Genomic DNA, 72,089 nt, shown 5'->3' on the forward strand with positions numbered 1-72,089 from the left:
ATCAAGTGATTGGTCCCCAGGTTATAATTTACATCTGATTTAGTTACAAAATTAAAGGTTCCCATGATGTCCTCCTCATATTCAATTAATTTGCAAGGTCCACAGAACTCAGAGAAACATGCTTACTGGTTTATTAAAGGAACAGATGAACAGCAGATGAAGAGATACATAGGGCAGGGTCTGGGAGGGTCCTGAGCGCAGGAGCTTTTGTCCTTGAGTTGGGGTGCCTCACCCTCCCAGTGTGAATGTGTTTGGCCAATTCAAAGCTCTCTGAATCCTTTACTATTGAGATTTTGTGAAGATGTGCTCACATAGCCATGATCAATCAACTCTATTTCTTGTCCGTCTCCCTTTCCTGGAGGATGAGGTAAGGTACTGAAAATTCCAAACTTCTAATCATGGCTTGGTCTTTCTGGTGACCAGCAGCCAACCAGGAACCCACCCAGAATCACCTCAGTAGAACAAAAGATGCTCTTAATGTTCTTATCACTTATGAATTTCTAGGAGTTTTAGGATCCCTGTTGTCAAGAACTGAGGGCAAGGACCAATCTATTATTATTTTGTAGGGGACAGTTGGGAGGATGCCTTTGCTGTATTGTTTGTAGTAACAGGAATTGGAAGCAATCTGGCCATTTTCATTGGTAGGGATTCAAGGTACTATACTGCAATTAGATAAACATGGGCCCAGCACGCTTCTGCTGCGCGACTCTGCTGCAATTAGATAAACATGATCCAACATGGTTCTTAAATACAGTTCTGAATCAAAAAATTGGGTCTCAATTATTTCCTTTGTAGTTTCTGTTGTTTTCCATTTTATTTGGCTACCTATTAGACATTACAAACTTAACATGTCTAAACCAAAACTCCCAGATTTATATCCACTACCAAACACCAGCTACCACAACTGAGCTGCTGCCAATAAAAACCCATTACCTTCTATCAATCTTCCATTTCAGTTAATGTCATGACTACCAATCCAGCTACTAAGCGGAAAATCCTAGGAATCATCTTTCTTCTTCTTTCTGTCCACCCCTACATAGCAACACATGCCGTGTCTCAGTAACAGGTCCTGTCCTCTCTACCTCTACAGTACAGCCTGGTTCCTGGGATTCTTCACATTGAACCAGCAACTCACATAATTCTAATGCAGGAGATTCACGGATCACACTTCGGGAAGCCCTAAGAAATACTTTGTCCTCCTCTTAATTGAGTACAATTTTCCTTTTTGAAATAATTTTAGGGCTTGAGAGGGAAAAATTGGAAGATATTTGTGCTTTTTAGAATAAAAGTCATTTGCTTGATTCCATTATCAGTGAATCAGCAGGTCTCAAATGATAATACCTTTCCAGATTTATCTCCAATACAGTTGGTAGCATGAAAGTTTATATTTAGTAAACAGGAGATAGCTAGGATCTGGGCTCTAGAGTTAGTATTTAATTCCCAGAACTCTTACTTTAGTTGTGTAAAAACTTAGTTTGCTTGCCTTTGAACCTCCAGGCTTCTCACCTATAAGAATAACATTTTCTAGACATAGGGTTATTAAGAGGATTAAGATAGTACATGTAAAGCACTTAGCACCGTGCTTGACTTTTTTTTATTGTTGTAATTGTTCTCTTTTATTACTGTCATTAATCTCTTTTTTTAAATTTTTGTAATTATTTTCAGCGTGACAGTATTCATTGTTTTTGTACCACAGCCAGTGCTCCATGCAATCCGTGCCCTCTCCAATACCCACCACCTGGTTCCCCCAACCTCCCACCCCCCGCCCCTTCAAAACCCTCAGATTGTTTTTCAGAGTCCATAGTCTCTCATGGTTAACTTTTAATGCCTCTGCTAGTATAATAATGATGACTGTTGCTGCCACTCTAAAGCTAGCTTTGAGGTTACAAGTATCACAGATCCAGCAGAGGGCAGTAGAATAGCAGATTTAAGTACTAAAGCATACTGGAGATGCCAGTTACAAAAAATCACTTCTCCCTCTATTTTTTGTTGTAATGGAGGAGGAAACGAATGATGTTGGTGAACCTTCAATATGTTTGAGATTCTTATCCCTCCATTTACTGAAGAACAGCAATGCATCCAGTTTATTTTGGTTATTAAACCTTTATCAGCCGTGCGGTTTACAAATATTTTGGGTTTTGTTTTTGAAATTATTTGCAGTTTCAATCTCCTAACACCTCTCTTGTCCTTCATATCTATCTTTCTATAATGAGGGAAATGGACTAAAATTATTTTTGTCTTATCAAGGTATAATTGATCAAATGATGATGTATTTAAAGTATACAAAGTGGGGGCACCTGGGTAGCTTAGTTGAGGGTCCAACTGTTGATTTCGGCTCAGGTCTCCATCTCTAGGTGGTGGAATCAGGCTGCATCTGGCTCTGTGCCCAAAGGAATCTGTTTGGGATTCTCTTTTTCCTCTCCCTCTGCCCCTACCCATACTCATATGCTCGCTTGTGCTCTCAAATAAAATCTTTTTTAAAAAGTATACAAAGTGATTATTTGATATATATAAACAAACTGTAAATGGATTCTCACAATTAATACATGCATCATGCTACATATTTCCCTTTGTGGAAGGTGATGAGAACACTTAAAATTGACTCTCTTTCCTAAATTTCAATTATACAATAAAGTATTAGCAATTATAGTTACCACACAATACATCTTGATACATTATTTATCTTATAACTGAAAGTTAATATGCCTTTTCCCAATCTCTCCCTATTTCCCCCAGCCTCTGGCAACCACCAATCTACTCAAGTTCTATGAGTTTGATTTTTTTTTTTTTTTTTTAAGATTCCACATATAAGTAATGATGTGTGTTGTCTTCTATCTGGGGCTTATTTCACTTGGTGAAATGCCCTCCAGAGTCATCCATGTTGTTCCAAATACAAGATTTTCTTCTTTTTGAAGGCTGAATAATATTCCGTGTGTGTGTATGTGTGTGTGTGTGTGTGTGTGTGTGTGTGTGTGTGTGTGTCTTATATTTTCTTCATCCATTCCTCCTTCAAAGGACAGGTTGTTTCAATATCTTGACTATGAAAAATAATGCTGCAACGACCATGAACAGTACAGATATCTCCTTGAGATCATGATGTTTCCTTTAGAATATACCCAGAAATGAGATATATGGATCATATGGTAGTTCTGTTTTTAATTTCTTGAGGAACCTCCATGTTGTTTTCAATAGTACCTGTACCAGTTTACATTCCTACCAACAGTGCACAAGGTTCCTTATCTCCACATCCTGATCAATATTTGTTATCTCTTTTCGTAGTAACTGTCATAACAGGTATAAGATGATATTTTATTATGGTTTTGATTTGCATTTCCCTAATGATTAGTGATGTTGAGCATCTTTTCATGTACCTGCTAGCCACTTGGATGTCTTATTTGGGAAAAAAAAATGTCTTTTCAAGTCCTTTGCCCATTTTAAAAATTGGGATATGTGAGGGTTTTTTTGCTATTGAATTATAGAAGTTCCTCATATAATTTGGATATTAACTCTTTATTGGATATGCGGTTTATAAATATTTTCTCCTATTTCACAGGTTGCCTTTTCCTTTTGCTCATGGTTTTCTTTGCTGTACAGAAAGTTTTTAGTTTGACGTAGTCCCACTTGCTTATTTTTGCTTTCGTTGCCTTAGCTTTTGGTGTCAAATCCAAAAAAACATGGCCAGACCAATTTCAAGGACATTACCTACTGTGTTTTCCTCTAGGAGTTGGTTTCAGGTCTTATTACAAGTCTTTAATATATTTTAGTTGACTTCTGTGTATGATATAAGGTAGGGTTCCCAATTTCATTCTTTTGCATGTGTCTATCCAGTTTCCCCAATATCATTTATTGAAGCAACTCTTTCCACATTGTTTATTCTTGACAGCTTTGTTGAAAATTAATGGACCATGTATGTATGGGTTTATTTCTGGGCTCTTGATTCTATTCCATTGGTCTGTGTGTTTGATTTTATGCCAATACCATACTATTTTGATTACTATAGTTTTATAATACAGTTTGAAAGTAGGCAATGTGATGTCTCCAGTTTTGTTCTTGCTCAAGATTGCTTTGGCTATTCAAGGTGTTTTTGTACTTCCATATGAATTTCAGAATTATTTTTTTCTATTTCTGTGAAAAATACTGTTGGGATTTTTATAAGGATTGTATTGAAAATGTGGATTGCCTTTGGTAGTATGGACATTTTAACAGTATTCTATCAATCCATAAAAATAGAATATCTTTCCATTTATTTGTGTCATCTTCAATTTCTTTCATCAATATTTTATAGTTTTTGTGGGTACAGATCTTTTACCCCCTCAGTTAAATTTATTCCTAAATACTTTATTGGTTTTGATGCTATTATAAATGGGATTGTTTTATTGATTTCTGTTTTGGATAGTACACTGTTAGTGTATAGAAGCACAACTAGTTTTTGTGTATTAATTGTATATCCAGAAACTTTAGTAAATTTCTTTATTAGTCTAATAGTTTTCTGACAGAGTCTAGGGTTTTCCATATATAATATTATATCTTCAGACAGAGGAAATTTACTTCTTCCTTTACTATTTCCATGGCTTTTTTCTTTTTCTTGCCTGATTGCTTTGGCCAGGACTTCTACTACTATGTTGAATAGAAGTGGTGCCAGTGGGCCTTCTTGACTTGTTCCTGCTCTTAGAGGAAAAACTTTCAGCTTTTCGCCATTGAGTATGATGTTAGCTCTGGGTTTGTCAGAGATGACCTTTATTATGCTGAGATGCAGTCCATCTGCACCCAATTTGTTGAGAGTTTTTATCATAAAAGGGTGTTGAATTCTGTCCAATGCTTTTTCTCCATACAGTGGGGTGTTTTATCCTTCATTTTAGTAATGGGTTGTAACATATTTGTTGATTTACATTTGTTGAACTATTCATCAATAAATCTCACTTGATCATGGTGTATGATTCCTTCAATGTACTATTAAATTTGGTTTGTTAATATTTTATTGAAGATTTTTGCACTTATGCTCATCAGAGATATTGACCTGTAACTTTCTTCTGGTGTCTTTGTTTGGCTTTGATATCAGGATATTTTTGGTCTTGGAAAATGAGTTTGGAAGTGATCCCTCTTTTTTTTATTTTTTAGAAGAATGTGAGGATTGTTATTAACTCTTCAAATGTTTGGTAGAACTTACCAGTGAAGCCAGATAGTTCCTGAACTTTCTTTATTGGGGATGTTTGGTTACTGATTTCATTTCCTTATTCATCATTAGTCTATTCACATTTTCTATTTCTTCAGGATTCAGTCTTGGTAAATTATATGTTTCCAGTAGTTTATTTCATTTTTTCTAGTTGATCTAATTTGTTAGCACATAATTGGTCATAGTAGTTTCCTATAATCCTTAGTATTTCTGTGTTATCAGTTGTAATGTCTCCTTTCATTTGTAATTTTGAGTTTTCCCTTTTTTTTTCTTAGTGTATCTAAAGATTTTTCTATTTTGTTTATCCTCTTGGTTTCATTGATCTTTATAATTGTCTTTCTAGTCTCTATTTCTTTTCCTGCTCTGACCTTTATTTTGCCTTCCTTTTGCCAACATTGAGCCTAGTTTATTCTTTTTCTAGTTCTTTTTCTAGTTCTTTCTAGTTTTTCTAGTTCTTTTTCTAGTTCTAGTGTAAAGTTATTATCTATTTGTGATCTTCCTTCTTTAATGCAGCCTTGATCACTATAAACATCCATCTTATTACTGCTTTTCCTGCATCCCACAGGTTTTGCTGTTTTGTTTTCATTTTCGTTTGTCTTGAGATGTTTTTAAATTTTTTTCTGATTTCATTTTTGATTCAATAGTTGTTCAAGAGTTGCTTAGTTTTCATGTATTTGTGAATATTCCTGTTTTCTTGCTGTTACTGACCTAGTTTCATTCCATCATCGAATGTGTACATGAGAAAAATCAGGGAAGGGCATTGTATTAGTCTACTTGGGCTGCCATAACAAAACATTGCACACTGGGTGTCTTAGGCAACAATTTAGTTTCTCGCAGTTCATGATCAAGATAACTGGCAAATTCTGTTTCGTGAGGAGTCTTTTAATGGTTTACAGATAGCTGTCTTCTTGCTGTGTCTTCATATGGCCTTTCCTTTGTGGTGTGCAGGAAGAATGAGAGAGAGAGATTGAGAAATATCTTCCTCTTCGTTTAAGGGTGTCAGCCCTATTAGATTAAGGCCTCATTGTTACTACTTTTCTTAACCTTTATTGAAAACATCTGTATAAGTCCTGTCTCCAAATATAGTCACATTGGGAGTTAGGGCTTTAACATATGAATTGGGAGGAGGAAGGACACAGTTCAGTCCAAATAGGCATTTTTTAGAGATGTAACTCACAATTCCTTTAGCAAATGACAGGAAACAGGTAATTTCACGGAATAAGTGCTAGGGGACACAATAAAGCAGAAGTTAGTGTCAGTCTGGGGTGTGGAAGGCTTTTGAAGGATGGGAGGCATTCACATTCGTTCATCTGTTCACTTGGGAAAGAGTTGTTGGGTACCTTCTGTATGCCTAGCACTATGTTTGGCATTAGCATATAAGATGAACAGGATATGATAAACGTCACTGACCATCTCAAGTTGACTGGGACATGTGGAAGTGCGCACACTGTAGCCTGGAATCTTGAGCTGGTGAATCATGAATCCTGTTATGTAAACTGGGCCCGTGGTTCAGGTTAAGGTTTTGTTTTAGGTTTCCTGTAGTTTTGATGTGGCATGATTAGAAACAACTAGAGATTAGCTCAGAATAGTTTTGCAGAAAATCTGGCTCCCTGAAGTCCTTCCTGACCAGCCTTCCAGCCTCAAAACACAGGAATACACTTCAAAACATTAGGAGGTGGGGAAGGCTCCCAGATGAAAATAGCTCCTTCCCACTTAGGCATGGAAGTGAGTATGGCAGAATGATAATTTAGGCCATTTCAGTGTCAATGAACATTTAAACACCATACAATCTAGACTTTGTAGGGTAAATGTAACCGTCTTACTCTACAAACAAGGGAATGTAAGCCCAGAGAAGTTAAGAGGCTTGCCTGTCGTCACAGTGCTAATAACAGAACTGGAAATAGCATCCTGTCTTAGTGTCAGTTCCTCAGATATGTTGGTATTTATATTTACCACAATGTAAGTACAGAAATTGAAAGTAAGCTTTCAGAAAATTTCACAGAAGGTTGACATTGCCAAAACATCCAAGCTCTTGATCATTTGTTTTTGTTTTTTTTTTTTTGTGATTGACTCATACTAATTTTACAGAAGTATTGGTTCTGACAAATTGGAAAGAAAAAACCGGTCTTTCATCACAGGTTGTGAAGTGCTGCTCTGCAGCGTGCCATCTCTCAAGTAGTGCCTGGTGGAAAGGGTAGGTTGATATAATCTACATTGGGGGGCAGCCCAAGCTCTGGGAGAATGGCATGTGCCAGAGAATTTGCACTAGGTCTCTGCCCTACCCTCCATTGATTCCTCTTGCCCTCACCAAATGTCAGCCTCTCCTTAGGGCCTGTCACTGATTCCCTTCTTTTCTTCCTCTGTACTCCCCTTGAGTTCTCATTTATTCCCCCCTGGAGTTGCATTATGAGCCTGTTTCAGAAAACTGTTTCCTCCCCAGCACCTTGCTGATTCCAGTTTCTCATTTCAATTGTCCTGCTCCTCCCAGTCAACATACTTCAAGTTTAGGAAGCTCAGATTTCTCTCTTCTCCAATCATAGCCCTTTCCAGTCACATAGATTGAGTTACCCTTACCTGCTTCAAGTTCCTCAACTCCTTATCTAATCATTCATCCAAAATCTATTGAGTTTTCATTCACAATATTTCTGGCACCTCTGTCTTCCTTTCCAACCTCACTGCCACCATGGCAGCTCAGTTCTTCAATGACTACGATGGCCTCCTCACTGGTCTCTGTTTCTGCATGCTCTTTCTTTGAACATATCTTTCACGTACCGTAAAATGCTCTTTAGCTGGTAGGACTTTATCCCACTTAAAAACTTTCAGTGACTCTCTTTTTTTTTTTTTTTTAAGGATTTTATTTATTTATTTGGCAGACAGATCACAAGTAGGCAGAGAAGCAGGCAGAGAGAGAGAGGAGGAAGCAGGCGCCCCACTGAGCAGAGAGCCCGATGTGGGGCTCGATCCCAGGACCCTGAGATCATGACCTGAGCTGAAGGCAGAGGCTTTAACCCACTGAGCCACCCAGGCGCCCCCAGTGACTCTCTTAATAAAATAAATTCCAAACCTTTACACTGATGATGAAAGCCTGTCCGGTTGCCTGGTCCCAATCCATCTGTCCAGACTTGTCTCTCACTCCTCCATCACATACCTTCCCCTTCAGACAACTGGAATTTCCCATTGTGATTTAAGACAGCCCCTGTACTTTCCTATGTTGCGTTCCTGTTCCAGCTGCTTCCTCAGGCTAGCATGATTCTCCCTCATCTCTGCCCATCACATGCCACTTATTCTTTAAAGACCAGCTCAGATGCTACTCTTTTCTCTCACCATTGCCAGACATGATATTCCTGTCTACAAAACTATAGAATTTTGATTGTATCTCCATTGTGGCACTTAATTTCTTACCATTTTACATTATAGTTCTTTGTGTACATGTAAAATCTTTCCTAGATTATCCATTCCATGGGGGCAGGGTTCTGTTTTTTGCATGTAACTGGTACTCTGAATAAACAAATCACATGGATTATAATTAAAACATTATTTTTATTCTTCACCATTCCTTCAAACTTCATTTAGTAGCAATAAGCCTGCCCTGATGCTGGGCAAAGGTTTCAGCATACTCATGGCTGTTCTGATCTTTCTTGGTTAATAGATTGTCCTAGAATCGTGTTGCAAACAGTCACTATTCATAGCACTAAGCTCGATCTACTGTAGAAAACTAAACCCTCGAATTGACATGAAATTTTCTCTCTTGATCTTGCTAGAATGGGCACCCGTCTTTCTATTCTCTCCCTGTTCACTTCTTTGCTCATGCTTGAGATATTTTAATAAATTGCAGTTACCTATTTAAATGCTCAATTGTCCTGCCTTTGGCCATTAGGAGTCTCTTCAAGTTTGTACCAAATCTTTCTGATATAACTTAGTAATCTTTTATAGCTCCCTTGCTCTCTTTCTGACAAGATGTTTTAGATTTATTTTGTAGATTTCCTGCCCCAGACCCTGAATTAACTGTTTCTCCAACAGGCCCTGGTTTTGAGTTGTTGTTTTTGTTTGCTTTGTTTTGTTTTTAAGTGGAATTCTGGTATTAGAGATATTCATTGCTACAGGGTGGGTCGCAGATTTTAGTCTTCTTGGGTGGATAGAGTTTAGAAAGATCTCCCTCCTTCCTTTTCTCCCTTCTGTCTTTTCTTCTCCTCCTCCTTCTCCCCACCCCCCTGCCTTTCCTTTTTTCTTTTTTTTAGCCAACTATCTCCTAGCTCTGCGCGTGCGTGCGCGCGCATACACACACACACACACACACACACACACACACACACACACACACACTAAGATAAAATAATACCTCCATCCAAAATTTAGGAATGCTATAGAGACTTTGACCTCCACATTACACCTGTATCTCCCTTCTTTCACAAAGACTCGTGATTCTCAGAGACATAGGAATTGGTAGAATTAGATTATCCTATAAATACTATTTACTTTATCCTATATTACACACATAATAGTCTTAGATGACAGTATTTTGTTTATTTCAGGAAAACTCTTTATGTTTTTAAGTATTTTTCCTCTTGCTTTGTTTTTTCTTCACCAAGGAATTAGATCTTTTTTTGTTTTGTTTTGGGGTTTTTTATTTTAATTCCAGTGTAGTTAACATACAGTGATATATTAGTTTCAGATGTGCAATATAATGATTCAACAATTCTATACATTACTCAGTGCTCATCGTGGTAAGTGTGCTCTAAATGTCCTTCACTTATTTTACCCATCCCCCTACCCACCTCCTTTCTGGTAACCATCAGTTTGTTCTCTATAATAAAGAGTCTGTTTTTCTGTTTGTCTTTTTTTTTTTCCCTTCTGTTTCTTTTGTTTCTTAAATTCCACATATGAGTGAAACCATATGGTATTTGTTTTTCTCTGACCCACTTATTTTTTTTTTAAGATTTTATTTATTTGACAGAGATTACAAGTAGGCAAGAGAGGCAGGCAGGGAAAGAGAGGAGGAAGCAGGCTCTCGATCCCAGGACCCTGGGATCATGACCTGAGCTGAAAGCAGAGGCTTTCACCCACTGAGCCACCCAGGCACCCCATGACCCACTTATTTTGCTTAGCATTATACTTTCTAGATCCAGGTTGTTACAAATGGCAAGATTTCATTCATGGCTGAATAATATTATTTCATACACACACACACACACACACACACACACACACACACACATACACACACACATATATATATATATATACATATACACATACACACCCACATATTCACATATATATACCCATCTTCTTTATCCATTCATTTATTGGACATGGGCTTCTTCCATAATTTGGCTGTTGTAAATAATGCTGCAATAAACATAGAGATACGTATACCATTTCAAATTAGGGTTCTCATATTCTTTGGGTAAATACCCAGTAATGTGATTACTAGAGCATATGGTAGTTATATTTTTAAATTTTTGAGGAACCTCCGTACTGTCTTCCACAGTTGCTGCACTGGTTTGCATTCCTTTGTCTCTTGCTATAGTCTTTGTCTAAGAGCCTATTTTGGGGGCACCTGAGTGGCTCAGTTGGTTAAGCATCCACCTCTTGATCTCAGCTCAGGTCTTGATCTCAGGGTTGTGAGTTCAAACCCCACATTGGAGCTCAACTTAAATAAGGGAATGAGTGAATGAATGAAGTCTATTTTGTTCAATATAAGTATTGCTACCTCTGGCTTTCTTTTCACACTGATTTGCATGAGAAATGTTTATCCCTTCACTTTCAATCTGCAGGTCTTTAGATCTGAAAGGAGTCTCTTGTAGGCAGCATATGGAAGGGTCCTGTTTTTTATATATATTCTGTCACCTTATGACTTTTGATTGGAGCATTTAGTCCATTTACATTCAAAGTAATTATTGATAGATGTGCATTTGTTGCCATTTTGTTACTGGTTTTATGGTTGTACTCGTAGTTCTCTGTTACATATTGGATCTTCTTTGCCTACTTTCAATTGTGTTATTTTCTCACAAATCTTTTTACCTATTGATTTCTTTTGAATTTAAAAACTTGTCTCAGCTTCACCTTCTATTTCATCAAGGCATTCTGTTGTGCTAATTGCCTCTTGTGTTCTTGTTAGGTCTTTGTTTTAGAAATATGTTTTGTTATTTTATTTCTAATTATTTTTTGAATTGTCACTTCATTTGAGTTTTTCTGATCTGAATTATGTTGTTCTTTCATGTCTTATATAATTTCTTTTGGCTCTTTTTGAATCTCTTTTGCAAACATGTCTTTCTGTTATGCAACGCTTTCATTGTTTGTGGGGAAGTCTCTTTTCTTATAATTTTGTATGGGATTTGACCTCAGTACTTTTCTGTTTCTTAATTAGTTTTTCCAAATTTTTAAAAAGAAGAATGATTCAGTATAGCTTTTCTAACTTCAGAATGCTCTATTTTCTTTCTCTTTTTTATAAAAGTAAAAAATATTGTGGCTTGCTTTTTGAACTCTATTTCCTTTCCCCACCTTTATATGAGCTTTTTTTTTTTTTCTTCTTCTTCATCTTCATCATTTCCATCCTACTCTGCTCTGATGTCACTCCTAATAGCTACTACTCAGCATAGGGCCCTGTTGTAGGAGAGCATGGGGCCCTATTTTGAGAGTTCATGGGGACTCAACTTCTGTATCCTCTAACAACTGGGCTCCTGTGGTTACCTGCTGATGGAGTGGATACAGCCAACCCAGTTTCAGCTGCTGTTTTCCATTTGGACTGCGTATGCTCCAGTGATTCAGTTTTGTTAGCTATGTACGGGTTCTCTTATTCTCATATCTGAGAGATGCCTATTGCATCCCTCTTATTACTCCAGGACAGGGTTGATATCATGTAGATTTATGCCTGTTGGTAGTTTGTCTTCCTCTGCGGTCTATGGAAAAGTTTATTATCTAGGGTTTTATTTATGTATTTGTTTTGTGTGTGCATGTATGCATATGTTTTGGTAAATGTTATTTATAAATTTTTGGTTTTGCTATATAGTTGAACTATTTGTTTTGGTGTGGGAATTTGGAAGCATTCAAAAATATGCTGCTGCCACATTCAACTTCCCAAAATGAACTATGAACTCCTGAATCATGATAAGAACATAAAATTTTCCAAAATTTTTTGTTTCTCTTAATAAATCTCATCCAAAAGGAGGAGGTTCCTTTGATTTTTCAGTTATCTCCTTTTTTTAAATTATATTTTAAAAAATAGTGACTTGTTTTTGAATTCTGTCTTTCCTCCACCTTTATGTGAATATTTTCTTATAAATAAACATTATCTTTACATAGATATCCTCTGGTTTTTATCCTCTCTTCCTCCATTTCTGCCTTCCTTTCTCTCCCTCTTAAACCAAAACAAAAACTAGTAAAACGATTGTGCTTTCTAGTTTTTGACTTATATCCAAGAAGAATTGCAGCAGATGGTGTCTGAGCTTCACCTATATCCCTTACCCTCACTGCTTTGGTGAATACTGCCCAACTTCCAATTGCTGGCACCTATACTCCTTTGCTTACAGGCTTTCCCTGAACATCAGAGTGTGCTTGGTTTACCTGAGCAGGAGGCTAGAAATGCCAGTGCCTATCTTGGGAGCAGTCTTCAACTAACGACTGATGAGAGCAGATGTATATAATAGAAAAATGACCCACTCAAAGATGTCCACATCTCAATCCCCTAATCTACAAATATGTTACCTTACCTGGCAAAAGTTATTCTGTAGGTGTTACTAAGTTCATGATCTTTAGAAGGAAGATTATCTTGGATTATCCATGTGGGTGCAGTCTTATGAGTCCTTAAAACTAAAAGAAGGAAGTCACAGTCAGAGAGCAATTTGAAGATGGCTTTAAAATGGAGGAAGGGGACCCCAGCCAAGGGATGCAAGTGGTGTCTAGAAGCTGAAATGGTTCTCCTCTGGAGTCTCCAGGTGCAACCCTGCTGTCATCCTGATTTCGGCCTACTTTGTATGACCCATTTTGCACTTCTGACCTTCAGAACTGTAAAATAATAAATTTGTGTTATTTTAAGCCACCAGGTTTTTTATAGGAGCAATAGGAATCTAATAAGATGGTTAAATGCCCCCAGCTTCTTCAGTCCTTGAGTGGGATGACCCTGAGGCATCTTTCAGTATTGACTTTCAGGGTTCCCAGAGGTGAGGATTAACTACCTTATTCACAGCAGTAACTTGCTAAAAAACAAACCACTTATTAGTTTCCTCCTTTTTCCTGTCCTCTTCACTCCCCTATATTGGGAACACCTCCAAATAAACTGTTTATGTCTGAGTCCTCAATTGGGTTTTGCTTCAGGGGGAACCCAATCTAAAATGGAACTTGAAATGGTTTTGGTGAGAGACTGATATAGGTACTTGTTCAAATTCTTCAAGTTTGAATCAAAGGAGAAGAGAATTTTTTTATTTATCACAAATTTTCCTCATTTCCTTGGGAAGTGGGGTGAAAGCCTGAAACTCCTCAGGTGGTCACAAAGCATAGTCCCTATCTTTGTTACAGAGCTTTTTGTTTTTGTTTTTGTTTTGTTTTTTTTGGACATGATCATTGTGTGGTTCTTGGGTACTTAGTGTAAAACCCTACATTCTAAGTCTCCAGATCTGATTTCTAGGTCCTCCACTGCCCACAAGAATATGAATCTGAGGAGGAAGTTTGAGGCAGATACTGCAGATTGGTTCATTCTGCACCAGAGTTTTTCAACCTTGGCACCATTGACATTTTGGCCTGGATAATTCTTTGTTGTGAGTTCTGTCCCGTGCATTGTAGGATGCTGAACAGCATCTCTGGACTCTATCCACTAGATGCTACTATTACCCCCACCCCAGTTGTGACAACCAAAAAAGTATCCAGACATTGTCAGATATCTGAAGAGTCAAAATTAATCCTTGGTGAGAACCATTCCTCTATATAAATCCAACTCCTTTGTATCTTGCCTTCCAGTACTCTGGAGACAGGCAAGCTGAGGGCAACATTCCCCAGACCCTCTTATAGTTAGGATTCTGTGTGTCACAGTTGGAACAGGGAAGTGAACATCACAAAGCAGTGGGCATGTGACTTTTCTGACAAGCACCATCATGGATGTATTTGTTTTATTTTGTTTCTAGAACAGTAGTGGGAAGGATCCTGTCTCTGGCTTCACAGGTACTGACTACAGGGGCAGCAGTGTGATTTTGTTATAACAACCCTATTGGATAAATACATACGTCTTTTTGGTATTTCTTCTCACTACATAACACCTAAGTTGGTCTTCTGGTGCTTTAAGAAATTTGAAATGAATCCTTTTTTGATTAAGCTAGCTGTAAACAATTCTATTATCTGAAATATAGTCATTTCTTTCTTTTTTTTTTTTTTGCTTACTCTCATGATTTATTAATATTCAGATTGAAAAAGGAGCCTTAGAGCCGCAAGTTACACTAATTGGCACATTTGCTTTATTTATTTATTTGTTTATTTATTTTCAAAACAAACTGGGTTTTTTATTTTTTTTCCTTTTTGTTCATTCCATCACATTTAAAGGAGGAAAAGAAAAATGATTTTGAATTCACTTGATATTTTGGACTCCTCAGATGAACGGAACATTGCACACACACTTAGAACAGAGAGAGATAGAGAGGAAAGTGGACTCCCACAGGGCCACACGCACCAGATCAAAAAACCTGGATACAGTGCAAGAATTTCCCAAAATGATTGGATCATCATTACCAAAAACTCGCCATAACAACACCAAGAAACAAAAAATGTTTAAGCCACACTATTTGACTTGGGATCTTTCCTGACTTTTTTTTTTTTTTTTTTTCTTTTAATGTTTGCCACACAGAGAGAAAGAGGGCTAGTGGATAGGAGAGGACAGACTCACAGATGTGAGCAGGACAGGAAGGGAAACTTCAGAGTTGAGTTGAGAAGAGGGTGGGGAGAGACAGGACTCAGGAGAGGGGAGGGTGGGGACGTGGAAAGCCATATCTTAAAGTTCAGGCATGTTCTTGGTCCGCCTCATGTTCTTCTCCTTTACCCTCATCCTGCCGGGCACTTTCCTTAGGTTTGGTTTCATCTATAGCTTCTATCTTCTCCTCGGCTTGGTTGCTCTCCACAGAATCCGTAGGAGGCTGGGCTGTTGCCTTGGCAGCGGCATCCTCTGCAGCAGGGGTGGTGGCAGCAGCAGCAGCAGTGACAGCAGCAGGCACATCGGCTTGTTTAGGCTCCTCCTTGGCTGGGGCGTCTTCGGCCTTGGAGGGCGGCGAGTTGTCAGTGGAAGCTTTAGTGGCACTTTCTGTCTCAGCAGAGCCGGCCTTCTCCTCTGAGGGGGCAGGAGCCTGGGGGGCTGCCTGCTCTGTGGCAGCATCAGGGGCGCCCTCCCACTTCTTCTCCTCCGAAGGAGTTTCGCCTGCCTTGCCAGATTCCTCAGGCTTGGGGCCGGAGGCAGGGACCGCGTCAGTGGGAGTGGGACCTTCTCCCTCCTTCTCCACGCCATCGGCCACGGGGGCTTCCTCCTTCTCATTGGCTTATGCCTCAGCAGCTTGGGCATCCCCCTTCTTCTCTCCTTTGAGCTTTTTCCTTGTTATGTGTCCACGGAAGCTAGCCTGAATTTTGGTCGCGGCCTTATGGGCTTTATCTTCAGGTTTGATGCCATCTTGTTCCATCTTTTGGTCCTCATCATTTTTTTCAACCTTTTTGGTTCTTCTCATACAGCACAGCATGGTTGTATCCTCCCTTGCCTTCTTCCTCAATATAGTCATTTCTATCAGGACAATGACAGAGAGTGTCACAACCAAACTGTAACTTTGGCTATAAAAAGGAAGTAGGGAAGAAGATTCTAAGGATTTAGATTTTGTAGACTGGAGAGCTTGTGAACCAATTTGTACATCAAACAATCCTTGTATGGCAGAAACCATCCTAAGTATGCCTGTAACCAAAAAGTTAGGAAAAATTCAAAATATTAGTGTAAGTGTGCTAATTCCTGCTTCTTTCAGTAAAATCCTGCAAGATATGGATCAACTCAAGGTGGAAATAGCACTTGGCTAAGAGAGGCCATGGGCTTGTGGCCTGCAATCTAAGTACACTAAACCTTCAGTAATTTGGAAACTTGCAAAAAAAATTTTGCGTGTGACATTTACCCAAGGGAATTGAAAACTTATGTTCACACAAAAATCTGTACAAAGATGGGGCACCTGGGTGGCTCAGTGGGTTAAGCCGCTGCCTTCGGCCCAGGTCATGATCTCAGAGTCCTGGGATCGAGCCCCGCATCGGGCTCTCTGTTCAGCGGGGAGCCTGCTTCCTTCTCTCTCTCTGCCTGCCTCTCTGCCTGCTTGTGATCTCTCTGTCAAATAAATAAATAAAATCTTAAAAAAAAAAAAATCTGTACAAAGATACTTATAGCAGCTTAATTCATCATTGTGGAAATTTGGAAGTAGCCAAGATGTCCTTCAGTAGGTGAATGGACACACAAATGGGTATATCCAGACAATGGAATATTGAATGAAATGAGTGGGGTCCCTGGGTGGTTCAGTGGATTAAGCTTCTGCCTTCGGCTCAGGTCATGGTCTCGGGGTCCTGGGATCGAGCCCCACATCAGGCTTTCTGCTCAGTGGGGAGCCTGCTTCCTCCTCTCTCTCTGCCTGCCTCTCTGCCTACTTGTGATCTCTCTCTCTCTCAGTGTCAAATAAGTAAATAAAATCTTTAAAAAGAAAAAAAGAGCTATCATTTCCATTTTTATGGAAAAACATAGAGGAATCTTAAATGCATATTCTATTAAGTGAAAGAGGCCAATCTGAAAGGGCTACGCACTGTAGGTTTCCACCATTTTGTATGGAAAAAAAACTATGGCCATGGTAGTTGCAAGAGGGTGGAGAGGAGAGAGGCAGGGATGAGTAGGCAGAGCACAGTGATTTTTAGGACAATAAACTCAGTCTCCATGATACTATAATGTCATTATACATGTGTCAAAACCCATAGAAAATGCAAGACTGAAGGAATCCTAATATTAACTATGGGCTTTGGTGACAATGGTTGTCAGGGTTGGTTCATCTATTGTAACAAATGTGCTGCTCTGGTGCAGGATGTTAATGGTGGGGGAGGCTGTGCTTGTGTGGGGGAAGGGAGTATATTGGAACTCTCTGTACTTGCTTCTCAAATGGGAAAAGGACCAGTTGATGGAGGTTATGATGCATTTCTAGATTCCCTTCAGAGAAACTGAAGGACTTATTTCTCAGCTGCCAAGGGTGTTCCTGGCTATGAGTCCTCAGCTGCCAATCTTGTCTTGGATTTTGGTAAGAAATACTTCACCAAAGGACCTTTCCTAGAGATAGCTCATACCCAGTGATTGGTCAATGAGGGCACATAAAGTCCCTGTCTTTTTAACCAAATTACTCCAAGGGGCTGAACCAGTGCCAGACCTCCCTTGGGTGCCTGAGGCCTTTGCTGAGACTGCATCACAGCCTCAAGGCTTCTTCTTCTTAGTCCTACTCTCTTCTCTGGCCCTGTACTCACTGATCTCTGGAGCACTCTCTAATAAATTTCCTGTATCCTAAACTCTGCCTCAGAGTCTGCTTCCCAGGGAACTTAATCTTCAGGGACTAGGAAGAAACTGCAGAAGGCAGAGGCTGGGGCACTGGATGCACTAAACAAGGAATTTGTCCACTGTTCTAGCAGGGTATCCTCACAATTGACCTTCATTTTCTTTACAAATTTTTCTCTGTGTGTGTGTCTTTTTCTTAAAAACTGAAAATAAATCATACTGATGCTTTTGCCCTTGGCTTAAAGTAGCCTCCTACATAATATGGAACACTGATGCACCATGGCCTAGAAAAAAATATGCAGAAACATGTTATTTTTATCAAAACAGACCAAATATTATTCAATTAGAATTATTAGTATCATAGAGTAACTTAACCTATGAATACTATATTTTTTTCTCATTTTCGCAGGGTATTTTAAAGGGGGGACTCCCTTATGTCTTATTATTATAAGTAACAATTTCACTCAACAATCAAAAATTGCATATGGGAAATTTTAAAGACACTACATGGGAATGTTGGGAACATATAACCTGCCTTTCAGGTCATAGGTCATGGAACCATGGGAAACTACATACAAATCTGATGAGGAGGACATGTGTTTTCCAAATGTCTTGACTTGGACAAGGTAGCAAGGTGAGATACTGGTGTTGTCCCTTTCGAAGAAGGGAGTGTGTTCTTCATAGATATTTAGGTGGTCAAAGTGATGGATGTGGTAGAGACACCTTCAGCCCGTCTTTCTCAGTAATGAAACCTAGAAATTTAATTGGGCATTTTTCCTGCCTGGGTAGATCCTATTTACAAGTCTCCCTTGCGGGAGATCATATGATTAAATTGGGGTTAGTGTGTTGTAGGTGAAATTGAATTTCCAGAAAGGGTATCACTCATCCCCATGGGCTGCCTCTTTTGACTTTCTGCCTTCTTCTTTGAGCCCGCAAGTCAGATTTGATGACAGGAGCTGAGATCATCCAACTTGGACTGTGGACCCAGGTGTCAAAGTTAAGAAGTGAAGCAAAAAGACAGAAGGAGACATGGTCACTGAAGAAGGAGGAGCTGAGATGTTTGGCCCGTCCTGCTTACCTCTAAACTTCTTTTGCATGTGAACAACAATCTTGTATTTTATTTAAGCTGTCACAATTTTGGATTTTCCCACTAGATATGCTGAACTTAATTCAAGCTGATACAAAATTAAAGCAATCCTAAAAAATCTTAAAATCCTAAAAATGCTTCTCTTTCCAAGGGAAGATGAAGAATGTGCTGCTTGTTGTCCCCATAGTTACTGGGTACACTGAGATTCATAGGAGATAATTAGGCCTGGAAATACCACAGCTTTTTAACACATCACACTATTTCTAAAAGAAATTCCATGAAGTTTCTATAGTGATGCAAGTTTTCTCTTGTATTAGTATAGAATATTTACTAGACATTAAACAGTTTTATATTTACTGGGAATTTGTGTGATGGAGAGCAAAATAATATCACTCATTACTTTTCTATTGCCACTGTAACAACCACAAATTCAGATTTATTCTCTTACAGTTCCAGAGATCAGAAGCCCAAAATGAGTCTTACAAGGTTAAAATCAAGATATCAGCAAAGTCAATTCTTTCTGATGGCTCCAGGGGAGAATCCCTTCCTTGTCTCTTGCAGCTTCTAGAGATGGCTGACATTTCTTGGCTTCTAGTCACATCTTCTCAATCTCTGCTTCTGTTGTCACATTGCCTTCTCCTCCAACTCTGACTCCCATATCTCTCTAAGGATTGTTATAATTACATCAGGCTCAGGGGTATACCCCAGGATAATCTCTCCATCTTGATATCCTTAAATCTGCAAAGTAACTTTCACCATTTAACATAGCAGAGGGTCCAGAGTTCCAGGTTTTAGGAGGTGGACTCTTTGGGGAGGCTGTTTTTCAGCCTACCACAGTCACCTACACATTTTGATTTAGAAATCATGTAGGAGAGGTTTTTTTCTTATTTAAAAGCAACAGAAATTATTAGATATGGCTACTTTTTAAAAGGCAAGTTCTATAAGTCAAAAGCTGCTATTAAAATGTTAAAAAGCGAGGAGGGAGGAGTCAAGATGGCGGAGAAGTAGCAGGCTGAGACTACTTCAGGTAGCAGGAGATCAGCTAGATAGCTTATCTAAAGATTGCAAACACCTACAATTCCAACGGGAGATCGAAGAGAAGAAGAACAGCAATTCTAGAAACAGAAAAGCAACCGCTTTCTGAAAGATAGGACTGGTGGAGAAGAGAATCCAAAGCGACGAGAAGATAGACCGCGGGGGGAGGGGCCGGCTCCTGGCAAGCGGCGGAGCAACGAAGCACAAAATCAGGACTTTTAAAAGTCTGTTCTGCTGAAGGACATCTCTCCAGAGGCTAAACCGGGGTGAAGCCCACGTGGGGTCAGCGTGGCCACAGGTCCCTCAGGGTCACAGAAGGATCGGGGGTGTCTGAGTGTCGCAGAGCTTGCAGGTATTAGAACGGGGAAGCCGGCTACAGAGACAGAGCAGAGAAGTGAGCTCTCAGCTCGGGGTTACCTTGAACGGGTCGCAGGCTCAGTGAGCTCGGAGCGCGGCCGGAAGCCAGGCAGATGGGAATAAATGGGCGCTGTTCTCTGAGGGCGCACTGAGGAGTGGGGCCCCAAGCTCTCGGCTCCTCCGGGCCAGAGACTGGGAGGCCGCCATCTTCATTCCCGTCCTCTGGAACTCTACAGAAAGCGCTCAGGGAACAAAAGCTCCCGAAAGCAAACCTGAGCGGATTACTCAGCCCGGCCCCTGGTAAGGGCAGTGCAATTCCACCTGGGGCAAAGACACTTGAGAATCACTACAACAGGCTCCTCCCCCAGAAGATTAACAAGAAATCCATCCAGGACCAAGTTCACCTACCAAGGAGTGCAGTTTCAATACCAAGGAGAGCGGCAGAATTTCAGAGGAGGAGAAAGCAAAGCACGGAACTCATGGCTTTCTCCCCATGATTCTTTAGTCTTGCAGTTAATTTAATTTTTTTTTTTCAATTTTTTTTCTCTCTTCTTCTGCTAAATTTTTTTTAACTTTTACCCTTTTCTTTTTTAATGTTTTTAACTAGTTTATCTAATATATATATATGTATATATATATATATATATATATATATTCTTTTCTTTTTTATATTTTTCTTTATTTGTTTTCTTTTTTTAATTGTTTCTTTCTTTTTTTTTTTTCTTTCTGAACCTCTTTTTATCCCCTTTCTCCCCCCTCACGATTTGGGATCTCTTCTGATTTGGTTAAAGAATATTTTCCTGGGGTCTTTGCCAGCCTTTTAGTATTTTACTTGCTCCTTCATATACTCTTATCTGGACAAAATGACAAGGCTGAAAAATTCACCACAAAAAAAAGAACAAGAGGCAGTACCAAAGGCTAGGGACCTAATCAATACAGACATTGGTAATATGTCAGATCGAGAGTTCAGAATGACGATTCTCAAGGTTCTAGCCGGGCTCGAAAAAGGCATGGAAGATATTAGAGAAACCCTCTCGGGGGATATAAAAGCCCTTTCTGGAGAAATAAAAGAACTAAAATCTAACCAAGTTGAAATCAAAAAAGCTATTAATGAGGTGCAATCAAAAATGGAGGCTCTCACTGCTAGGATAAATGAGGCAGAAGAAAGAATTAGTGATATAAAAGACCAAATGACAGAGAATAAAGAAGCTGAGCAAAAGAGGGACAAACAGCTACTGGAACACGAGGGCAGAATTCGAGAGATAAGTGACACCATAAGACGAAACAACATTAGAATAATTGGGATTCCAGAAGAAGAAGAAAGAGAGAGGGGAGCAGAAGGTATATTGGAGAGAATTATTGGAGAGAATTTCCCCAATATGGCAAAGGGAACAAGCATCAAAATCCAGGAGGTTCAGAGAACCCCCCTCAAAATCAATTTAAGAATAGGTCCACACCCCATCACCTAATAGTAAAATTTACAAGTCTTAGTGACAAAGAGAAAATCCTGAAAGCAGCCCGGGAAAAGAAGTCTGTAACATACAATGGTAAAAATATTAGATTGGCAGCAGACTTATCCACAGAGAACTGGCAGGCCAGAAAGAGCTGGCATGATATATTCAGAGCACTAAACGAGAGAAACATGCAGCCAAGAATATTATATCCAGCTAGGCTATCATTGAAAATAGAAGGAGAGATAAAAAGCTTCCAGAACAAACAAAAACTGAAAGAATTTGCAACACCAAACCAGCTCTACAGGAAATATTGAAAGAGGTCCTCTAAGCAAAGAGAGACCCTAAAAGTAGTAGATCAGAAAGGAACAGAGACAATATACAGTAACAGTCACCTTATAGGCAATACAATGGCACTAAATTCACATCTCTCAATAGTTACCCTGAATGTTAATGGGCTAAATGCCCCAATCAAAAGACACAGAATGGATAAAAACAAAAACCCATCAATATGTTGCCTATAAGAAACTCATTTTAAACCCGAAGACACCTCCAGATTTAAAGTGAGGGGGTGGAAAAGAATTTACCATGCTAATGGACATCAGAAGAAAGCAGGAGTGGCAATCCTTATATCAGATCAATTAGATTTTAAGCCAAAGACTATAATAAGAGATGAGGAAGGACACTATATCATACTCAAAGGATCTGTCCAACAAGAAGATCTAACAATTTTAAATATCTATGCCCCTAACGTGGGAGCAGCCAACTATATAAACCAATTAATAACAAAATCAAAGAAACACATCAACAATAGTACAATAATAGTAGGGGACTTTAAACCTCCCCTCACTCACAGAAATGGACAGATCATCCAAGAAAAGATCAACAAGGAAATAAAGGCCTTGAATGACACACTGGACCAGAAGGACATCACAGATATATTCAGAACATTTCATCCCAAAGCAACAGAATACACATTTTTCTCTAATGCACATGGAACATTCTCCAGAATAGATCACATCCCGGGTCCTAAATCAGGTCTCAACCAGTATCAAAAGATTGGGATCATTCCCTGCATATTTTCAGACCACAATGCTCTGAATCTAGAACTCAATCACAAGAGGAAATTTGGAAAGAACCCAAATACATGGAGACTAAATAGCATCCTTCTAAAGAATGAATGGGTCAACCAGGAAATTAAAGAAGAATTGAAAAAATTCATGGAAACAAATGATAATGAAAACACAATGGTTCAAAATCTGAGGGACACAACAAAGGCAGTCCTGAGAGGAAAATATATAGCGGTACAAGCCTTTCTCAAGAAACAAGAAAGGTCTCAGGTACACAACCTAACCCTACACCTAAAGGAGCTGGAGAAAGAACAAGGAAGAAACCCTAAACCCAGCAGGAGAAGAGAAATCATAAAGATCAGAGCAGAAATCAATGAAATAGAAACAAACAAACAAACAAAAAACCAATAGAACAAATCAACGAAACTAGGAGCTGGTTCTTTGAAAGAATTAATAAGATTGATAAACCCCTGGCCAGACTTATCAAAAAGAAAAGAGAAAGGACCCAAATAAACAAAATCATGAATGAAAGAGGAGAGATCACAACTAACACCAAAGAAATACAGACAGTTATAAAAACATACTATGAGCAACTCTACGCCAACAAATTTGACAATCTGGAAGAAATGGATGCATTCCGAGAGACATATAAACTACCACAACTGAACCAGGAAGAAATAGAAAACCTGAACAGACCCATAACCAGTAAGGAGATTGAAACAGTCATCAAAAATCTCCAAACAAACAAAAGCCCAGGGCCAGACAGCTTCCCGGAGGAATTCTACCAAACATTTAAAGAAGAACTAATTCCTATTCTCCTGAAACTATTCAAAAAAAAATAGAAATGGAAGGAAAACTTCCGAACTCATTTTACTAGGCCAGCATCACCTTGATCCCAAAACCAGGCAAGGATCCCATCAAAAAAGAGAACTACAGACCAATATCCTTGATGAACACAGATGCAAAAATTCTCACCAAAACACTAGCCAATAGGATTCAACAGTACATTAAAAGGATTATTCACCACGACCAAGTGGGATTTATTCCAGGGCTGCAAGTTTGGTTCAACATCCGCAAATCAATCCATGTGATACAACACATTAATAAAAGAAAGAACAAGAACCATATGATCCTCTCATAGATGCTGAAAAAGCATTTGACAAAGTACAGCATCCCTTCCTGATCAAAACTCTCCAAAGTGTAGGGATAGAGGGCACATACCTCAATATTATCAAAGCCATGTATAAAAAACCCACTGCAAATATCATTCTCAATGGAGAAAAACTGAAAGGTTTTCCGCTAAGGTCAGGAACACGGCAGGGATGTCCGTTATCACCACTGCTATTCAACATAGTAGTAGAAGTCCTAGCCTCAGCAATCAGACAACAAAAGGAAATTAAAGGCATCCAAATCAGCAAAGAAGAAGTCAAACTATCACTCTTCACGGATGATATGATACTATATGTGGAAAACCCAAAAGACTCCACTCCAAAACTGCTAGAACTTGTCCAGGAATTCAGTAAAGTGTCAGGATATAAAATCAATGCACAGAAATCAGTTGCATTTCTCTACACCAACAACAAGACAGAAGAAAGAGAAATTAAGGAGTCAATCCCATTTACAATTGCACCCAAAACTATAAGATACCTAGGAATAAACCTAACCAAAGAGGCTAAGAATCTATACTCAGAAAACTATAAAGTACTCATGAAAGAAATTGAGGAAGACACAAAGAAATGGAAAAATGTCCCATGCTCCTGGATTGGAAGAATAAATATTGTGAAAATGTTTATGCTACCTAAAGCAATCTACACATTTAATGCACTTCCCAATAAAGTACCATCCATTTTTTTCAAAGAAATGGAATAAATAATCCTAAATTTATATGGAAGCAGAAAAGACCTCGAATAGCCAAAGGAATATTGAAAAAGAAAGCCAAAGTTGGTGGCATCACAATTCCAGACTTTAAGCTCTATTACAAAGCTGTCATCATCAAGACAGCATGGTACTGGCACAAAAACATACACATAGATCAATGGAACAGAATAGAGAGCCCAGAAATAGACCCTCAACTCTATGGTCAACTAATCTTCGACAAAGCAGGAAAGAATGTCCAATGGAAAAAAGAGATCCTCTTCAACAAATGGTGTTGGGAAAATTGGACAGGCACATGCAGAAAAATGAAATTGGACCATTTCCTTACACCGCATACAAAAATAGACTCAAAATGGATGAAGGACCTCAATGTGAGAAAGGAATCCATCAAAATCCTTGAGGAGAACACGGGCAGCAACCTCTTGACCTCAGCCGCAGCAACATCTTCCTAGGAACATCGCCAAAGGCAAGGGAAGCAAGGGCAAAAATGAACTATTGGGACTCCATCAAGATCAAAAGCTTTTGCACAGCAAAGGAAACAGTTAACAAAACCAAAAGACCACTGACAGAATGGGAGAAGATATTTGCAAACGACATATCAGATAAAGGGCTAGTGTCCAAAATCTATAAAGAATTTAGCAAACTCAACACCCAAAGAACAAATAATCCAATCAAGAAATGGGCAGAAGTCATGAACAGACATTTCTGCAAAGAAGACATCCAGATGGCCAACAGACACATGAAAAAGTGCTCCATATCACTCGGCATCAGGGAACTTCAAATCAAAACCACAATGAGATATCACTTCACACCAGTCAGAATGGCTAAAATTAACAAGTCAGGAAATGACAGATGCTGGCGAGGATGCGGAGAAAGGGGAACCCTCCTACACTGTTAGGTGGGAATGCAAGCTGGTGCAACCACTCTGGAAAACAGCATGGAGGTTCCTCAAAATGTTGAAAATAGAACTACCCTATGACCCAGCAATTGCACTGCTGGGTATTTACCCTAAAGATACAAACGTAGTGATCCAAAGGGGCACGTGCACCCGAATGTTTATAGCAGCAATGTCTACAATAGCCAAACTATGGAAAGAACCTAGATGTCCATCAACAGATGAATGGATAAAGAAGATGTGGTATATATACACAATGGAATACTATGCAGCCATCAAAAGAAATGAAATCTTGCCATTTGCGTCGAAGTGGATGGAACTAGAGGGTATCATGCTTAGCGAAATAAGTCAATCAGAGAAAGACAACTATCATATGTTCTCCCTGATATGAGGAAGTGGAGATGCAACATGGGGGGTTAAGGGGGTAGGAGAAGAATAAATGAAACAAGATGGGATTGGGAGGGAGACAAACCATAAGTGACTCTTAATCTCACAAAACAAACTGAGGGTTTCTGGGGGGAGGGGGGTTGGGAGAAGGGGGGTGGGGTTATGGACATCGGGGAGGGTATGTGCTATGGTGAGTGCTGTGAAGTGTGTAAACCTGGCGATTCACAGACCTGTACCCCTGGGGATAAAAATATATTATATGTTTATTAAAAAAAAAAAAAAGGAAAAAAAATGTTAAAAAGCGAAAACAGACTATCTGCCTAAAATATAACAGGCAAGGTGACAAGAGTTTATTACAGTCAATATATGCATTATTAAATTAAAAAATAGTAAAAAAAAAAGCGACTGACTTTAATATCTTGATAATCAAGCAGTTAATTGCACATGAGTGACAACTCACATATGATAAAACATCCCAAAATATGTTCATTCTCATTAAATATGAAACCCCAGAATAAATTAAATGTTGTACTTTAAAAATATGATGATCATAATAAGACATTTCTAATGGTAAGGGTGAAGTTAACCTAGATCTAGATAATCTCGTAACTTGTCTTTAGGAATGCATGTTGGTCTTTGAAGTTATGTAGCACTACATATAAAGAATACAAAAAAATATATCTTCAACCCAGTAATTCCACTTTGGGGAAGTCATCCAAAACGCAGCAGAGCAAAAGTGTTCATCTTTATATGAAAAAAATGGAGAAAACTAAATGTCCTATAATAGGAAAATGGCTGAATAATCTTATAAGATGGCATATTATTCAGCTATTTAAATATATGTTACTAGAGTGTATTTTTTTCTCTAAATCGTTTGGAGAAATGCCCATGATAAGGGCAGAAAGAGTAATCTTGCCAGTCAGCTGAGCAGACAGTTAAAAATCTGTGTAAGGCTCTGGAGAACTGCCTCCCTTAGCTTTCAAACCATTATGCTGGACAATTTAGAGTTACAGTTGACCCTTGAACAGCGTGAGTTTGAGCTGAGCAGGTCCACTTACATGTGTGGTGTTTTGTTTTTTTTTTCCAGTAAATATATTGGAAAATGTTTTGGGAGATTTGTGACAATTCGAAAAAACTCGCAGATGAGCCACATATTATAGAACTATCCAAAAAATTAAGAAAAAGGTATGTCATGAACGCATAGCTGCTAGTCTAGTTTATTATTTACTACTGTAAGATACACACAGAACTATTACATAAAGTTAAAACTTATCAAAACTCACATTTAACTGGCTGGACATGGTGCCAAGCACGGCTGAGAGAAATGTAAACAAGCATAAAGACATAGTATTACATTGTAACTGGATAAAATATACTGCAGTACATACTGTGGTGCTGCACTGATTTCCTAGCTACCTTCTGTTGCTATTGCAGTGAGTGTTGGGAGTATCCACTTAAAATGCCCTGTGAGGCTAGTCATCTTTTTGTGAACAGTTCCTCTCTCCAGCAAATTAATATTGCAGTAAAAAAATGGTATCTCCTGGCTCTCACTATTTATAGTTAAGTTTTGGGAGCATCCAAAGATATATTCAGATTTTCAACTGTGTGGGGGGTTGAAACCCTAACCCCTATGTTGTTCAAGGGTCAATTATATAGTTATGTGGGTTTATTAACACCAAACTCTAATCAATATTAAAGGGATAAACGACCAAAGGTAGTCAATATGAATTCTGCTCTTCAGGACCAGTTGGTGAATGGCACCTAGTTTACTGCCCGGAGCCCTCAAGTATTCCCTGCTTCTGCCCTGACTTCCTGCAACCCTTCCTTGGGACCTCTCATTCTGGCTGTCCTAATTATTGAGCAACTACAAAGACAGGTGCAGTTGGGGCCTCCAGAAAGCTGTCCCAGCTCTGCAACCAGCATTTGATCTGACCGGTACCATACTGGTTATGGAGTGTGTATATATTTCATTTCAGGACAAACTTCTCCCGAATTTATTTCTTTGTATCCACTCCAAAATAAAGCTAACTCCATTATGTTTTGCTTCAAATTACTGTTTACTTTATCTACACGGGTCTTTTTTTTTCCCCCTCAAAAAGCCATATGAATAAGGAGAAGACTCTGCCTCTAGGACAAGTGTGAGTTTTGTGCAGTGCAGTGCTGAAAAAGCTTTTCGCTTTTTGGGGGTCCAATTCCCCAATGCTCTTAGCTACTTTCACTGTTATAGTTGAAAGAATGTGAATTTTCCACATTTCTGTCTCTTTTCTATGCCTGTGTTTTCACTATTTTCTCCATCAATTTGGCTTATCTTTACAGTTTCTCCCAAATTAACCAATTTAATTGTGCTATTTTTGCTTAGCTTTCATGCCTTCCTACCTTGTACAGAATGTGTTAGACTGGCTTCTCCAAATGTGGGCTCCAAAACAGGGTGGAAAAATGTAAGGATTAGATTAGGAGACTTGCCTATGAGAAAAAATGGGGATGTATGAGAGAAAAATGCATTTGTCAGGATCCTAATTTTGTGCCAGGCACCATGGTATGTGGTTTCATGTATGCCCACTTCAAATATATAGTATTATTTAAGTCCCTTATTGGATACTCATAACGACCTTTCAGGTAGGTGTTATTATTCCTGCCTTATAGACTAACAGGATTCAAGGAGGTATTAGATTCAAAGTGGGATAACTTGTCTAAGGTCACACATCTAGTAAATGATAGATCCAGAAGACATTCCAAGTCTGCCAGTAGGGAAGTAAGGGGAGGGCATTCTTGGGCATTCTCTGTACATACATTTTTATTTATTTTTTTCCCCAAAGCATCTTTAGTTTTCCAAGTTTTGCAGTTGAGGGCATTTTATATCATGTTTTGGTCAACCCTATCCACCTTACAGTACCAGACCAATCCTTTCCCCGAAAGGACACTTCAAGGAGTAAAGGGGAAGGGCTCAATACCAAGTTGGTCTCTTTGCCTATCTCGGGGTGTGGGGCCAATGGCTGATCCTTTTCTGTGTTTCAGTTTCAGGGAGTGTCCTGTCCAGCCATTTAGCCCTGATGTGACAGCACCACAGCTTGGGCCCCTTCCAGTCTTTCAGATGTTTAAAGCACTTTCCCAATGAGGGCCCTTCTTTATATCCCTTGCCCTTCTAAGACTCCTAATTCTTTCTGCCCTTAACTTCTGAGGTTTCCCTGCATGGCTGATCCATCCTTGTGAATTTAGGGGGAATTCAGACCGTCTTTAATCTGCTACATTTCTTTGCTAACCGAAGTTCTGTCACCACACTTGTTCAAAGTCTCAATCTCCATGCAACAATGACTCCCATTAACAAGTAAACATATTCAAATTGTTCTGCCATCATTATTTCTTGGCTTATGAACATAGGGCTTCCTGGTATCCATCTTGTCCAAATTAAAGCCCATCTTTGGTTCAAGAATAATTATAGATGTAATTTACTGATCAGTTTGCATACATTATCTCAATTCACCAACATAACAGATAGATGTTATTGCCATCTGTGTTCTAGAGGACAGGAAATTGAGATGTGGAATAGATTTGGCTCTCTGGAAGCAGGCATTGGGATAGATTAGCAGTCAATACCTGTGAAAGTAAGGAGGCAGAGCACGATTGCGCAGAGGCAGAAGTCAAACTGTGATATAGGCCTGACATAACCTTGGCTGACAACCTGGAGCTCTGGGTCAATTATTGCCCATCGGCATCCCATGGGAACCCCAGATGGCCAGCATGACAAAGCATGACCTTGGATTGGTGAGTCTCAACCTGGCCGGTCACTAAAGAAGTTTACCACCTGGAAGCTGTCTGCCAACTGCATTCCCCACAGCCAAGAGCAAATCTGTCCTTGAAGGGTTACCCAAGTGGTACAACTCTATGTCTACTACAGACTAAGAATCCAGGAATTTATTAAAGATTCTATAGCTAATAAGTGGCAGTGATTTGGTAGCAAGTCTTTTGTGATGCAAAATCCATGTATCTTAGCAATTCATACTTGGTTTCCAAATATCCATTCAAATCAGTTATCAGAATCACTTTGGGAGATTTCTTTAAAATAGGGATATGTGACCTCAATCCTGTGAGATTCTCATTCAATGGACCTAGATAGGATCTGGGAATCCCACCCAGTGCATGAAAAGTGCTCAGACTGATTCTAAAGTACAAGGATATTTGGAAACCATTGCTGTCAAGAACATTAATGAGGGGGTGTCTGGGTGGCTCAGTGGGCTAAAGCCTCTCCCTTCGGCTTGGATTATGATCCCGGGGTCCTGAGACCCAGCCCCGCGTCGGGCTCTCTGCTCAGCGTCCCTCCTCTCTCTGCCTGCCTCTGCCTACTTGTGATCTCTGTCTGTCAAATAAATAAATAAAATCTTAAAAAAAAAAAAAAAGAACATTGATGAGGAGACGACATCAAGCAGAAGAATGGAAAAAGTTTTAAATGCTGGACTACATTTGCTGTAGAAGCTATGAAATGTTTCTTGGGATGCTAAAATTTTTAAAACCAAGATTCATCCCTTTGGGCTGATGTTATCTAATATCAGTAATAAGCTCTCACTAGGGTCCTGCATCTGTTTTGTGTTTGCTGTTTCTCTGACCACCGCCCTCCCCCCCCATGTAAAAATATTGGAGAAAGTACAGCTGCTTCATGATTTATGAAAGCAACTGAATCTATAAGTGAACTGAAGAATTTGCCCTGTATGTAGCTCCTAAGATGTTTCAAAATGAATTTTAAGAAACCCACTTCTACTTTGCTTTTTGTCTTTCAAGATAAAATTGGAGATAGATTCATGTTTTTAAAACTATTCCTAAAAAACAAAGGAATCACTTTTTTAAATGTAGTAAATTCTTTAAAAATGTAGTAGATTCTTTAAGTTTGCATGTTTTAATGAAAAAGTACAAATTTTTAATCAAACAGTACATGATTATAATGGGACAAGGTTAAGAATAGAAAGGTAATTGCTAGATGAGGTAGAAATTTAAAGCAAAATTGACTTGCAGCTCAGCTAACAAACTTTGAAGCCAGGCTTCTTTCAAAAAAAAATTTTTTTTTTTAAATTAGAATGAAGACAGGAATCAGATTCTGAGGGAAGGTTCTGTCTACAGCCTCTCAGGACTCCAGCTGTGGAGTAATAAAGAGCCAATCATGCTGATAAAAGTAATGAAATAGATATCTTTAAAAATACACTAGATGTTACATAAGGCTTTTTCCAAATTTTATCTCATTAACATCGGCTTTTTTATATGAAAAGAAATCCTTAAAATAGTAGATCAAAAGGTTTTATGCTGAAACAAGCTAAGAGTATATGACTTGTCTCTGATTTGGGACAAACAGCCTGAGATCCATGGCTACAGTTTATGACTTATGACTTCTGGAACCATTTTAAATGGATAATGAGGCTTGCCTCAGCTGCCAGAGGATGTTTGCATTTCACCTTGAGCACGGGAAAGAAAGTTGTGTAAATGCTGGGTAAATATTTCACAGGATGTTTACTCGGTAAGTAATGGATGTTCTAAGACAGGTATAGTCACTCTGTGTTAAACTGTGGTGGTTGAAATACATGAATATTTCAGTTCCAACACTAAAGACAGATACGGGGAGATTATAGCACTCATTTACTGAGCTTTTTTTTTTTTTATTAATTCAATTTTACTTTTTCAGTGTTCCAAGATTCATTGTTTATGCACCAAACCCAGTGTTCCACGCAATACGTGCCCTCCATAATACCCACCACCAGGCTCACGCAACCCCCACCCCCTCCCTTCCACTGAGCTCTTTAAAATCATTCATCTTGAGGCCTCCAACCATCACACAATGTCTGTCTGAATCAATAAACACAATGCTAACTGTTTTTTTTAAACTTAGGTACTTGAAACCATTGAAGTTTGGCCTTGGAAGAAAATCACCATCCTCCAGGAGAAGCTGATTACAAAATCAGCTTTTGTCAATGACCACAGATGTCAAAAATCTAGATTTCTCATTTGGAACTTCAAATAGGTGAATTTAACTAGCTCTTATAATTAGAAGCACAGGAGCGCCTGGGTGGCTCAGCCAGTTAAGTGTCTGCTTTGGCTCAGGTCATGATCCCAGATTCCCAGAATTGAACCCCAGGTTGGGCTTCCTGCTTGGCAGGGACTCTGCTTCTCCCTTTGCCCCTCACCCACTCATATTCACTGTCTCACTCTTTCTCTCAAATAAATAAAATCTTATATATATGTGCAAGCATGCGTGCGTGTGTGTGTGTGTGTGTGTGTGTGTACATATATACGTATGTATGTAGGTATATATGCATGTATAATTAGAAGCACAGCTAATTTTTACAAGTGGACTTTGAGAAAACAGTCCCACCTTGAGCCTAGACTATCTGATCTTGAACTTTTCCATTTCTTCCTTTTGTTGCTCCTTTTCTGTTTCATCCATATAATAACCACATGAAGAATGTTGAAAATGAAAGTTTCCTTTAATTGATATTCAAGATCTCATTTAGCTCGGAACTTAATTATTTAGAGGGAGAAATGTAGCTAATATTAACAATGGTCTTGTTCCATTGATATTTATCTACAGATTATAGACACCTGCCCTTCCCTCATCTGTTGAGGAAGTGCTTCCTGTCACTCATATTCTCCATAACCTCAAATAAATCACTGGTATAATCACAATAAGCATTCTCATCTTGCCATGACATGATGTTTAGGAAGAAAAAATCTAAAACTTTCTACATAAAAGAAGTTTCATAATCTCAAGCTATGAAAAGGGGGAAAGGCATACTTACCATAGGTACTTTTTACCATGAGTTCCCTGACCTTAATTTGATTAAAATCTCAACCTAAAGATTGCAACCATATAGATTTCTTTAGAGTTTGATTTTTCATGTTACTCAGCTTTGAATGAAAAAAACCTCAATGTGGGGCAAAAAGGGTGGTAAAGCGGAAGGAGAAGTTAGGGACTGAGCTGCTTTGCAGATCAGTGTTTGAAAGTGAACAGCCGATTTGGCAAGAAGCAAAAACCACAGAATAGAGTATCACATCGTCTTTCTGTTCACTTTGTTTCACAAACGATTCAGGTTCTTCCTACTGTCTTCTGCCACCTCCTTGCTCTTCTCTACTTACTTCATAGATGTCGCTGAGGTAGGTAACCTGGTCCAATCCTGAAGAATTCAAGGGCAGAAAAGAAGTCTACTTGTGAAGTTTTCTTGTCCCTGGTATGCGCAGGAAATGAAGACATTGCCTGGCATGTTTGGAATTGGGAAATTGTGTTCGGTATTCTTCCTAATCCCACATCTGGGCATCTGGAGTATCAACGGTAAGGCACCAACGTAGATAATCTCTTGTTTTATTTCCCAGGGGTGCAGGGGATGTTTTCACTTGCGGTGTTAGTAGGATGTGTTCTTTTATGTCAAGCGGATAATGGTGGATGGAACCATGCAGTGAGATTTGCTCACTGAGCACATTCTAGAACATCAACCAAATAAGAACATGGTTTTCAAGTCATGGCTTGGCTGATGTTCTTAAAAAAATGTTCTGATGGTAAGGAAAGAATTGGGCAGATGTTATAAATAAGGTACAAATGTATCACAACTTCTAGCAAAAATGCTCTGGATGCCATCCTGATGATTGAATAGCTTGTTTTTTTGAGACAGAGGCAAGCAGCGTGCTGTCGTGTTCAACTGGATGGGTGTTAGATAACTGGGGTTGTACCTGTCTCTGTGGCTACTACTGAATAATGTTACCAAACAGAGTTGCCCTTTTTACCTCGGTAGGGTGTTTGTCTGGAGAACACCATGTAAGCAAATGCTCAGAGATCAAGAATAGGGGCATTCTGTCATTGTTCTTATTAGGCTGAAAGAGAATGGTTCCTACGTGGGTGTCATGTGGCATAGAAAACAGCTTGAGGCCTGCGTGGTGTGTGGCCATCTCCACAAAGATTTTATGAGGGCAAAAAAGCAATTACTTTCTTCTAGTGAGTTCATTTGCTCCCGTACATGGACACAGGGGCCCATATATTGGAAAGGCTATATAGCAGAAGTTTCTGATTTTCTCAGGTCTGATTTCAAATCTCCTGCCTGCTTATCCCCACAAACACACATACTCTTATCAGTTTATGTGCTGTGGTTTTAAATCAGAAAATACGGTGACTGAAATCCTCCTGAATGTCATAAATCCTGTGTAAATCCTGGAACTGCTTGGTTTGGAACTTGTCTTCATGGTGCTAGGATGGCACACAACCAGGCGCAGGATAAACATTCCCAGGAACCTAAGCATTCATTATGTGTGTGAGTAATTTGGTATTATGTTGGTGAGTTGCTTAGATGGCTGGCTGGGTTTTTCATTTTCCATCAGACACCTAAAATCACACAGCCGTAACTGGAGTCGTGTATTAACTAGAATTCATACCAGTTTGAAGAGCACATAAACTCTCCTGTGTGAAATGGAGGAAAAGAATGTTCAGTGCTGGGATGCCTAGGTGGCTCAGTTGGTTAAGTGTCTGCCTTCAGCTGAGGTCATGATCCCAGAATCCTGGGACTGAGCCCCATGTCGGTGTATGTGTGTGCGGGGCGGGGGGGGATGGTCATTTAGGACTGGGCTTGTTTACTGGCTCTGCCACTTACTTTGTAACCTTGGTCATGTTTCTTATCCTCTCTTATCCTTAGTCTCCTCATTTGTAAGACAGAGATAATGATTGTACCTAAAATATGGGCCTATGGTGAAGACTATAAATACAATAATATGGATAAAGTGCCAGGTATAACAAGTCCACATAATAAAAGCTGATAAATGTTAACGGTGGTTTTGCTAATATTATTTTCACCAAGCACCCCCCCCCCACAAAATTCCATTAGATGGGAAATAAGTGTTAATATTATCGTTTAAAATGGCTGAGCTTTTAAAGCTAAAAAAATGAATAAATAAAATACATAGCCCAATATATTTGACCCCAACTATAGAGAATCAAATTATTTGGAGAATGAAATGGAAAGCCTCAAAGTGCCAACCAGGTCTACTGTAAAGCAGTTGGTAGATTGAAGCATTACTTGCATTAAATTTAAGATATAGGTTGAGATAAATGTTTGGTGAGAATTGTTCTCCCAGACAGAGCTGATGACTCCATTCCTTAAAACCACATTAATTTTAACCTATTCGTCTTGGGGATTTCCTGTGATTTACTAAATTACTGAATTCTTTACATTGGCCCAGTTTCAGATTCTTAAATTTTTATTATTTTAATTTATAATTTAATTTTTCTTTAATTTTAATGGATTGCTTTCCTTCCACTTAAAAACAATGTGAAATCTGTGTGCCTCTTCCCAGGAATGAGGCTCCATCTATCATAAGGTTGGAAAAAATGTTATGGTCCCTATAAACTTCTTGTTTAAGGTCCTTCTTTGTAATAAAATTATGCTTGGTTGATTTTTGTGTTTCTCAGAAAAAAATTAGAGAGAACTCTGTCCCTTGGTATCTGACTGTGATTTTTATTTTTATCCTGATGAAAGGAATAAAGGTGTCAGCACCTTCCTGTACAGATGGGCAGATTATACTGGACAGAACTAGGCTGTAAGTGGAGATGCATCACCAGAGAGCAGGTCCCAGCTGCAAGTCTTTGGACCACTTGTTCAGTTGAGGATCAACCAAGGATTCCGTTCTTCAAGCAGGCAGGAGTATAGCAGTTAAGTGTCTGGGTACCACTTGGCACTAAATATGATGTGACATGAAGGCAGTAGGAAATCTTTGACTGACCGCTACTTATTATGATTTAAAAACAAACAAACAAACTAATCTTGTACTAGTGGCCACTTATGGTTTGGTTCCATCAAGAACACAGTAGTTCGGTCTGAGTCTCCATTTGGCTCTTGTATGGGTTCTGTTTCTTCTTCATTGTGATAGTTCATTATGGTCCATGGATCCATACCCCACATTCCACTTAGATTGTCCCTTCCCTGGGAACTGGCTATATCTTTGGGTCAGAGAAGAAACAGGGCAGAAAGTGCTCTGCACCCATCATTTTTTGAAGTTCCTGTTTGATAACACAGTGTCTTTATCAGGCTTATTGCTATGGCTCTAGCTATTTGTTCCTATTGAAACGTGTACCATGTATGCTGGAGGTAGCACTCCTTCTTCTGCCAAATGCCTGTGTATTGTTATTACAAAAATGCCTGCCACAAAATAGGAATACCTTTTATGTAAATGTCTAGGAAAATATTCCGGAGTTAAAGGACTTCCTGGATTAAGGCATGAAAAGATTAACCTGTATGCTGATAAGAGCCTTGAATTGATTTTCCTAACTCTGAGAAGCTCTTTAATTAATTGTTGCTTCCTCTGTCCCACTACCAAAATTTCCTCTGATGTCGTTTTGAAGTCAAATTCTGGTTATCTTGATTAGCTGGGGTGTTCCTACTTAGTTTTCATTACTTGTGAGTTTCAACTTTAAAGTTCCAAATTATTGAAGGAAAAATGTTCACAGGCATTCATAATCAGGTTGCCAAATTAAATCAATCTTTTACTGTATTTCTTGGAAAGGTTAGGATCAGGAACTCGAGATCCAGACTGTCTGGATTACTGTCCCATCTCTGCCACTTACTGTGACTGTAACTTTCTGGTTCTGTTTACTCATCTAAACAATAGGGGACAACAATGACACTGATCTTATGGGGTTCCTATAGTAAGTGAACTAATTCTATACAACACTCAGAACACATTAATTTTAACCTTTATAGCTTGAGGATTTCCTATGATTTACTTGATGCATCATTAAGTGGTCTGTTAACTTTAGCTAATGTTTTTTTGTTGTTGTTCTTTTAGTCCAAAATTTAATTAGCTTGATAGTTTCCTTCAAGGAGGAGTGGGAGGCTATCTCTCATTTGGGGTTGAGAAAAGTTCTCTATAAATAGCTCTTGATATCATTATCTACAAGCATCCACAGTTACCAAGAAATAACAAGGCTTTGGTCGTCATGTGACTTCAGTGATACTGTCTTTGTGAGCTGTTCTGTCATATGCAGCTTGCTTCACTTTTCTAATAGTCACCATTCCATTACCTCAAAATAAGCTCATTCTTATCCACCTATCCTTTCATGGTGATGGCCTCTGATTTACATGCTTATCTCTACGGAAGCAATTACCAAACGCCCATGCATGCACGTGCAGGGGTATCATTCTCGAATGCTCAGAATCTAAACTTATCTAATTTGAGGTACACTTTGAACAGAGTCCGGGAGAATGTTGGGAACGGTGATCTGGGTCAGTCATAGGGAAACCCTGGGTTTAGCTGGTAGAGCTAACTTCTCTTTTTCTCCTTCCTGTTAGCCATATTTATCTTGTGAACACAACCTGGGACTCAAATATGTCATAAACAGCTCATTGCCCAGAAGCTATTATAAGGCAGGCTGGGGCACTTAGGTCCTAGCTGGGTAGTTGTGGCCCTATTTAATTTTTTTCTACCATTTAGAAGAGGAGAATTAATATTGGGGGACAATTGGCAGTTTCTGTTCACATGAATATTGTTTAGTATCTTCTCTGGCTTTGAAAACTCCGGTGAATCTGTGTGATCTCTGTGGTAGAGGGCATTAAGAAGGGGAGGAAGTACCTGGGAAAGAAGTAGAGGTGGACTTTCTCTGTGTCTTTACAGCAACACAGAACCTATGCTTACCCTGAGCAGCCCAAGTAACCACATAATCACTGAAGGTAGTATTTAGAAATCCGTATGTTGATTTCTGGTCCGATGACAAAGGCTCTCTTTGATGCTGCTGGCCATGGCTTCTAAGCTATGCTGTAGGCTTTTTCTGCGCTGATCTTCTTCCAGAAGCCACTGTGATCAGGGTGGAGGGCTTAGCATTTCTGAATCACAGTGTCTCCCAGGAGCAGGCAGTCAAAGTCTTCTGGAGCTGTTGTCTAAATTGTCAATATGAGTCATCGTTCTTTAGGGCTCACTAAACTGGCCAAAAACGTTTGCTATTCCATGAAGAGAATTGTAGAATTGGCTAACAAACACTCCACTAGATACTCATTCTTGTCGAATGAGGTGGGCAGAACTCTGCAGAAATGAAATACATGTGAATCCTTTGGCTGGACAGACAAAGTCAGTGACCAGTAGGGTAGAACCATAAAGGGACATTTGTCACTTGGTAGAGATGTAATGGAGAAGTACTAAAAGAAATCTTGGAAAAGTATCCAAAGACAAAGGTATTTTACTTCCCACTTTTGACCAAGGCTGGCCTTGCTGGTTAGTATAATTCTTTTTTTTTAACTTTTTAATTTTTATTATTATAATTATCCTTTTTTTGAGGGGGTAGAGCAGAGAGAGAAAAAGAGAATCTTAAGCAGCTCCATGCCCAGTGCAAAGCCCAACACAGGGCTCAATCTCATGACCCTTAGATCATGACCTGATCCAAAATTGAGAGTCAGATATTTAACTGAGCTACCCAGGCACCCTTTGTTAGTATAATTTTCTAAGATTCCATCTCTCATATATAAAAGTACATTTTTCTATGGGATAAACTGCCTTTTCTGTATCCATTATATTTGTTTGCCCAATCTATATGCCAGTTGTTATGCATCACTGATGATCCTTGACTCAGCTGGGAATAACAGCTCAGAGCAGAGGCATTTGGGGCAGAACTTCTGGTCGCCATTTTGTCTCTGCCACCTGCAGGCCTTGCTCAATTACTGCGTCACTTCCCTAAATTCATCCTAAGAAAAAATAATACCCGGTATTTTTTTATTGTCTATTACGAGCCAAGCATAATGCTAAGAACTCTTCCTATGTGTTCTCATATACTTCCACAACTACCCTGGCATATAATTTGCTTTGGAGTTAGCCAGGCCTGGGCTCAAGTCCTGGTGCTAGCTCGGACTCCCACCAGCTGGTTGTCTCAGCAAGTGGCTTAGCTTCTCTAATACTTGGTTTCTCCAGCTTAAAAATTAAGATGATAACTGTAAGTACCTGATAAGATTTTAAGGATTAAATGAAATGATGTATGTATGGTACCTAAGAGTAAAACACATAATAAGAACTCAAAAATGTTAGTTACGTCCCTATCTTCCTCCCATCAGGAGGATCTAGGGAGGGTCTGCTGCACTTGATAATGTGAAGTGTTGTGTGCTTATGAGCAAGTGACAATGAATGTGAAGCTGTGATTCTGGAGGTAATCCCCCAAATGTGACTTATGCCACCCATGTGCTGTCTGACCTGATGACTACTGATGTTCCCTGTGGGTCCTGTCTTAATATCTCAAGGAGAGGAAATGGCACAGGTCATTTGTAAGATTTGCTGACTGTTAGATGAAGCTTTGAAAAATATTAAAATGACTATTTCGTGTTTTTTTTTAAGATTTTATTTTATTTATTTGACAGAGAGAGAGAGATCACAAATACACAGAGAGGCAGGCAGAGAGGCAGGCAGAGAGAGAGGGGGAAGCAGGCTCCCTGCTGAGCAGAGAGCCTGATGCGGGGCTCAATCCCAGGACCCTGAGATCATGACCTGAGCCGAAGGCAGAGGCTTTAACCCACTGAGCCACCCAGGCGCCCCTAAAATGACTATTTCAAGACAAAACAATTTAAGACTTATCCCAAACTAGACAAAACCAAGGGATGGCTTAAAGTCTTACATTGCTCAATAAAACTATATTGAAAAGATAGTCTTCAGATTTTCCCCCAAATAGTCATATCACAGAATAAGAAATCCTAGCCCTAGAAGAAATTGCTTCAGTGTGCTAAATAAATAGCATGTGAAAGCAAACTTAAAGTTGTGACATTCCAATATAGTGAGATTTTTAAGGAGGAAATGGTAATAGAAATGATTGTGAAAATTCTCTCAATTTTCTCATTTCTTGTCCTTTTAAGCAATGAGAATGAATTTGGATTCATACTATGTATGTTCTTGTTGTGAAGTTAATTCTTTAACACTTTCCAGTCCCATTTTAGCTAAAGAAACTTTAAGTTAATGTGAGTCTCACTCTCTCTCTCTCTCTCTCTCTCTCCTTATCTCTTTGTGTGCATCTTTACATGTGTATGTTCAGACAGGGAAGAGATGCCTATCTCCTTCTAAAGACCAGTATCAGACAATATCCACAGAGAAGAAAAACCTGAACAATTACTTCATCCATGTCTATGTCTTTGACTGTGTTACACTGCATGCTGTTTGTCAGATATACGTTACTCTGAGGACTGACGCTTTCAGTTTTCATTGTACCCCTGAGATCATGGCACTGGGTTTAGCGTAGCTTACCAATGGTCACTCTTTACAATAGAAGCTCTGTTTTAACCTTGCATGCATACATCAAGTTTCTCAGGTTTTCCTAGCATTTCCGGGGTTATCTGACTTATGCGGTAGGTTTGTTTACCACAGAGTTAAAGTGGTAAGCTTAATCCACACCACATAAGGCATTCAATTAGTGGTGTCTGTATGTCCACCAACTTCATCTCATGGCACCACATTTCTGATTTTCCGAGTCTATGCCAGCTAGCTTATGATGAGAAGCATGCCACATGGACTTTCTGATGCTGTGCATGTGACTCCTTGAGGTGTCCAGGAACTTTCCAGAACCTCCAATGTGTAATTCCATGGCTACTGTTGCTGTACGTGAACTGGCCTTGATTTTGTTCAGCCCACTGCCTCAGACAACCCCTGAACCCATACCAGTTTGCAGGGGAACAGGCACTTGCTTCCCTTCCCTGGGGGTCATTAGTTCTCCCCCATCGTCCACCACTCTGGCCCTCAAAATTAAGGCAAATTGTACCACTGGACTCCACAGGAGACTTATTCTCCTCCTAAGTCTGAAGACTTCCCTCCTTCTGTAGCCTCCTCACCATGTATCTAAGTTTGAGGGTTTTTGTCTGTGTTTGTCTATCACAGCATCTTCTGACAGAAGATAAAATCCTGCTTCACACCACAGAAAATGATTGATGTATTATATCTTTTATGATCATTGTGGTTTTCAAAAATTAATTATTGATACTTTTTTGTTTAACTCTGTCATAGCTCAAATCAAGGTCTCCCCTGAATTCATTACAGTCATCCATTTCTTTCAGTAAATGTAATCGGTTTGAACTTTCCATGCATGTTTAAGAATTTTTCAGTGGAGCAAGAGTGAATCTCAGTTGGGATTTTTTCCTCATGATAACAGTTATACTCAAGGTGCATGGTCTTTAAAAATTAGAAATAATTGTACTTTGCATGGGATTCAGAATCACAAAGCTTTTTTTTTTTTTTTTTCTTTAAGAGCTAATAGGTTTCACAAATTATCTACCCTCCCTGGCTCCTGTTGGTATTTACACTTGCACCTTCTTAGCTGTAAGGTACTGGCTGTGGAGTTTTTGTGGCTGGCATGCCTTTCTGATTGGCTGATCCAGGTATCTGGATGACCACAGAGTATCACTTGTTAAATATTTTGAATACCACCCCTTAGTGGACATAAATCAGACCTTCCCACACTGTATACTTGTAAGGTCTAGTTTTTCTTTAGTGGTTATAACTTAACCACTATGGGGTATGTTGAGATGCATGCATTCTTCACCTCAGTGCCCTGTAGGCCACCTTTGTAATAGCTCAGATGTGTTTGCTCTGCTCCCTTAGTGCATATAAAGCATTAGTCAGAGTTATGAACAGGAAATTTTTCTCTTCCTGAGCTCTCGTGGTTCAGTCTCAGGCTACTCCGGGCCTTCTTCCTTTCGTACTAAGCTCAGCTCCTCCTGCAGAGACAGGTACCATCTCATCAAGAAAGTCATGGACCTGGTAGGAAGACAGATGCATGAACACATATTTAATTATAAAGAAATGCTGCATGTCACACAGAGCAGCATGGGACCTTCACTGAGTGGGGGATGTCCAATTGACTTGGGTTGCTGGAGGATGGAGGCAGAGTGAGTTTCCAAAAGGAAGTAAAGGTTAAATTTCATTTGATGGAGTCTGGACATTTCCTGCAGGCACTGAAGAGTCTCTGAAGGGTTTAAGGTACAAAATCCTTCTATTGGATTTTCATTTTGAGAATGCAAACTTTGACAGTGATATGGAGAATAAATGTGGTGGGGGGAGGGGAAAAGGCCAAGTTTGGAATGTAGAAGACTAGTTGGTGGGCTGTGATAATAATCCACCTGGAACGAAATAAGACCCAAATTAAGGCAGTTTTATGGAAGCAAATTGGCAAGACGTTTTGGATGCTGAATCAACTTAATTTGATGACTGACAGAATGGGGTAGGAAAGAGGAAAGAAACCAAGAGGGCTCCCAGGTTCTGGCCACATCATAGGTAGGTGATGGTATCATACTGTGATAATAGAAAGTATACAAGATTGGCCCCAGGGTGGGTTTGGGCTTCCTCTTTGGAGCATTTCCTAACTGACCCAGCCAGAGGGCTCTCTCCCTCTTGGGAATCTGAAAGCTCTGAGGTATTGTATCTTGTTCAGGTTTTTAAAAAAAAAAAAAAAATCTGAAAGGAAAATTGAAGAGCATTCCCCTTGCACTAGAAACTGTCACATTACTAAGTAGTCATAGGGTGATGTCCACAGCCCCGGGTCTGGGCAAGAAGGGGGTACATTATCACTACAGAATTTTAAAACAAATAAAGCTACTTTTAATTATCACCATGTACTAGGAATTCTGAATATCAGTGATAATATAATAATAATGTCATATTATATATAATAATATAATAATAATAATATCCCCTCAAAAATATTTTTGGTCTAAATTCTAAATAATTACTATAGTTACTCCTGGGTTTTAATGATATGTATGTACGTTTCCAATTAGCACATTTTTAGTACTTCCCCCTTGAAGAACATTGTATTCTACACAAAAGCTAACTCAGAGAACTTCCAGTTACAGACAGAATTGGCTCTGGGCACACACACAGATTCATGTGTTCATTTCACACGTTAATTTATAATGTCCAGCATCACCTGCGCTTGCTCCAGGCTGTTTTGTCTCTGATCCCTGTGCCCCTATGTATTCCTTCATTTCAACAGTAGATTTTAAATAAATAACAATACCACAGGGACTCTGGAGCCAAAAAAACAGAATGTGAGCCGATTTCATTGCTTTCATTCTGTGCAACCACTTTGGATATTTATTTGTTTAAAATTGAAAAGTGAAACAATACAAACTGTGCAGTGTAGTTTGTTTTCAGGTATAAACTTTAGTTTTGAAGTTTAAAACTTCATGTTTTATCAAATAATATTTATACAGCTGAAATGTGTTCTCTTTAAAGTGTTGTTTTAAAATTAAAGAATGAGTCAAAATAAAACTTCACATTCGTGGTACAATTTAGTAATTGCCTAACTTGTATCTTCTGTAGAATTTCAGTTTTAATAAAATTCCTTTATTAGCTACTGGAAAATTATTTATGTAGACTACTATATCAGACTGTAACTAAAAGATCAAAGTTCACACTGTTTAAATAGTTACAAAACTATTAAATAGACAATTTGGTGCATTTTTCCTTTTTTGATTCTCATAATTTAAAAATACTTTCTAACCTCCATGGTTTTATGTATGAAGTTCAATGAAAGGAAATATTCACTGTCTGTATTTCTTTTCTAGCCATTTTATTGTTCATTTCCACTCATGATCTCTGAAAACATTTTTCCATATAAAGGAGGAGGTTGTTAGAAATGGTGCACTCTGGGCATCATATAATGCTAGGTATGCCCTGGTCATGGAATATGTGTGCTGTAACAGTCATGGCTTTCATAAAGATTTTTTTAAAATGTAAGTCTTCCAGGGCACCTGGATGACTCAGTCAGTTAAGCATCTGTTTTCAGCTCAGGTTATGATCCTGGAGTCCTGGGATTGAGCCCTGCATCGGGCTCCCTGCTCAGCAGGTAGTCTGCTTCTCCCTCTGCCCCACACCCTTCTCAAGATCTCTCTCCCTCTCAAATAAATAAATCTTAAAAAACAAAACAAAGCAAAAAACTCTAAGTCTCCTAAAACCTCTAGTGACTTAAAAAGGGAAACTTCATCATACAAAAGCCAGAGGATGATAGAAATTTCATCCTTTTACTGCATGTCTATTTGAATTATTTTTGACATTGAAAATTCCCCACCATTAGCTATGAATGTTTGAGAATAACAACAGGAACAACTGCCATTGGCTGATACATTCCATCTAAAAGCAACTGTGTTCCTCACCTCTCTTCAGAAAATGCTTTTTTGACAAGACAAACACCTCGGGGACAGCTTTTGATTTCCTGAATGTCATGAAATAGTCATACAAAATTCAGGACCAGGAGCAAAGGGTCAAAATGGGGGTCTGATGGAGAATTAGATTTGTGCCATTCAGCTCTGTGTAGCATTCCTGCGTTACAAACATATGTTTGAGTTTCAGGGGGATGGGACACGTTAATACCCTCTTCGAACAAAGAGCAAGTCCTCCTGATGGTTTTTAATGCTTGTTGGCAAGTCTGCATTCATCCATTCATTCCTTCATTCAAGAAAATTCCCTGTACCAGCCAATGTAACAGTCAGTGATCTTCATCTTGCTGATAAGAATATGCAGGAACCCCAGCGACGTTTTCATAACACTACTGGGAGTCAGTGATGTGGTCAGGACGGTCAGCTGGCTCTCCTCCTCTCCTACCCCTGCTCTGTACTCTCCCCACACACATAGCCACAGAGGCTGGAACTCGAAGGGATATTCACTTGTGCTACTAGCACTGGGTAACAGCCCAATGGCTAAATGGAAAGGCAACACAGACCTAGAGCTGGTTTTAACCTGTCCATCACACAGTGAGAGCGCTGAAGCTGCAGATGCATTTCCTTAGGGGAGTATGGGGAGTGAGAATTTTCCTGTTTTCATCCTGTTTTACAGAAATTGAGGTCCAGTGAGACCATGTGGCTATCTCAACATCACACAATATATTAGTATTTGAGAGTATTCGAGCAACTATGTTTGAATGGTTATTCTAGTTTTTAGGTATTTACGTGACTTTTATAAATATCTCAAAAGTATCAGGCTCTGTATTTTCTCATGGTGATGGGGTGCCTGGGTGGCTCAGTGGGTTAAAGCCTCTGCTTTCGGCTCAGGTCATGATCCCAGGGTCCTGGGATCGAGCCCCGCATCGGGCTCTCTGCTCAGTGGGGAGCCTGCTTCCTCCTCTCTCTCTACCGGCTTCTCTGCCTACTTGTGATCTCTGTCTGTCAAATAAATAAATAAAATCTTTAAAAAAAAATTAATCTCCTCTCATCAATTAAATGCTAAGCTCCTTGAGGGCAGGAAGGCCTTTTCTACCAACATCTCGTTGTTTTCCACAGTGTTGGCACTGAGTTCTAGGCTCCATAAACTGACTGACTGGGGCGCCTGGGTGGCTCTGTGGGTTAAAGCCTCTGTCTTCAGCTCAGGTCATGATCCCAGGGTCCTGCGGTGCTCTCTGCTCAGCAGGAAGCCTGCTTCCTCCTCTCTCTGTCTGCCTCTCTGCCTACTTGTGATGTCTGTCTGTCAAATAAATGAAATTTAAAAAAAAAACAAAAAAACAAAAACAAAAAAAACCCTGACTGACTTATCCAGATCCAGGTACATGAAAAGGGAAGTTAGGAGGCTGAGGTAGTCCATTAACTTCAGGGGGAGGAGGAATGGAGTTCTGGAAATGTGAGTTTCACTTGGTTTTTCTGCCTCTGGCTTCTTGCTTTCTTGTTGCAAGTCTAACCACATCCAGGTGTTATATTCTTAGGCACTTCCTGTTGGTAAATTACCTTACCCTTTCTCTCCCAAGTTTTTGAAAACTTCATCCTTATAACTTGGCTTTTAGTTTGCTTTCATTTTTATTTTGAATTTTTGGAAGCAACTGAATTAGTAAGTCTTAGTAAGCCTTAAAGTGATCTTGTTTGAGGTTTCAATGCATTTATAAATATATGAATATTCCCAAGTTTCTGAAAGTTCTCCACAGTTCTCAATCTGGTTCCTGGAAACTCAACAGAGGTTGATGAGATGCGAGCAGAAATTATACTGGGAGGTTTTTTTGGAGGTTAGGAAATTGCTGGTTTTAACCTAGGAAATTGCTAAAAATGAGAATATTTATGCTGGCAAGGGTGTAGAAACAAAGTGGAACATTCAGCTAAGCTGAGCAGTATGTGCAAGGCAGGGCCAAAAGCTGTCCTCCCCCTCAACATCCGAGTTGCCCTTAGCCTGCTTTGTCCTTAAACACTAAGCTATCCTTTCAGTTATGCTGATGTGAGACAGTACCTCTGTCCAGAAGGACATCTGGAGATGAGTGAAAGAAATTAATGAAGGGGATATATTGGATATATTGCTGAGAGGGTAGTTCAAAACGGGGAAAGACAGAGCCAAGAAAAAAAAAAACCATAAGGATGTAGGGAAAGGAACTTAAAGAGAAAACACTCTTAAGACTTAGGTCTAATGGAAAAATAAAAAGCTATGAACCACTCTCGCATTCTTAACTAAAAGGAATCTGGCTGATTGTAGTTATTTTGTTCCCCGCACAGGGATCAGTAGTAGAATATTCTATGATTTATATACACTCATAATATAACTGACAAAAAAAAATTGAGTGGTTGTCATAAGTTGGTGTCGTTTTTTCTTGCTCATGTGCACGAGTCTCCAAAGGGACAATATAATCCAACCATTATCCAAGAGTGAATACTTCCACATAAATATACATTCTAAGTAACTGAAGTTTGCCCCTTTAGAGGCCAAGATGTTTTTTGATGTGACCATTTTTGATGAAATTCTTTTTAAAATGGGCTGAACTCTTCTTTGTTTCAAAAAATGAAAATATTAAGCCGAATATATATGAAATGAATATATGAAGCTGAATATATGTGATAAGTTTTGCTTATTGAATATATATAATAAGTTTCAAAAAATGAATATATTAAGCTGAATATATATAATAAGTTTTGCTGTTGATTCAGCCTTCTCGTTATGAGTATAGTTATTATTCTGTATTATATAACACAATTATGCCCTCTAACCTAATTAGGAAATGATAAGGGAATTATAAGGATTATGTATAAAGTGAGATGAGTTTGGGTTCTTGCGATATCTGTTTTGTTTGTTTAGGGAATACTTCCTCATGTATCTTGGTTCTCAGTTACATCCTAGATGTTGCTGTTTCCAGGTAAATACTTTCATGGTAAGTAAAGGGTTACAGAACTTATTCAGTAGTAATAGATAATTTTAAAAGTTCTTTTTTCTTGGCTGCAGATTTATACGCAACTGACAATTACTAACAGACAGTTTATAGAAGATAACAGAAAATCTGTTTCCAGGAAAAAGCTCTCCCCACCAAAATAAATAAAAATGTTATTTGGGAAAATTATAAAATTATAAAATCTTTGGCAGAAACTGTTGAGTGGCAGATATCTGGTCTTCCTAGAGCATATTTGATTTTAATTTTGTTTTCATCTTTCAGGTGAAAAATCATGTAAAGAACAACTGTATGTAAAGAGACATTCCATATACACTGTCTCAGCAGGGAAATCATTTGATCTGAAATGCCCTGTGAAATACTGTACTAACAGACCTGATGTGATCTGGTGCAAACTCGAAGGAAACAGCTGTTTATCTCATAGGTATAAACATCAGAGATACACAAGTTGGAGTGAAAAGGAGAATAATATTTCAGTTTTTATTCTGCATTTTAATCACGTGCTGCCTGATGATACCGGGTCATACCGCTGTTCTGCGAATTTTTCATCTGGACTTGTTGAAAGCCATTCAATAACCGTTAATGTGACAGGTAGGTTCTACACATCAAGACTATCTCATAAAAAAAAAAAAAAAGAAAAGACTATCTCATACTTTTTTTATCATGTTTTAAGGAAAAGGAGGACCCAGATTCTGAAGCATTTATGTTAGTAACTAAAGTCATGTAAATCGGAAAGTTGACACACTCCTCAGATTGTCATCTGTGTGAGCAACTGTGTGCGTAATTTTGGGATGAGGAAGAGAAAAATAGAAAAAAATATATAATAAAAGTTATCGTTCTTGCCTTTAGGGGGTATACCATTTATTTGATAAATCCAAAGTAGGTCACTGAAATATGGAAAAAATTACCAAGTAAATACTGATTGTAGTAGACAGCTCTCTATCCTTTATCCTCTTTTCCTTTTATTTTTTCTTCCACTTACCAGTCCTTTTATTGATAATAAACGTTTGAAGTTACATTTGTGGTGCTCAGACAATTATACATTTGTTAATAATTCGTATTTTGCACAGAGAAGAAACTGCACACAAATAAACCTGACTCCCTGATGAGTTTTGAGGATGTTCATAGCTTTAGGTCCCTCCCCAGTCTCTCCCAGAGGCCCTCAATAGGTTCAAAAATTGGGAGAACAAGTTGAGGTTAAGTTGGGCAAAACCAAACTGAAAAAAACATGGAAAGCAAACAGAGAAGAGTAGAGGAAATAAATGAATATGTTTAATTTATGAAAATTCCACATCATACTCCGTGGTAAAAGACTGAAAGCTTTTCCTCTCAGAACAGGAAGAGGAGGGATGCCTGGGTGACTCAGTTGATTAAATGTCTGCCATTGGATCTGGTCATGGGTCCCAGGCTCCTGGGATCGAGCCCCACATCCAGCCCCACATTGGGCTTCCTGTACAGCAAGAAGCCTGCTTCACCCTCTCCCTCTGCCCCTTCCTCTGCTCATCCTTGCTCTCTCTCTCTCTATCTCAAATAAATAAAGAAAAAAAATCTTTAAAAAAAGGGGGTGCCTGGGTGGCTCAGTGGGTTAAAGCCTCTGCCTTCGGCTCAGGTTGTGATCCCAGGGTCCTGGGATCGAACCCCACACTGGGCTCTCTGCTCAGCAGAGAGCCTGCTTCCCTCTCTCTCTCTCTCTCTGCCTGCCTCTCTGCCTACTTGTGATCTCTGTCAAATAAATAAATACAATCTTAAAAAAAAAAAAAAAAGAACAGGAAGAAGGGGAGGCTGTCTGCTTTTGCCACTTCTATTCAACACTGAACTAGAAATACTAGCCAGAACACTTAGGCAAGAAAAAAGAAATAAAAGGCATCCAAATTGGAAAGGAAGAAATGAAACTATCACTATTCACAGATGACATGATTTTATATATAGAAAATCCTTTAAAATCCACAAAAAGATACTAGAGTTAATAGACGAATTCAACGAGGTTGTATGATCAGCTAAAAAAAATCGGTGGTATCTCTAAACACTAGCAATGAACAATCTGAAAGGAAATTTAAAAAATAAATTCTACTTATAGTAGTCTCAAAAAGAAAAAAATAAATTTACCTGGGAGGCTTAACACTTATACACTGAACAAAACATGGCTGAAAGAAATTAAAGAAGATGTAAATAAATGGAAAAATACATGCCATTCACATTGGAAGACTTAAAATTGTTAAGATAGCAATATTTCCCAGAATGATCTACAGGTTCAATATAATTCCCACCAAAATCTCAACCTTTTTTTTTTTTTTTTTTTGCATAGATGAAAAAGCTGACCCTAAAATTCACATACAGTTGTAATGACCCAAATAGCCAAAACAAAACAAAACAAAACAAAAACCTTGCAAAAGAAGACCAAAGTTGGAGGACTTGCACTCCTTTGTTTAAAAATTTGCTACAAAACTACAATAATTGATACAGTGTAGTACTGGCATAAGATAAATACACAGATCAGTAGGAGAGAATTAAGAGTCCAGAATAAATACATACATCTTTGGCCAATTGACTTCTTTTTCCTTCCAATATTTTATTTAAATTCAAGTTAGTTACCATATAGTGTAGTATTAGTTTCAGGAATAGAATTTAGTGATTTATCACTTACACCTAGTGTAACACAGATAACATCTAGTGCTTATTACAACAAGAAATAAAATGGAGCTTGTTTTGTGGTCCATAAACTGACCTTGAAGATTATTGCAAAAAAAGAAATTTCAAAGAGCTTTTGTGCACTGGAATCTACATGCAGATGTAGGCAGTTACTTCTTCAGTGGACACCATTCACTTGAATGCATACACGGTGTTTTTAAAAATTTAATTTATTATTTTATATGCACACTTTGGAGTCAGTCTTTTAACTCCCTTAAAGTAGCCCAGTGAAGGAATCCATTTAAATCTCTTTAAAATCCTATAAATTATTTAAGACTTCTGAAAATAGCCCAGTAAGAGAATGCACAGTAAAGTGTAGAAGGGATTCGTGGCAGAGTTAGAGACTCTGCTTTTGCTAATGTGGGTCAAAGGCAATGCTAATTGCCAGCCACTATCCACGCACAGGCTTATAAACCTCTTTAGAATGGAAGCTGTGTCTTAAACATCTTTGCTTCTCTACAAATAGAAGGCATAGCGTATAACACACAATAGGTGTTCAATAAATCTTTTTTCATAATTCTTAGATGAATTAAATGACATAATCCGTACAAAGTGAAACAATTGCCTTTAACAATCAGGAGAAGCTTATACTGAAGATTATGGAAAGAATGCTTTCTGGAGAAAATTTCACTATTAATTCACATAATGAGATATTGAATTTTTAAAGAAGTACTAATTTTTTAACTGGCAAAATAAATGATAAAAATAAGCCAAGCTTACAAAACATTATTCCCAGGATATTAATTATATGACAAAATACACAATAATTGAATGCTATTAGATTATTTATATGATGTATGTTAATATAATGTATAATAAAATTAACTGAAGTGGCATCGAGTTCACATTCTTTGTAAAAGGTGCCTTCTTGTGTAATTCTCTTTTCCTTCATAGGAATCAATCCCCTTCTATACAACAGGGAGGAATTTAACCAGTGTCAGGGGCAAGCCAATAACGACTTCTGACATAGAAGCATCCCAGGGATATTATTGTGTCTCTTCTGTCCCATATTGGGGTCATTCCACAGCCACTACAGATGGTTGCACAGTTTGTAAAGTGCATAAAGGTCCCATGTTCTAGGAATCAAGTTGGGGCTAAAATTAGGATCAACAGTCTCTCTCCCTTGGGGAGGAGGGGGCTGAAGAGAAGAAAAGCAAAAGAAGTAACTTCTCCGTCGATCCCATTGCCCTGGGAGGATGTACTTGTTAGGATCATACTGGAGATGAGGGATAAAGATGAAGTGGTGAGAGGGAAAACTACGTAGGAGACATGAAGGGCCTTTTAATTTTTCCTTTGGAGATTTCTGTTGCCCTAATTTCACACTCTCCTACCTTTCTTATCACTTTATGAATTAATGCTCCTGACCAAGGGAATTCCCCAGGACTTCATTTTGGCCGTCTACTTTTCTCTGTCAGCAACCTTCTGTCTGGGATTGCCTCCCTCCTATAGCTTCATGTGTATCTCTAACCTTCATTATCTTCCTCACAAGTATTCCAGTCAGCCTCATGGAGTCCATGTCTTTAGTGCTTCCTATTTTGGTCCATTTCAGGCAAATATCTTCCCAATACACTTAATTTGCATAATAAATTTCTTCCATCATGCCACTCCTCTATCGCGTCTTTGGCAGAGCATTCTTAGTGCTTTCAAATTTGGCTCCCAGCATTCAAGCCCTACCACAGTCCATCCCCACCTGCCTTTCTGGATTGCTTCTGGACTCCACTTTGAGCCTCTGCTCCAGCCCAACAGCCCTACCTACCATTGCATGTCTTCACCATGCTCTTCTCACTGTTCACAAGGCACCCATTCATCTGCTTCCACTTACCACAATTCTGCCCTTCCTGCCAAGCCCAACTCATTTCCCACTTCTTAATGAAGCCTTCCAGGGTTCATCCTAGGAGAAGCAATTTCTCTTCTCTAACATATTTCATGCCATTTAAGCTCTGTGCTTCTCATTTACCAGACATTTCCTTGTACTGTAGTTTAATGTGTGGAAATGTTCTTTATCCTATGAAGAATTAAAAGGTCCTGAGAAGCAGAAACTGTGTCATATTCTTCTGGGTCATCCTTGCTTCCTTCACAAAAGCCAAATGAATTATTTCAGAATTAGCTTTGAACTGGGTATGTATTTTCCTTTCATGAAGTGATGAAGGAAAGAGTCAAAGAAAAATTCCTTTTCCTTCTGTACCTGGGAATACTCAGTGAATTGAATACTGACAGAGAAAAATATATTCTGAAATTATATTTAAGGATGATGCTTTTCATAAAAATAATGTGGAGGCATGATTAAAAAAAATTTCATTTTCTCCCCTTGAGATATCTTTTTTAGGTGCTATTGGGAATTTTCTTGTTTTTGTACCTGACTCTCTTTTTCTTTTTATGTTTGAGTTAAAAATTGGCCCATGGGGGGGAAAAAAAAAGAAAAACAGAATTGGTTCATGTACAAACAGGGCTGTGGCTCAGTCAGGGCTCGGATGCTATTGGGAAAGCAGTATTTTCCCAGAATGAAGAAAAATGCTTTGCAAATAAAAGCTCCAAGAGAAAAGTTGACAGAGCTGGGAAACAGTCACTAGAATGTACATTGACCTGTAACTCCATCCTCCCCAACGTGCCCTTGGTCAATCCCTGATTAGGAACTTCACAAGGGCAGGTCGTCATCTTCTCAGCAGAGAAGTGGGGGTGGTATGAGTGGGCAGGAACTGGGAGGCACCATCTGTTTCAGAATGATAGTCAGAATGTCATCAGAAGCAACCTTTCCTTGTGAGTCTCCACACTCACTTGGAGCACTGGCTGAATGAACATCTTGTTTTTCTAAGCTGGAAGCTGTCTTACAGGCTGTATTCTATCCTTATTCTTAATGGGGAAGAGGGAATCAAAGCAGACAGACAAAGTTTGTGTTGGATTTACAGTCTTACTTCAAGCCTCAAAATAAACCCAGAGACTTATTATGATCTTGAGGTGCGGATTTGCAAATTGTGAAAATTCCTTTAAGCTGAGTTACTGGATTCTGTTAGTGCAAATGCAGGAGTCCTCTCGGAGATTAGTTCTGATTTTGGACACAACTGAGTGTTGTTTTTACAACCAATTTCACTTCTTTATCTTGATTTTCTATTTCAGAATGGACTAGAAATAATTCCGAATACCCTCTGATAAGTAAGTATCAAACTAGTCCAATAAAATTAAGGAAATTATATTATTTGGTGGTTGGAGAAATAATAAGTTGGATTCGTCTAACCGAATGGATCTGTTTGTATTAGTTATCTACGTGGGAACTTTCCTCCTTCTTTCTATCTACACCCTTCCCCCAGACAGCTGTGTCTGTCATCATTGGTAATGACTTGGCTGCTGTCCTAACCCAAGCAGCAGCTGCAGCATAAACAGTAGCATTTGTTACCAGTCTGAATTACCTAACCACTATTCATTCGCATAGCCTCTGTATTTCCTGTCCACCTTTACCTCAAACCAAGAGCATGCAGAAGCAAGCAGATAATGATGTTAATATATTTAGAAATAAAAATTTCCCGCATAAAAAATTTAACATATATACAACATTAATGATATGTGTTGCCTTCTGATATTTTTCTATTTTGCCGCAATTCATGTTTCTAAAGTTGTTTGTGATCTATTAAATTGTTTCATGACTCGTCAGTGAGTTGCAATCAATCTACCTCGGTCAAACAGAAACTTAATGCATGTCAACATTGGTCATAGCAATGAGCACTGGCTATAGACCCAACAAAGCGTATTTGGTGATAACAAAGGTATCTTGAGATAAGGAAAGTACTTAGTATTTGGAGATCCCAAAGAGTTATGACACAACAAAAAGCCTTTGTGTTAAAGGAATTGGAATGTAGTATGAAAAATATGTTGGCTTGAGTCCCAAGGCAACTCACTAGCTATCTAACCTTGGGCAAGTCTTGGAACAATAAAACTTGTATCAAGGCATGAAACTGGATAAAAATAATGGCTTCCTTACTTTCCTTCAGGGCTGAATGTGAAAGTTAGGTAAGACAATGTCAAGGGAAGAGCTTGGTGAAGTACTCCTGAGAGCTGTTATGGGTATTGTTTTAGAGGGGATTAACCCTAAAAGAGTAAAAAATTCTTACAAAGGTTGAATTATAACCCAGAACCACCCACATAAGCTCATCAACAAAGCAAGAGGTGGGTGAGAACATTGAGGCACAGGGTTCTTGGGGAAGGCTTCCAGAAGAGAAAGAGAAACATCAGCTGGAAATCTCCTTCATTTAAGTTGTAATGGTGCAGAAGGTGTTACTGATCCTATTATACCTCCAATTTCCTAACTGTCTTTAGCATCGACTCAATTTCAGATACAACCAGTGCCTCAGGACCACCCTCTGCAGAAGTGACAGATGAAAGACAATGGATGCTTTATAGTCTGCTTCCTTTGGGAGCATTGCTTCTGCTTATTACCTGTTTCTATCTATTCTGCTGCCTTCGAAGGCACCAAGGTGGGTTCCATCTTCCATCTGCTGCTATGTGCCACACATTTGGGGTTCAGTTATTAGAGCTGATTAATTTTTAGTTGGTTCCTGTTGTTTTCTTTCCCAATATTCTGCAAAGAACCATGGATAATGATTTCCTCGGGGACAACTCATCCTTCCACCAAAAAGACAGATGGATTAATTCAGGTCCTATCCAGTCATGGTGAGGCACAGTCACAACAGCGCCGTGCTCCAGGCAGGGATGGTGATAGGAGGGCACATGGCTGGGACTTACCCATTCTATTTGTGTCAATCTTAAGTTTATGTGACAAGCTGCTCTTCTGAGCTTTAAAGGTATCAAAAGGGAGGTTGAAATAGTCTCTCAGGTCAACATGTCTGATTTGAATTAGTCTCATTCTCTTTTTCACAACCACAGCACATCATGCCAATCACACACACCCTTGTCTAAATGAAGATTAAATAGCCCAAAAGGAAACTTATGTCTGCACTTTCTGATGCCATCAAAAACACATGCCTGAAGTAAACTGTCACCCAAAAATAAAGCATTTGAAAAATCTGGGTTTGGATAGGATAGGAGAGATGTGACATCTTAGAAGCAATTCCTTCCTGCTTTTCTAAGAATTCCTTCAGAGTCATGAGCAGACAGTCAATCACAGTAAGAGAGAGATGTGGAGAATTCTAATGTAACTCTAATCTGAAACACCCCAGCTCTCTCTCTCTGTCTTTACCATTCCCCCTCTGCCATCTCCTCCCACCATTTGCCACACTGGCAGCCACAGTGTAGCTATAGAAATGAAGCTAGACAGAGCATCCCTTATTTCTGCCACAGAGAAAGCTTTGTCTGGGCAAAAACTTCTGGTCTTTTGTGGTAAGGAATTCCGGAGCCCAGAACCTTCCCAGAATACTGCGGGAATCCTCTGTAACCCCAACTTCACATCTGTAACTCCAAGGTTCTTTCCATGGTCCCTCCCCAGCTTTTACCATCTTTCTTGAGGCTGCTTCAGAAAACTTTAGGAAAAGAGGCAGGGATAAATCCTTTGACCTACCACATCTGGAGTGAACTGGGCCATAGGAGATCCTGGCCTCTGTAGGTGAGAGGACAACAGTGTGTCTGACATCAAGTACCGGATATCCACAGAACAAGGATTTCCAGAGTGTTTAAAGTGAGGTACTTGATCCTGCCCCTTCCTCTTGGATATGCCAGAGGACTCTCTGGAGTAAGAAGTAAAGAATCAGTGAAAGAAGTGAGCAGCATGAATGCTCACAAACTGAGGTGTACCTGCCAGCAAATAAACAAGCCAAAACTAGTAGTAACACTGCCACTGACATGCAAGTTCATGACATGGGTGGGGAGGCAGCCTACCTCTGCCCTAGACACTGAATTTCAACCAGCCAATCAGATTCCAGAACCCATATTCTTCCCACAACCTCAACTTACAGGGAATTGGGGAAGAATTTTGTGTTGTTCTTTTCTCTTCTTGTTTTCTCATTTTTCTTTCTGAATTTCAGCAGAACAAAAGAAGCCTTCTGATATAGCAAGAAGGGAAGTTAACCTGGTATGTCCTATGTATCTGTTAAAGCAAATGCAGTCTGTTAACCATGTTCATCTTAATATATTATTTTAAATTGGGTAAAGCTATGTAACACTCACCCTATGCCAGGAACTATCTAAATGTTCTCTCTATATATCGACTTGCTTAAAAAAAAAAAAAAAGTGTTTATTTTACATTTACCTCCAACTGCAGCAAAGATTCTTCAAGATTAACAAGACTTATAATAAGTGGCCTTTGGAAGGGCATGAGTGGCAGTGTAGACCTGAAGTAGAAAAGTCAGGGACTGGATTATATAACTTGACTCTGCTCTTGCCCTGTTATGTAACTTCAGGCTATTCATTTATTCTCACAAAAAATACCTTAAAGTCTTTCTGGAAGGGAGTTGAGAGTTAATGAAAGAATGAACAATAATTATCTCATAAAATACTGTGTGATTTCTTCCTAGATCACCAGCAGATAGAGAAGGCTGACTGGAAAAGTTACTACTTATGCAAACGTCTTCCATGTGTGTGGGCTCATCAAGGAAGAGACCTCCAGACAAAGCCTAGGGCATTCTGGAGGCAGGGCCAAATTTTCCTACAAGTTCTTGAAATATAAACTTGGGTTTTTCTTTTGGGTTCAATGTTGTGTAAATATTGGAACTCAAAAAAAAAAAAAATACAAGATGAGGCAATACATTTCTGAAAACATTTTATGAAGTTCTTTAGTTAAAAGGAAATAGTCACAAATGAGGTACTACAAAGGAACTTGTGTGTGTATATGCATGTTTCAGGGTGGAAGGGTAGAGGTAAAGATATAGTAAACCTCTCAAAAGTTCCAGAAATGCCAAAGGCAGATATAGCCAAAATTTTACCTATAATACTAAATGACACTTAGCATCCCCCACCAGGTTGCCCACTTTTAAATCAAGCCAAATGCATTCAACTTTGTAAACTCATTCTAAGTTTTTCGAAAGTGGCAGTAAACAACATTGTGTTGGGTGCTAAGGTTTTGTTTCTTCAAGTAGGAAAATATACTTAAATGTTGTTTTCTTTCTTCCTATAGTGAATACCAATGAACCACATTCTGTTACAATGAGGACTGAGATCTATGAAACAGTTTACAATGATAATATAAATAGTTTAAGTTAAGCCCAGGTTGGTTAAAATGTAGTCATATTTCTTCCTGTGTAGGCTGGACAAATTATTTATGATCTGAAGTTGAATTCAAAAGGGATTGTGTGTGTGTGTTATTATTTGGGAATTTTGTATTAAGATGTCTGTGTCTTTCATAGGGATTCAGAGCTTTGTGTCATTTGAGTTGTCCAACATTTAAGAAAATAAAATTGTGTCATATTAGATCTTTGAGACTAAAACTTTCTTAGGAAGGGACTTGGATTGGAACCAGTGGAATAGAAATCAAGGAGAGAAAGGAACTGCTTAAAACATGGCAGGTACATATAAAAGCCAAGATTCTCATCTTATTTCACAATGGTCCCTGGAGGGTAAATGTATTTGAATACTAAAAACACTCAGCTGTGCCTTTTTAAAAAGCCCTTTGTAAACTGTAAAATGCCATACACATACAGAGTAGGATAGTTGCCTTGGTGTTTGTCATCTCTATCGACCACAGTATGGCGCCCCAGCTTGTGGCATCTACCCACTTCGCTGAGATGCCACAGGGTACAGCAAGCCACAGAGCACCATGTTTTCTTTAACCTCATTCATTTTAGTTAAGTTTTCCATGGAAACCAACCGTCTTTTGGAAAGAGAGCCAGGTAATTGAGTTGATGGACATATATATTATAAAAGCACAACAGGGATCTTGTTGATATATTGAGGATTTGTGGCTATTTATTAGGTTCTGACAGTTTTCTTCTTCAGTGCATCTCTGGAGTCTTCACTAGGTTCCTTAGAGTGAAGGCTGGGACACTTTCCAGCTAAGCTAAGAGACTGGGAAGGGTAAAGTGATTCTTGCTTCGTTCGGTCCTTCGGCCTCAGTGTTATTTTCCAGGCAGCCCATCAGAGGGAAGCAGCATACTTGGCAGCTAATGCTTAGCTTCTTGGGGTAGGGCCTGACATGCACCTGTGGTAGAATTCTGACAAGGAGTGGTAGGAGATGTACTATTTCACGTATAAAATGAAAACGACAAAGGACCTGATAAGGCGGGTAGACTGTCAAAGACTATGGACTTGACACCTTCAAGGAGTTAGGCCAAACATCAAGAACATAAATTGACTGACAAAACTGGTATTGAAAAATTGAAAGAGCAACTCTTAGCATTAAAATGGCATCTTCATTTTTACCCGGTCATGTTCTTGTATAGCTGGAAGTGTTCTGTGACTTCAAAAGTGACTAATAAAAAAAAAGCACAAAATAACTATTGAGGAGGAACATAGTGGTCCTAAGCCTTTCATCTTTCAACAAGTAAGAATCTGCTAAAGATGTAAGTGTCAGCAGCAAAAGTGAGGAAGAGTAAATTATTTCTGTTGGTATATTGACTCAATGTAGCATATACTCATAGTTTGCTAATTGTATGCACTATCACATCCTTAGGCAGTAGTTAAAACAATCTTTTTTTTTTTTTCTTATAGGTTGATATTCCCCAGCCCTTAAGGAGTGAGCAAACTGAAGTGGGAACCAGGCAAAATCCCCAAACACTGCCATCAGAGACTAGTACTTATGATAATGAGCCCTGGTTCAGGGTCCAGGAAGAGTCTGAAGTTTATTCTAACCCATGTCCGGAGGAAAACAAACAGAGCATTGTTTATGCCTCCCTGAACCATTCTGTCATTGGAATAAACCCAAGACAACCAAGGAATGTGAAAGAGGCACCTACAGAATATGCAGCCATATGTGTAAGGAGTTAAATTCCATCTGGATCTCCAACCAATGATCACTGAATGATCAGCATGTCAACGCCATTTTCTGAGCCCAACAAAATATCAGATAGTATACCTCGACCTGAGAAGTTTCACTTCAAGGAGGTTCATGTTGGTGCTTGGGTCTTCAGGGACATAGGACAAATGACTAAAATTTCTCCCCCCAAATTACAAGGGAACTTTTTTACAGCACAGCACTGAACAATAGCACAAAAACCCTTCCCTCCAAAAATGATGGTATTATGAATAGCAGGGTAGCAGAACATTTAAACTTAGATACATTTTACCCAATGGACAAAGTTAGTATATTTTCTGGAGGATGAGAGATACATGTAAGCAAGAGAGATCTGTGTTATCTGGATTAGTTCACTACACTCTCTTGACGAAGAAAGAATGTCCCAGTTTGACTGACTAACCATCAACAAAGCAACAATATTATGTTTATTTCTCGTCATTCTTCCATGATGAGAAACTTTCCTCTGTCCATCTCATACTGGGGTTTCTTACATGTAAAGAAGAAATCATTTTTGACTTGATATAAGAAAAGAATGGAAAGAAGAAATGGTGCAATAAAGATGTGGAACACACCAGCTAATGTAGAGTAGATGCTCCCCATCCCTGACAAAATGTTTTATCTACCCTGTTACACTGCCAAGCAAACATAGGTAGTAATGGAGTATTAATGTGTGGCTCATTTGTAAACACAGTTGTGACTCAGTGTTTGGGTCACATGGACTAATGTTTATAAATGTGACATAATGCTGCTGAATTAATATCCTTGGGGGTGTCTAAATAAACATAAAAATCAGTGAAAATAAGTATCATCCGGCAGGTACAGATTGGTAGCTTAAACCGCATTGTGGTTGACCTGATAGCAAATGAAAAGCATAGTTACTGGGATAGAGAAAAATCTGGAATATTTAGTTGGTCAGTACAGGTCACCATACTTTCATTAAGCACATCTGTACGGCTTCATAACAATTCATTTTAAAATACTGTAGTTGCAGTCACTTGACTACAGCAAGAGGAGATGCTTTCAAAGTTTCTGAATTTCCAGAGTACTTGAGTCTAATTATTTCAAAAATAATCTACAACTTTATTCAATAGCTTGAGGCTGTTAGGATTCTCAGGTGCTGCTACTAAGTAAGGCAGTACACCTCATACAAAGTGAACAGCAAAGGTTGGATCCATTTGAACAAATAGTTGAGCTGCTGCACAAATGAATGTGTGTGTGTGTGTGTGTGTGTGTGTGTGTGTGTGTGTAAGGAAGACTAGGTGACTTACAGAAATAGTAAAAAGAGAAACTGACAAAATTGACATTCCATTTCAGTTTCCTAAAAGGTTCAGAATACTAGAGCAAATGGATCATTAAAGAAAATGTATGAAAATAGAAGTTTGAAATTATGGCAATGAGGGTATGATATCCCATAACATTTTTTATCCCATAAAGATAAAACTGGGATATTGTGGTGGAGCTTTTCTTCTGTAACAACACTGACATTAAGATTTTGCCCGTTAGGAAGGTGTATGCTATGGTGAATGCTGTGAAGTGTGAACCTGACGATTCGCAGACCTGTACCCCTAGGGCTAATAATACATTATATGTTAATAAAAAAATTAAAAAAAAAGATTTTGCCCCTTAAATTGGGATTGTGGGTGTTTCTTTAGAGTCACTGTTATCAAGCCAGTATGATAGCACAGTACCTGGAATTTTGAGCAACGGATCTAGGTAGGCTCTTTCAGCGAGGCGGCATTTTTAGGCAACTATGTACAAAAGATATATTAGAATAACTGTTTGCGGTATTCTTAAATATAGAAACAGGAAGTATGGGAGGATACCTTTAGCTGCCCTTATCAGATAAAAACACACAGCTGAACAGTTCCTTCATAATTTTCTTAAATTTAAGCAACAAAAAATTTTCTATTGTTATATTCTTAGCCTGTCTTATAGTAAAGATAATGTTGATAATGATTTCACTCCTACAAATGATTTATTCTTACATTTGTATCATGCTGCCAAAATTCCAAATCACTTATGTTTTTATTGCTTTTAATAAAGGGTGTCAGAATTATATATGTATTTCCCACATAAATCTGTTTCAGTATTATTCACATGGTTTATTTCATTAATAATAAGGTAACAAATAATAAAGTTATTAGAACTCTTTGGAATCAATTTAGTATTGGCTTTTGTACTAAAAAAAAAAAATGTGTGGACATGAAGCAGAAAAGTGATTCTCAAGCCCTATGGTACTGAATAACCGCCTCAACAACTTGATAAACTGCAGATTACCAACTCCTAGCACTAAGAAATTCTCATTCAGAAGATCCAGAATATATGCTCTACAATCTTCACCATTGAAAGACACCAGATCATTTACTTTAGGTTTCCCAGTGTAGTGGCCAGTTTGGTATATGTGGTTTATTTGATCACTTTTGATCAAATACTAAGGAACATGAGTGCTGGATCATATGGTAGGAGGATGTTCTGTTTTGTAAGAAACTGTCAAAATGATTTCCAAAGTGGCTGTACCATTCTGCATTCCCATTAGCAATGAATGAGAGTTCCTGTTGCTCACATCCTCATCAGCATTTGGTATTGTCAGTGCTCAGGATTTTGTCCATTTTAATATGTGTATAGTAATATCTTTGTCTTAGTTTGCAATTTCCTTTAACATATGATATTGATCATCTTTTTATATTCTTATTTGTTATCCATGTATCTTCTTGGTGAGGTATCTATTCAGGTCTTTTACCCCTTTTTTTAAATTGGGTTCTTGTCTGTTTATTGTTGAGTTTTAAGAGTTATTTGTATGAGATGCCTGAGTGGCTCAGTTGGTTAAGCTGCTGCCTTCGGCTCAGGTCATGTTCCCAGGGTTCTGGGATCAAGTCCCACATCAGGCTCCTTGCTCGGTGGGGAGCCTGCTTCTCTCTCTTCTGCATGCTTGTGTGCTCTCTCTCTCTCTGACAAATAAATAAATAAAATCTTTTTTTAAGAAAGAGTTATTTGTATAGTTTGGATAACAATCTTTTATCAAATATGGTTTGTGAAACTATCTTCTCCCAAGGTTGTGGCTTGTGTTTTCATCTTTTAATGGACATCATTTATAGCATTCATTTGTTATGTTTGCTGCCGTATTAGACTCTGGGCTTCTTATGAGTCAGGATTAGGTTACGTTTCTCTTTAGTTACTTATCCCAGTGCTTGGCACATAGTACAATTAAATAATGTTTAAAGAATGGATATTGTTTGTGAAGCTGGTCATCTAATCTCTTGCTACATAAGGGATGGCCCTCAAATTGGTAGTATGGGCACCCCTGGAGAGATGTCAGAAATTAAGAATTTCAATCTTCACCTACTAAATAAAAACCTGCATTTTTTTCACAAGAAACTCAGAGGATTGGTGAAACTTAGCCTTTATGACCCACATCTCCCCACCAGGAGTCAGGTGTGGCAGGAAGCCAAGTCATTCTTGACAGACTAATTTGGAAAGTTCTATTTTAGGCAGGAACAGGAAGAGCCTCACCACCCAGCCCAGAAAGTAAAAATGGCATGTGAAAAAGAAAACATTACTACTTTATAGAATGTTTGCCCTGAATTTGAGAACACAGGAACTGAAAATCCTGTGTTAGAAATCAAGTTATAGTTTCAAAAGCAAGTTCTGGGGATTGATCTTTAAAATCAGGCCCTATTCTGAAGTTAGTTAGGGTAAATGTTCCATAGGAATTGCTTTATCTGCAAATAATCTATGACCACATACTAGGCACTTACTAGTTTGTTAGGTTCTGAAGTGACATGGTTGAGAGAGATTCCATTACTGCTCATCACTACTTATAGCACAGATGAATGAGGTAAAAACTGAACAAAAAATATAATCTGATAACTGAATTGTTCTCAGGCCTCTGTCTCTATAGGTCACTGACCAATTAAAACATAAAGAAGTCAGACTGGGGAAAAGATTAACATTAATGGTAATGGTAAATTGGTGAGCATGGCTTGGGTGAAAAGACAGCATGTTTCCTTCCAGTTCCTCCACTTAAATCCTGCTTGACTTGGGACTTATTTATAGGAAGAGTTTGGTCTAAAAAGAGATACTCAACCAGCTGTCTGGGAGATGCCAGTGTACCTCAAACTTCCCTAACTGCAAATGAATGAGAGCCAGGGGTGTGATGACAGTCTCCTTTGCTTTGAATACAAGGGCTCCTTCCCAAGGTTAACGTGGTTAAAAGAGGGAGAGGTTCTGTCCAACTCTCCAGCCAGTTAAATCAATCCTCTTTCTATAAGAAGAAGTCTGCAAGAGGGTAGATCAGTGGGAGAGCCTGTTTCAGAAGTTAAAGAATGGGAGGCAAGAAAAAGAATGATTTTTTTCCCTAATTTTGGTAAGTACTCGATGGTTGTTAAGTACCAGAGGAAGTGACAGGACACGAACCAAATTTTGGCTGTCACTGTCATCTAAATAGCTTATAGTTAATTATAAAGTGCTTTCCTGTGTGTTACACAAAGCATTTTATGCACTTTGAGAGCTCAATTGCAACTATTTTCTCTTTATACTTCTTGGTTGGTCAAGATGCGTGTAACTAACATGCCGATATGCCCAAATACTTAATTTTTATTTTAGATGATATCATTCTAAATTTATTCATGTCTTAATCAAAGTCTGACAACTGATAAAAAATTTTATTTGAGGTTAAAAAAAAAAGAGGAGGGTCAGGATTGGCCAGAATTTCATCAGGTTAGAAAACTCCAACTTTCTCAAGCTACCTTAAAATGGCTAAAATTGGTAGTAACTCTAAACTAGACAATCACAGGTCGAATTGTTTTTCAAACTTCTGGGAATTTGTGTTTTCTTTGAGTAACACTTTATGTAGAGATTGGAAAAGATAGGATATCAAATTTTATTTGAGTGATATTAATATTTAGTATGTATCTCAAGTTAAGAAGTGCAAATTAAGTAATATTATCATGAATCTCTTCAAGGAAGTAATCCAAGTAAAGTTGGATCCATAGTAGAACTATAGCCTATAGGTTGACTGCTATATTAAATTGAGTCTTGTACTTCAGGGCTTTCTATGGTCTATAACCAAGCATTACTAGACAATATTTTACCTCTTACAATTCTTGATGATCTCTTGACAATAATAATGTTTATCCTAACAAACATCTATTATTTATTGAGTGCTTGAGCATTGTTCTAAGCCTTTTAAATGTATGACTTGCTGAACTTACACAATCACCTTATGGAGTAGGTAGTTGTTGTGCTCATTCCACTGATCAGGAAACAGGCACATAATAGTCAAATAACATGTCCAAGTTTACAGGGCTAATAAGTGGCAGTATCTGAATGGCAACCTAGCAATCTGATTCCAGAGTCCATGTTCTTACTGTGGCATCAACTTGAGGAGCAATGGAAAAAGATTTGGGCTATTCTGGATTCACTCTTTGATGCCTTAGATCTATCTGCTGAAGCTGACCCAGAAATGTTGGATTAATCCCTGTAATCTCTATGTTACCCTGCATAACCAGGTAATGCTTTCAGTTCCCAGTTATCAGTTCTGGGCCATTGAGAGAAGAAGGGAATTGTACTGGGCAAGGATCTCAAACTACATTAGAGAGAATTGTACACATGCTGATGTCAAGGACAGATCATAAAATGGTTATCAGGATAAGTACGTAAAGGAGGATACAAAAATGGACAGGTATAATGAAGATGTCAGTAATCCAAGTACCAGTGACCAGAGATTAGGCATCAGGGAGGAATGTAGCACAGTGCCTGGCAATGTGAATGGAGTTGGATTTGAGCCAGCTGCATTTGAATGTAGGAGTCTCTAACATTGGTCTTACTCAGGCTTGGTCCCAGAGTGGGATGGGCTTAAAAACTGAAGATAAAGACAAGTATGCAGACTTCTATGAAATTGAGGAATTAGAGAATTTGGAGGTTGCTGGCAACAGTGATGGAGGCAGATACAGGGCTTGGGCAGACCTGACATTTCTCATCACAGCTCCATTTCCCCTCCCCATTGAGAAACATCAGTGTGTTGGAAAAACCAGTCAGACAAATAGTAATGAAGCCAAGAAAAAAAAAAAGAGCCCAGATGCTCAGGAGTAAAATCATCAAACTCCAAAATTTTAGTTAAGGTTAAGTCTCACCACCCCTGAGTTATAAAAACACCCTTGTGGCCTTGGAAATACCAGAAGTTGTTCCATTTGCTAAAACCCACATATACAAAATGTCTTAGTTTTAATCTCTTTTAGCTGGTAACTCTTTTTAAAATATGCCAACCTTGTAGTATATGATTCTCCAGGAGGCCAGAACAACCTCCAAATTCAAACCATCTGTTGGGTTTCATTGTGTGTAAAATGTACTGTCCTATTCTTCATTGCAAGTATCTCTGCTGTCCTACAGAATCTCAGAAATCTCAAAAATGTTATTAATAGTGGATGCAATATATCTACACACATAGGCACACATACATATACATATACATAGGCACATACATATAAATATACGTACATATGTAATATTAGTTTAAAAATGACAACAAAAAGTAATTTTATCATTTATTAATTTAATTTATATGGCTACTCCTTGGTGGGGGAAAAGAACAGTGTAGAATAGTCAAGGACGGAAATGAGACTTCCAGTGAATATACTTTGGTATAGGGTTTTAACTTTGGAATCTTGAAAATTAGTTGCATAGTTAAATAATAACAATACATAAAGAAAAAAATGGCTCCAAATTGAAAACAGACTGAATTATACATCAGGTTGATAACCATGCATATAGAATAATTTTGTTAAGTGACTTGATCGGTGTTTTAACTAGACATTGCTGCAAGAGATTATAAGAACAAAAAGAACCATATAGATATTTTAATCTGCATTCGTTATTTTTCATAGTTATATTGATATTGTTGTTTTAAAGAAAATTATGTGGGGTCACCTGGGTGACTCAGTTGATTAGGTGACCAACCCTTGATCTCAGCTCAAATCTCGATCTCACAGTTGTGAGTTAAGCCCCATGTTGTGCTCCACAGTGGGCATGAAGCCTACTTAAAATAGATAAATAAATTTATTTATTTATTAATTAAAAATAAATATGTGGATAATACAGAATAAAGAAAATATATAACTATGTTAATATATTTAGAAATAAAGCTTTCCTTTACAACAAAATTTAACACAATAATAAAATTAAGGATGTTCAAAATCCTGAAATCTAAGTTTTGAGTTGGAAGTCTAAGCATATGTTCATGATTTTTTTCTATTAAAAACTATTTCAAATCTGACTACTGACACAAAACATGAGAAATATGTGGATAAATATAAAACACATTTGAAATCCTATTTTTAATTGCTTTAAAAGATAATTGACTATTTAAAGAAAAATTATGTGAATTTTATAGAACATGTAGAAGTAAAATATAAGGTAGTAACAGCCCCAAAGAACAGGCAAGTGGTAAATGGAAGTATAAAAATACAGCTTTATAGGGGCACCTGGGTGGCTCAGTCCATTAAGCGGCTGCCTTCGGCTCAGGTCTGCTCCTCTGGGAGTCTGCTTCTCCCTCTGACCCTCCCCTTCTCGTGCTTTCTCTCTCTCAAGTAAATGAATAAAATCTTTAAAAAAAAATACAGTATGATGAGTTAAGGATGCAAATTAAAATCTTTAAAGCAGTCATTAAATATTATAATCACTAAATATTATTTAATAAATAATTATAGGCAAATATCCAATATAAAAATAGAACATTCAATGCTCAATAGAAGTCAGGTATTTAATGCATGAATTTAAGAGCTGAGCTTCAAAATACACAAAACAAAAACAGAGACTTAGGGCAGCAGGAGACAAATCTACAATTTGAGAACAAATCCTCAGTTGAGAACCCCTGGAATCAACAACAGATCAATGAAATAGAAGAGAGAGTTCATAGGTAGAGAACAAATGAAGTCCTTGTATATGAAAATAAAGACCAAGATATCATTAGACCTCCTATATCCTTAGCACTAGGAAGGGCATGGTGAGTCTGCTAGTCTGTCAGATTTGGAATGTATTTAATAGACATTGGGGAAACCATTGAATGGTTTGTGAACAAGGCATTTATGTCAACCCCTTTGAGAACTGCTATGGTCTGAATATTCGTGTCCTTCAAATTTATATTTGAAAACCTTTAACCATAAAGTAATGATATTAATAAGGTGGGGCTTTTGGAAGGTGATTAGGTCACAAGGGTGGAGCCCTCCTGAATGAGAGCAAGGCTTTATAAGAGAGACTGCCGAGAGATCTACAGCCCTTTCAGATACAGATACAATGGGTAGTCTGCACCCCGAAGATAGCCCTCACCCAACCATGCTGGCGCCCCGATCTTGGACTGCCAGCTTCCAGAACTATGAGAAATCGTTGTTTACAAGCCACCCAGTTTATGGCATTTTGTTATACAGCTTGACTACACTAAAACAAGTATGTTTCACGCAAGATAAAATTCTTATCCCCATTTAAATGTATTTATATATATATATTCAACAACAGGAAGTGTCAGACACCTCTCTCTCTTGGTAAACCATTTAAACAGAGAAGTGAAAATGATCAGTTCAAAGAGTTGTGTTTTGTAAGCCTGAATAGGAAATAAAATCAATCTGATTGAGGTATTTGATGTAGGCTGCTCTAAGAGCCTAGCCAGAGCCACCTTCTCCTGGGCCTCTTCACATTAATATCTATCTGAATGTTCAGCTGGGGATCATAATAGAAGGCAGAAATTGATGTGGCAATCCTGGTTAGTACCTCTGCTTTTTTTTCTTTTTTTTTTTTTTAATTTTAAGTTGAACTTTTATAGAAGTAAAACATTCATAGAAGGGGGAAGCGGGAAAGGGGAAGTAAGTGCAAAGATTGTTGAATTTGAATTGAATGAGTTTATGTAATCAGCACCCTTTAGACCAAGAGACAGAACATGGCCCACACACCAAAAGTTCCCCTAATGCTTCCTCCAAGGAGTGCCTCTGCTTCCCAAGGAAACTATCCTGACTTCTAACACCATGTATTACCTTTAATGGTTTTGAACTTGATATAAATAGAATCATACGATATATAAATTTTAGTTTAATGTCAAGAACTATAAAAGGTCTGAGATTTTTCCTTACTTGCAAGGTGACAAATTAATCTGCTATCCTTTCACGGGTGCTGTAGGAAAACAAGAGACTCCTGGACCAGAGAAAAGGATATTCTCATTCAGGGCACAGCAAACAACATGAACATCAGCATATTTGTGTCAGTTCCTCTTGCCCTCAAGTCCCACAAGGATGCTGCAGCTGTGCCCAGCGGGTGCCTGCACAAACAGAGGTTTGCAGGACCGGAACTCAAAACTTGAAGCGGATCTTCTTCCTGGGTAGTAAGCATGCCTGCCCTTTGCTCTGGAGGCGGACATTATCTCTTTTCCCAAGCTGTCTGCTGTACAAATATCCTGGAATAAAGGATCTGAAGAAAGAATTAGAAAAATCCACCTCTTTTTTTTAATCAAAACTAGATTATCTCCCATGAGAGAAAAAGCTCTAGAACATTTCCCTTTGATGGCTCTGTTGATGGAGAAAAGAAAAACGTTGTAACAAACAGAAATGACTGAATGAGGTCAAAGTTTACCTTCTCCCAAGTGACATTTTTGGCTCTGCTGTTCTATAGCCACAGGCCCTAGAGCATCAGAAGGTGCCCTAGGTTTTAGGGTCCCAGAAGAATAGGAGGATTATTAGTCTGTGAGGTTTCAGGGATCCAGAGTCAATGTGGGTCTGATTCAGCTTTCAAAGCAGCTGAACCCCAACACCCCACATCACAGCAGGACATTTGCAAGTTGTCTCTCTTTAAAAGTCTGATTTTTAAAAAAAAAATACTTAACTGCAATTATTTAATTGCATTTACAGCTGCTCTTACTGAATTCTGATAGAATTATATTTCTTAAAATAGTGTTTTGAATGTAGATAATTTAAATATAATTCTTGTGAATGTTTCATTTTCATTGGCTCTGCTAATATTAAATAAAATATTTATTATATTTTGATTGAATTAATGAGTCCACTGTTACTTAAACTATAATTAAAATGTGACATTGTGAAACAATAAAGACCATTCATCTAGGCTATGAGTTATAAATTATAAGTCATCTGTAAAAGTAACTTAATCAGTACTTCAACAAATTTTGATTGGCTTTAAAAAATAACACAAAAAAAACTTAAAAAATCACAACTACTACCCCAACCTTATTAGTATTTTTATTAGTTTATTAAATTACATTATAGATTAATTTCAGAGAGTTGACATTTTACAGCAATTTCATTTCTTGTTTTGTAATTTTGGTTTAATCTACAATTCTGTTTTTTAAATAACTTTGTTGTTTAAAATGGTTTCTAGGAGCGCCTGAGTGGCTCAGTCTGTTAAAAGTCAGAACTTTGGTTTTGGCTCAGATTGTAATCTCAGGGTTGTGAGATCAAGCCCCACCAGGCAGGGCAGGCTCTGAGCTCAGCAGGGAGTGTGCTTGGGATTTTTTCCCTCTACCTGTCCCTCTGCCCCCAACCCTGTTTGCATGCACGTGCTCTCCCTCCCTCTCTCTCTCTTTCATAAATAAACAAATTATTAAATATTTAAAAATAGAATAAAATAAAATGGTCTCTAAATTCTAGTAGTTAATTTTTTTAGTAACATAGTACTAAATCTTTAGTTGTACATATCTTATACCATTATAAAGTCCTTAACATTATTCATATTATCTCCAAAGTAATTCTTTACTAACCAAGCATCAAGAAACCAGTAACTCATTCACACAAGACCCTTCTCCACAATCCTATATGGAAAATTGGCATTTGGTTTTTTTTCTTCGGAAACTTCTCATTTAAAATTTCCCATTTTCTATTAACCATGATGTAATCATGGACTAATGACAATCAACTCAGGAGCACACTTAACTATAGTGGCTTTCATTTGATACCTTTAAAATTAGGGTGGGCAAGTGTTGCCAAAGACCTTAACACAGTTAAACATCTGTATCGAGGCTTTAAGTATTTGTTATCAGCAGTATTTGCTGTAGGATGTTATTTAACTAATACCTGATGGACACAAGAATTTTATATATAAATTTTATCTAATAATACACAACACACATACCATTATTCATGTTCATATACAATATACATATATACTCAAACATATAATACACATACACCCTCATAAATATATACATGCTCATATAATAAGCATGTAGATAATTACAAATTGAAATATTAATATATAAATATTATTCATATATATATAAATTATATATAAATTTATATTTATAAATTTAGTTACCTGTAACTAGGTTTTTTTCATCTTGTCAACTCTTTAAGGTAGCATTCACAAATTAAAAATAAAAGGCATAATAAAATATGTTTTCCTGACACTTCAATATTAAAATTTTCATCCCAAATACGACAATTACTTGCTAGCATTTGCTAATTTTAGAGAGCTATATTAGTAATATAATATTGGAGGAGAAGAAAAGGAGAGAAAAAGTAATACAATACTTCCTTTTAATGGTAAGTATTCAGATTTCATCATTAAATCTTTTTTCTATTTCAGCAGTTTGGATTTTTTTTTTTCAAAACAACTTTAAATGTATATAGATTAAGTTTTTTATTCTGTCACTGTTGCCATAGCACTTAAACTCCTGACATAAAACATAATTTTAAAGAAATGAGTTATATAGTTTCATTGAATCTAAGTACTAAAAATGCTATTTTATACCTGTAAACATAAAAAGCTGGTCATGGCCCTTTCATTAGTAACGTTAAGATTTTTCAATGCCCATCATCTTTAAAATTACCCTTGAGTTTACAAAAGGTCAGATAAAACTGACCTCATGCCCTCTTTGAAAAGGTTTACCACACTGTGCTCAACCACATTCCCATGGGGTAATATGGTGGTAAATTCTGGGCCAGCCACCAGAATCATATGCTAAAATTTAATTAACAGATTAGGGTTACTAATACTAAGATTATCAACTAATATATTTATAATATATGATGAAAAGACAATTAATAATGAATCAATAATGAAAAGACATTAATTCTTGCCATTGCTCTCCTAGAGTTTTATTTAATGTTGCTACAGATATATGAATATTCAAAATACCATCCCACTCAACATTTTTTGAAAGATGAGATTATGTTTTATATATAATAGGAAGAACATTTCTAATATATCCTAAAAGAATTAAGAATAATTAAATTATAACTAAATTAATATACTATAATTAACATTTATCTGTAATATGAATATGTACATATATATATATATACCATTTTAGACAGGAAGCTGCCATTTAATATTGCCATTTTTCAGATTTCATTCACATCAATTAATTGTTAAGATTGTATTCTTCTACTTTAGTAGAGCTATGATGCTGTCATCATTAATTTTGTGTCAATTTGACTGGACCACAGGGTACTTAGATATTTGGTCAAACATTCCAGGTGTTTCTGTGGGGGTGGTTTTAGATGCAGTTAACAGTTAAATTGGTAGACTGAGTAAAGCAGGTTGCCCTCCTTATAGGCATGGGCCTCACCCAATCAGTTGAAGTCCCAATCCTCCCTTATGTAGGAGGGAATTCTTCCTAATGGCCTTCTGACTAGAACTGGCTTTACTCCTACCCTCAGATTCAAACTGAAATACTGACTCTTCTTGGGTCAAGGTTGCTAGCCTTCATACTACAACTACCTCTTTGGTTCTCCTGTTTCTTAGGTCTTCAGTCTCAGACTGGAGCTGACCCATCAGGTCTCTTGAATCACTAGCCTCTTCACTTGCCTTGCAAATCTGGGACATACCAGCCTCATATTACTTACCAGTAATTATATGAGTTAATTCCTTATAATAAATCTCTACCTATCTAGATATATATCTTACATACATATATATAGATACATGTAGATATATATCTTACAGTATCTTATGGTATATATTATATATATTATAATATATATATGTATATATATGTAAAATCTTATTTGTTCTAGGTCTCTGGAGAACCCTGACTAATTACAACAACCAACTTCCAATTAGTTATTTGCAAGATAATGTAGAAGAATAAACTTACAAATAACATCACTAATACTCATGAAATATCAGCTTTAGTATTAGTTATTGTTGTATTATGACTATGATAATAAAATGAATATACAGAAAAACCGCTGTCTGAACATCGACTTGATTAGAATCTACACACTTTTTTCCAACAAAAATTTTCCTAGTTGCTATCACCCTCCTGCCCTTTAACCCAGGAATTGAGTTATTATCACTTGTTTTATTTTCACTTTTTATTTTTACTAATTTGAGTGTTCTGAATATATAATCTACAAATTATGTTTGTCCTGTCATTTGTTCTTATAATATTAAGAGCTCATTCTTCAAAAGACTTAAATGAATAGTGTAACAAGCAAATAATACAAACTCATTAAATTATGACTCACTCATGCCATCATATCTAATGCACCCCCCACACCATTTAAATGAACTTCTTACTAGTTTTATAGAAGCTATAATGTGACTTTTCATCTACCAGTGC

General features: G+C 38.1%; 1 protein-coding gene and 1 pseudogene across 5 annotated transcripts; one reads left to right on the forward strand and one right to left on the reverse strand.

Annotated features, from left to right (window-relative positions):
* Positions 1-15,156: 15,156 nt before the first annotated feature.
* LOC111152442 lies at positions 15,157-15,882 on the reverse strand (annotated as a pseudogene).
* A 16,964-nt stretch (positions 15,883-32,846) lies between these two features.
* On the forward strand, positions 32,847-59,776 carry LOC111152216 (B and T lymphocyte associated). Of its 5 annotated transcripts, XM_022510617.1 has the most exons (7): positions 32,847-33,162; positions 47,218-47,544; positions 52,756-52,791; positions 53,967-54,107; positions 54,220-54,303; positions 55,611-55,657; positions 58,228-59,776. In XM_022510617.1, exons 1-7 carry the CDS (start codon positions 33,075-33,077, stop codon positions 58,501-58,503), a joined length of 999 nt encoding a protein of 332 aa, XP_022366325.1. In that variant the 5' UTR covers positions 32,847-33,074; the 3' UTR covers positions 58,504-59,776. The 5 variants fall into 5 exon arrangements, with proteins under 5 accessions (XP_022366325.1, XP_022366354.1, XP_022366362.1 ...); XM_022510626.1 differs by lacking the exon at positions 54,220-54,303 and having other exon boundaries at positions 32,849-33,162; XM_022510635.1 differs by lacking the exon at positions 54,220-54,303 and having other exon boundaries at positions 32,849-33,162; positions 55,614-55,657.
* The last annotated feature ends 12,313 nt before the right edge of the window (positions 59,777-72,089 follow it).

Source organism: Enhydra lutris, unplaced genomic scaffold, assembly GCF_002288905.1.
Source record: "Enhydra lutris kenyoni isolate GAN:26980312 unplaced genomic scaffold, ASM228890v2 scaffoldscaffold2, whole genome shotgun sequence".
NCBI classification, from domain to species: Eukaryota; Metazoa; Chordata; class Mammalia; order Carnivora; family Mustelidae; genus Enhydra; species Enhydra lutris.

What these genes read in the sequence shown, in the direction of transcription:
- LOC111152216 (XM_022510617.1), top strand. Translation starts at nt 33,075, where the DNA reads ATGAAGACATTGCCTGGCATGTTTGGAATTGGGAAATTGTGTTCGGTA. An exon ending in GGGCATCTGGAGTATCAACG is followed by an intron (nt 33,163 to 47,217) that starts GTAAGGCACCAA and finishes TTCATCTTTCAG; the next exon opens with GTGAAAAATCATGTAAAGAA. An exon ending in TCAGGTCCTATCCAGTCATG is followed by an intron (nt 54,304 to 55,610) that starts GTGAGGCACAGT and finishes TCTGAATTTCAG; the next exon opens with CAGAACAAAAGAAGCCTTCT.